General features: G+C 42.6%; 1 protein-coding gene across 2 annotated transcripts; it reads left to right on the top strand.

Annotated features, from left to right (window-relative positions):
• The first annotated feature begins 11,661 nt into the window (after positions 1-11,661).
• tle3a (TLE family member 3, transcriptional corepressor a) lies at positions 11,662-33,891 on the top strand. 2 transcript variants are annotated; one of them, XM_050073012.1, is made up of 21 exons: positions 11,687-12,127; positions 12,727-12,881; positions 13,419-13,519; positions 13,735-13,798; positions 15,408-15,452; positions 19,645-19,707; positions 19,972-20,076; positions 23,572-23,776; positions 24,197-24,204; positions 25,712-25,834; positions 27,484-27,534; positions 27,631-27,783; positions 28,251-28,383; positions 28,493-28,668; positions 29,763-29,836; positions 29,920-30,169; positions 30,683-30,930; positions 31,054-31,201; positions 31,314-31,464; positions 32,991-33,067; positions 33,354-33,891. In XM_050073012.1, the coding sequence occupies exons 2-21, from the start codon at positions 12,858-12,860 to the stop codon at positions 33,459-33,461; spliced, it is 2,307 nt and encodes a 768-aa protein (XP_049928969.1). In that variant the 5' UTR covers positions 11,687-12,127; positions 12,727-12,857; the 3' UTR covers positions 33,462-33,891. The 2 variants fall into 2 exon arrangements, with proteins under 2 accessions (XP_049928968.1, XP_049928969.1); XM_050073011.1 differs by lacking the exons at positions 24,197-24,204; positions 27,484-27,534; positions 27,631-27,783; ... (7 more) ...; positions 32,991-33,067; positions 33,354-33,891 and having other exon boundaries at positions 11,662-12,127; positions 19,972-20,046; positions 23,575-23,776; positions 25,712-25,835.
• Positions 33,892-72,089: the final 38,198 nt, after the last annotated feature.

Genomic DNA, 72,089 nt, shown 5'->3' on the forward strand with positions numbered 1-72,089 from the left:
TAACGAGGACATAATGAGGGAAATGATGTGCACATTTATGAAGGATCTTTGGCTTCTTTGCCTGAGGAGCCATTATAATGATGTGTAGGCTGCCTCGGTTACACAGCCATAGTCACTGCACGCAACCACAGTACCTCTGCCGGAGGCACCCACTACGCCACCACATTCAAAAATACTGTGTTTGGCCCAGCCAATCGGCTGGCTCCACAGCCCAGGGTTAAGCGGCTTCCCGACCTCAAAGCAAGGGGTCAGTGTGGAGGAAAAACATCACACAAGAGCCACAATTGCAGCCCTCAAACATGAAAAGTCTCTTTTTATTTTTGACAGGCTTCCCACTTTTAATAGCCGGGTCTACGTGCTGCATAAACAAACAGTGAGGCTTGGTCTGCACAGGCAGCCAACAGCGGTGGCTTTGGTGGTGAGCTGGATTACAGGCTACGATGGAGCTGTGGTTAAGATGGCACACACTGAGCTCCACTCAGACTCTGTGACAGTCAATCGAGCTCTCTCCCACTTTCTAACAGCTCAGTGGTGACTGCAACATTTCCAGATGTCAGAGCTGTGGCTTCTACAGGAGCCAGTCCACACTGCAGGCTCAGTTAGGTGTAAAATATTTCCTGCATCTGCTGTTTAATATAAACTCAGTCGACTTTATTTCTTTAGGCACTTGATAGACCGTGTATACTGTATATGTTTAAATCCTGCAACTCATATCACAGCTTTTTCCTGTAGGAGTAGATATATTGTTAATCTTAAAAGAAAGCAGCCTCTGTTTTTGAGTAAGTCAGCTTTTAAGAGGATTTGTATCACAGTATAAACTTTAAATGCAAAGTCAGGAGTTCCCTGTATACAATAAAGTTATATCTAATCTCCCTCGTCACATATAGCTGCTGTGTGTGTTTATGTTTGTGTGCTGCTGCTGCTGCTGCTGCTGCTGCTGCTCTGATGGATCTGCCTGTGTCTCTCCTCCCATTCCTGCTGCAGCGCCTCCTCTTTCCAACACTGCTAATGACAGTAAGTTTAATTAGTGCCAGCAGATCCCCCCACTAACTGTAACTTCATTAACCGCTGTCAACAGGCCAAGCAACGTTACACATAAACACAGCTCATTATGACTCTGCCCTATCTTTTGTCTCCTCCCTGCTCCAGAATCCCACACTATTTATCTCTATCTCTCTCCCTCTGCATATACATATATAAATCTCACACCATAATGAGGGTCCTCCAGTTGGGATGGATGGGAAGCTGTAAGGCCATTTTTCACTCCCTGCACTGTGGAGCAGCAGAAGCACACAGGCTTTTGTTTTAGTTTCCCATTAAAAGGTGGAAAAAGCTGTGGTGTTTCATGGGAAAATCCAGCGTTTGGCACTTATTATCCAAACAGCAAATGTGATGGTTCATATCAAATGAATCTTAATCACGAGACCGTAAATTGGAATCAATCAGGCTATTGATTACATGGTGAAACCCATGTGAAATCTATCTCATATTGATTTATTCTCTGACCCATAAATCTAAAGCATATTAACTTTACATCAAAATGGATTGATTGACCCCTTCTCAATCTTTAGCAGCGAGATCAATCCTCCCTTATAAGGATCTGTGATGTTCAGCGCAGGTCCTTAACAGTGATTCTGGCAATGTGCTAGTAACACTGTGCCAGTAAATCCAATCCCAGCCCACAGATCAGTGATTTATAGACTGCAGAGGGTAAACTTTCATGACTTCATTTCTTTTTTCAGGAGAGCTGTGTATATGACATGTAAATGTGTTCATCTGTCTGGTCAATTATCCTCCATCCTTACTCTATTTGGCTGGCATTGTGCAGTGTTTCAGCACTGTTTGGCTGCTGATAAAGAGATAACCCCAAGCCTTGTTAGATTCCTGACAGGCGCGGCTTGTCAGTCTGTGGTTCTGAAACCTCCCTAATCAAAAAATCTCTTGGAGCGAGCCAGTGGATTCTGCAGGGGTGAGCGTCATCAAAGCCTTTCATGTTCCCTGGCTGAAGGGAGAGAGAGGGAAAGGGGAGAAAGCTTTAGCAGGTACACTGTGCTCTTTGTTTACCCTTTCTCTTACCAATCTGGTGCACAGATGGCCAACAATTATTTCTCTGTGTGCGCATTGCCGCTGGCGAGCCACCAGCTTTTCAGAGATTGGTGTAATCCTTTATTATTTATGATTGTCTGGGATTTTTGGATCAAGATTGAACACAATCTGTTGAATAACTGAGAGGAGCGGGAGGCAGCAGAGTGGAATGAAATGCAAACAAAGAGAGTGGAAATGGAGAAGTCAGGGCATCCATAATGAAGATGTGATGCTCACTGTTAGTAGAACTGCTCCTGAATCCAGCACACTTTAATCCCATTAACACTGACTAAATATACCATTTGTTTTAAGCTTGCCAGTGGTGGTGTTTATGCTAATAGCGTGGTCGCTCCAGGCGATTTCAGAAGACTTTTGGAGGGCACTGGCTAATAATTAGATTTAATAAGGAAGTCAATTTCTATCCTCATTTGAAATAAAAATAAGAGGCTTAGCCTCTCATAGGACAGGCATTAATTTGTTGATTTGCTCTCGCTTTCTCTCTCAGGGCTTCTCTCTCCATAATTCTTTAACCCGTTTGTGTCCTTGTTTAGGGAACAAAAAAACAGTAATAGCAATATTCTGGGGACCATACAGGATCAATCACACTGATCATATGTGAATAATCTACTGATCACAAAGTACTTAATAATGTGACGGCTGACGAATCGTGAACAGTTGTGGAACAGAGCCAAGTACATTTACTCATGGGCAATACTTTGTACTCCACTATCTTTGTGTGTCAACTGTAGATATTGCCAGTTAAGATATTACATGCAAACTAAATGATTTGTTTATAAGATATGATGTATTGCTATAGATTAAACTACCAAAACAGTATTTAAAATAGACCAGCTGCAACAGTTAAGTGCTTTACATCAGTAAAGTACATTTTGCTGAATAGTTTTATTTGAGTATTATTTCAATGCAGGACTTTAACGCATAGTGTAGTATTGATACTTTTACTTCAGTGCAGTGGTCGAGGGAGTTTTAGGATTCTTTTCTTGAGTAAAGGACCAACACAAAAATGTAAAAATACAGTACAAGTAAATGTCCCGTATTCAAAATCCTCCTTAAGTATTATAAAGAGTCAAAGTCCCTCCCCTTTGAGTGGTCCACCATGGAGATTATTTTTGAAAACGATATGTTGGCTACAGTAGTTAATAGTAACAGACAAATAATTTGCAATTTGCAAGTCACGAAAGTCACAGTTTGTCCCAAAACTGTTGAAGTACAAGACTCTGAAAAGATGTAAGTAGAAAAACTACACACCAAAAAGTCACGTAAGTGTCATAAGACATATTTACCGAGCAACATGCCTTGCTTGTTCTTTCACTTCCTGGCTGATAAAAACCAGTTGCTGGTTAAAATACATCAGATGAGATAATGTTACGTTTGTGCATGGAACATACATAGTTAGCTAGGTAGCAAGTGATGAACGTTAGCTAACACTACCCATGTTGGTGATGTACATTGTGCAAGACGAGAGATGTGGTTCGCTGAGCAGTTTTATACAAAATTAAATGGCACTATGAAATACCCACAACAAAGTGCGGCTTTTCTTGATTTGTAATATTATCTTTTAGATAAAAAACAAACTTGTAATATATGGCACGGTTCAAACAGGACCAAAATTTGTCTCTTGCTGTTGATGGATGGCGAAGATTTGATCAGCCCCACTCTCCCTGAGATTGGCTAGTACTTGTTCCCTTTGTTGGTTGGATTGGTTGGGTTTAGGCAAGAGGAATGAGATTGGTAAAGGTTAGTGAAAGTCGATGAGTACAGTACAGTAGGGTGGTTCATGCTTATGCCCACCTAGGAAAAGAAACCCTTGTCTACTGCCTACTGCAAGGAGCTCCCAGACTTCATTGTCTCCCCAGTTCGCTGACATTTCGGCTGTTCTTCTTCTTCTTTGAGTTACCTGCTAACTGCTGTTAGCTGCTTTTAAAATCTCCCAGAGGTGGGTCGTACACATAACACATTGTCAAAAATCCACATTTGTCCTGTCCATGATCCCGTCCTGCCCTCTTACACAGGGGTCGAAGAACAGCGAGGCAGAATAATGGCGTGACATTCCCACCTTGAACAGTCAGCATAAAGGGTGCTACTGGCTTGCTATTCGTCACTGCTCTGCACTGCACTTAGATGGCAGTTACCGCCCCATGGTCACAAAAATGCATTGTAGCAGAAGCGTAGCACCCACCCTCCAGTTCCCTCCCACCCCCTCGTCAACCATTAGATCTGTCAACACTGTTGCCATTGTTAAACTGTTTGCGCTGTTAGCACCCTTAGCTGCTAGCCGCTGGTTCAGGCACCTCCATGTTGAGAACTGTGTGCAGACAATCCCGGCCCAGACTCTCAGTCTTGATAGGCTACGCTGTGAATGTCACATGTAGCTCCTTTAGCTTTAACAATGCATTTTATAGTCAACAAATGTAATGTAAGTTGTAACTAGATTAATTAAAAAGTATAATATTTCCCACTAAAATGTGGTAAAGTGGAAGGATAAAGTAGCATAACATGTTTATACTCAGGTAAGGTACTCAAAATTGTATTGCAGATGTAGAGATTTGAGTATTTCCTCCACTGCTGATCTGAAGTGCTGTGGTGTAGACGTGGAGTTTATACACTTCAGTATATAGGTGCTACCGCTCTGACCTGTCCCATACGGCAGAGCTCATCATCCTGGCCGACTGCTTTGGGCTCTGCTCTGCCGGGTTCATGAGCAGGGGTTCCAGCTGGAGGAGCTCTCTGATCTGCTGTCAGACGGCAGGCTCACTCTCCGCTGCCCTGATAACTTCCTCAGCTCTCTATTATTCTTCTCTACCCAGTCAAGCTTCTTTTTTTCTTCTCCCCATCCCCATCCCCTCGCTCTGTCTCTCTTTTTCAACTTAATAATGGAATCAAGTACCCCTCCAGAGCAAGCAGCAATGTTGGCTGCTGGTGAAGGAATCATTTTCGGCGAGCATGTGTCAGTCAGCAGGTATAGGAGCACTTGTGGAGTCAATTTGGCATGGAGGAGTGGAGGAGTATATTACTGTGTGCCAGGGAATATGAAATGCTCCTCAGTGAGGCAGAAGTGGTGAAATGCAGTATACGAGGAGAGAAGCTTGCGGTCTCCTGAGGAGATTTCTGAGATACTACAGAGCTCACATTGTCATTATGAAGGTTGTTAAAGAGCTCTGCTTACCATTCATTACACTCTGTGATAAATACCTCTCAGCGTTGACCTCCACAAGGTTGCTTCATCATATTTCTCACCGATGAGGGTTTTTTTTCTCCCTGCCGCACACAGTTACATCTCTGTTTGATGTAAGTGAATATAATGTTCGCCCTCGTGAGACACTTAGCCAAACAATTCACAGACTCTGACCTCAGTAGCAGTTGCACTTTTCTTGCACGGGCTGTTACCTTGACAACATATTTTCTTTCGAGACAGTCATGTGAAGTCATTCCCATGCCATGTGAATGTAATCATGGACCATAACTGAATTTAGGCCTAAAGAATCCTTTTTAATCACATTAGCCATTTAGCAAACTGGATTAGAGTAACACAATCTTAGTTGAGCAGCTCAAGGTCTTCTCAATCAACTGGTACCGCTTGTTCCTCTGATCACTTTAATGCTGAATCTTTTTATAGTGTTTGTGTCCAGAAGGAGACTGCCAGTGGGGAATATTTCAGCGCACGTAGCTACTAGCTGTGAGCCCGTAACGAGCTGTAATCCGTAGTTTGTTGTCAAAATAGGAATGATGCGGCTATGCATTTCCTGAGCTGAGGGTCTGTTGAACAAGCTCTCTCACCGCGGCAATTCTGATTCTTGATTATGCAGTGTGAAGTGTGTGAGTGAAACATGAAGTTTAGAAGGACTACTATGAGCCACTGTCACCTCTCTGGAAGTATGCTGCTGAATTTAAGTGGATAAGAATATAACTGGCAGCCCTCCAGCTCTGCTGCGTGTGGTGGACACAGAACAATAACAACATAGGAAGACAACAACTCTGTGTACAAAGATGATGGTATGAGGAGGAGGAGATGTTCATCTATCAGCTGTGTGAGTCCTGCTGGTTCAGAACTGAGGGTTTCTGAGGCTTTCCATGTTTTAGTTTCCCTGCGTATCAGCATGTTGTTGTTTTTTTTACCTGTATGTACTCAGTGTGCTGAATGAACTCACTGTGATTTATATGTCTAAACTGTAATTGAAAGATGAGGACGTCATGGTTGTTAGATTAACAAACACAGCCAATAAATGTTCCTGACAGTTTTATTGTTACCCTGAGCCTTTTTTTAAATTGGCATGTCAACTTTCTGGATATTAACAATGCACTTCAGGTTTCATTATCACTTGAGTATGTATGATAGTATGTTGAAGAACCGACTGAGGTGTTTGTTTTCTTTGAGTAAATCTGAAGGTGACATAATTTTCTCCAAAACTTGTTTCACATCGAGCCAGAAAAGAGACGAGACGTGGGAAATATTAACACATAATAATTTTGGCAGATGCACTTCGAGTACATACAGTTTTTGTTAGTGATGATTTTCAAGACTCTATACAATCTGTCTAATTGTAGTGTGTCATAATGTAACTGCAGAATGTAATTAACTTGTGAATTGTGACTTTGGCTTGGCTTTAGGAACATGAAATAGGTTGTGGAAAGTAAAACTCTTCCAACTATAGAATATTATTGGCGCATTTTTGAGACTGTTTTTTTCTGCTATGGCAAGAAACTGGGGTGAAGCTAATCCTCCAGGAAAGAGTTACATGAAATACTACTGAAAGACATTGGGAAAATTTGATTATTTACATGAAACATGATGCCAGACACGTCATATAACTATTTTTGTTTCCAGAAATGAAAACTAAAGAAAAAACTTAAAGTTCTCAAATGTTTTAAGTTAAAAAATTAACCAATGTTCACCTGAGTTTTACCTCTATTTGATCTGAAGGCCAAGACAAACCAAACCGACATCAAAGAACTAGTGGCGACGAAAGCCGACTGTTGCCTCACCTGATGTTGCCTGTGTCTCTGCCAAAAGCACACCGCAAAGACTACAGCTAGCGGCCAACTATCACCTACGTTCTGTGCCTGCGTGAGAGGAAATAACTCCGTGCCAGCAGGTGACAGTAGTCTGTATTTGTCATTCAAAACGGGAAATGGGAAGACCACCAGGACGGATTCAAGATGCTAGTTAGCCAGTTAGCACATTAACACAACCCAGTGATGAGCGAACAAAGCATTTTTACCGTGAGCTAGCGAACAATAATACAAATAACTGCAAAAGTTTCTGCTAAAGAGCTCAATGGCTTAAAACCATTTAATCCATTTGCTTTCCTTACTTCCGTTCTCGTTTTCTGCACTGAGTTGAACTGCCAATCAAAGTGGTTTCTCTTACCAAGGGGACCTGCCGGCTCTGATGCTAATTCAACATGCTAAATTAGCCAAAAAACAGGTGACAAGGGCCAACTAGTACCAACAGTATGAGACACATCACAAAAACTAGGGTGACAGATGCTCACCGCAGACCCAAAATTGACGAACTGCCGACTGTCAGCTTGGTGTATCAGGACCTTTAGGGAAATCACACACGTAAAGCAAAACTTCATATACATTGTTATTAATGTCTGTCCTTATGTTTATCAGTGAGGGCTAGTCGATAGCAGAGAATATTCATTTCAGAGCAGAGACCAGCTCCATGTCCTCCTCAGCCGAGGGCTAAATACAGCTCCGGATTCATGCCAAAGACCTCATCTTTTTGTTTTGAGACGCTCTTCATGTCTGCATTTTTCTCCTTTGATAAGACTTTCATCCTGTTTTCATTGATTACTCCCTGATGAGTCATCCTGATAATACAGTACAGGCAATTCATCTCTCCACCCTGCACTGTAGGGCCTTTGTTGCATGGAATGTGTGTGTGTGTTTGTGAATTTCTGCCTCCTGCCTGTGAATGACGTGGCCACGATACACAGCATGCGTGTGTTTGTTTGTCAATGTGCAGTATGTCTGCATGCATCTCCATGTAAACAGCATGCTGGTGCCCCAAAGTGGAAGTCACTGCAGTACAGACCCAGCCTTTGCAGTAACAGAGCCCTCATTTTCTGCTTCATGAACAGGAAAGTGAGCCTGCATGAGAGAGAAAAATGGCCACGCGGTTTATTAACTGCGAGTCAAATTAATGAGCCAACACTGTGTAATCTCCAAATACATCCAATATAGGTTGATGATATATAGTTCCATCGTATCGTTGATCTTTGCCTCGTTCTGCGGCTGCAAAACCACGATTTCAAGTAGTACCAATTTCTCCACAGACAGAGTGTGACAGTTATAGCTACTGTTGGACAATAAGCCCCGCAATAATTATGTGGAAAAAGCTGAATATTTGCTCACTTATATCCGAGCTATGTGAAAAATGAGTTGCTCCTCAGTTCAAAGTGTAGGCAGGGAGGACAATCCCTGCTCTGTCAAGAATTAGAGCCACCTCTGCAAATAGGCCAGTGTGTAATGCCTGAGGGTGGGAGTTTCACTGAGGCTGGGGTTTCCGTGTAAATAAACAGTGTGGGGGTCTCAGTGGGCGGAGGGCCCCCTCTCCCTGGGGTTTTGGCCCGGCCTTTTGTTGCCTTTAATCCAAGCACTCTCTATTGAAAAGCATGAGGGGGTGCCTGGCTGAGATTAGCCCGCCAGCCCTTGTGTGTGCTTGAGTTTCTCACAGACTGCCTCCATACTTTTGGAAATAACACAGTTATCCCACATCCTCAAGGTGGCTGACAAGAATGACAAGTAAGACCACTGCTGGGCAGTCTCAGACCTTAACATGACAGAATGACCTTCGCGTTCCCAAAAAGATACTGCTGCACTCGGTGTGAAACATGGCTGGTTGTTTTCAGATTTAGTCACTTACACGGGCCTCATGCACACCACACATATCGTTAATTTAAATTTGCTTTATTGACACAACCATAATTAAGTTCAATTTTGTATAAGATTACATGTTTTAAATATGTAAACACTCCACATGTCTTGTCTTTTGCTAATTTAACCGCTTTAATGTGTGTTATACATTAAAAGACTGGAGATAATGTAATTAGGCTGCTATTTTATGCATCTGGCATTGTTTTTCCTCATTTCACAGGCTTGTTATCGCAGCTGAGAAATAACATACAAGCAGACAAGTAAGACCCCTGCTGGGCAAACTCAGACCTGAAAGGCACAGACTCACTGAACCGACATCAGAGAGCTAGTGGCGACGACAGCCGACTGTTTCGCCAAAGCTGCATTGAACACACGGCAAAAACTGCAGGCGGGGGCCAGCTAGGACGTACTTTTTGCGTCTTCGCCATACCAGCAGGCAGCAGTAGTATTTGTCATTCAAAAAGGGAAACCCAAAGACCACCAGGACGGATTCAAGATGCTAGTTAGCCAGTTAGCACATTAGCAACACACTGGCCTTTGGATTATTGAAACAAATAAACTCTGTGGTAAACGTGATACTTATACGTTTTGTATAGCAGGATAATCTTAACACATTGATACCACTTTTTTTTTAAATGCATTTTTTTTTTAACTACACCGCAGTCGAACGACTAATGCTGCCACCATAGCAAGGCTGTAAAGCCATGTTCAGTGTGATGACTCTCTGCAGCCTCCTTTGGCAACTTGTTAGCAACCAAAGCACCTGAGCATAAGTGTGGTATTTACTGACGTACTTTATGTCACAGAACAAAACGTGAAAGTCTCTTAAGCTTGTGTGTTATATAGATAAGACCTTATTTCAAGCATCGAACCAAAAAAAAACGTTGAAAGAAACCCATTGACTTTGAGACGGGGGAATCAGGAGTGCTAACATGCTAACTCATTACCGGTTCTTAGGACTCATTCCTGCACCACTCTATTCACTTATGGGTTCACCATGTCTGATGTGGATTCAGTGTGCTAAATCAGCCAAGAAACAGCCAACAAGGGCCAACTAGTGCCAAGAGTGTGGAATACATCACAAAGACTGGGGTGACAGACGCTCGCCAATGGCCCGACATGGACCAACGGACGATGGTCATCTTGGTGTGAAGGCACTAACATAACAAAATGAGCATTACCAATTTAGTCACTTTATACAAACATTTTGCAGACCATACTTATATAATTAATTTACATTTTATTTATTTAAAACCATTATTCAGTTCTGTTTTGTGTAAGATTACATGGTATAAACATGCAAACACTTCACATGACTTGTCTCTTGTTAATGCATGTGGTTTGAATGTGTATTTTACATTAAAAGACTGAGGATGATACAATTAGGGAGCTATTTTTTATGCATCTGTCATTATTTTCCTCTCATCACAGCCGAGAAATAACATACAACTGATTAAAGTAGTTTTACAAAAGAAGAAGATGAGTGTCTTATTTTTGGATGTGTGATTGTGAGCAGCACTATACAGCACAACACTGATATCACACTCAGTTTTAATGTTAAAATAGGTTCGATTGGCCTTTGTGATAAAAGGTAAACAAGAGCCTTTTGTGTGCTGGTTACATAGGCCCATATGTAAAGGAAAACTACAGGTTGTAATGTTACAACTGTTTGCATGCTTCCTTTCTTCCTTTGTTTAATGTAGGCTCTCATTACCACGTGGTGGTAACAGATTGTTTGAACTGGAGAGAAAAGCCATTCGAAGCTAATTAAGCAGCCATTCCAGGCTCTATTCACAGGCAGAGGACCGAGGAGCACAGGCATTTGTCAGCGCTTGACCCCGCGTGGTATTGATTGACAACGCTGCTCCGTGAATGACAGGCTCGACGCTGCCGGGCCAATGGGAAGCCGGCGAGTAAGTGCAGCGCGCCGCCATTGGACGAGAGGCCTTAAAGCCGCAGAGGAGTCCCACGTGGGGCCGGAGTTGAAGCTTCAAAACAAGGCGTAGAGGCTGCGCTCAGACATGGCTGATGTTCATATCAGACAAAGGCAATCATCTCTCCTCTCCCCGCAGTGCAACTATTACACAAATGCTGATAGGCTGGCGCGCGGGTGTGTTGTGCAAGAATCACGAGATATTACAAAAAAATATGTCCGGTCGACTTTAATTTGCAGGATCTCGTCGATCGATTGGTCATTATTGTGTCCTTCACTGTGTGTGTGTGTGTTAGGGGGAGTTTAACCCGCACACTGTCTGATTTTTGGCTCTCACTTTGGATGTTTCACGGCAAATGCTTCACATTTTATAACCGTGTATTACAAACAAGCTCCCATCTCCCCTCTGTTCCCATGTATGGGGATAACAATTGGAGAATGCTTGTTGCACCGCACACCTCCCTCCCTCCTCTCCCCGCTGGTGGTGGTCTCACCCAAAAAAAATCATCAACTTTATTTGGACGGTTTATAAAAAAAAAATAATAATGAAGCGCGGATGTGGAATTTGTGCCGTCGCTGTCAAATTTGGATATCATCGTCGGCACATCAATGCCTGCTGTTGTTGTTGTACATGGTGGGACGGACGGATGATGCCTTGTGGTTCCGCGGGATGATGTCATGTATCGTTGCACCCCACGTGGGGGCCGTCGCTCTCCGATAGGCAGATGTGGCCGTATTCCTTCCGCGTAATCCGATTGGACAGATAGGCGCTTTCACGGCAGTTCAGCCCTGCTGCCTGTGTGTGGCAACCGGGGTAAGCTGGACAACTGGGGGAAATGCGAGATTGTGGAGAGTACCATGTTACGCTTTTAAAGAATCTCCAGCCTCTTCGAGTCGGAAGACAGATTTTGTTTGGGAGCATATATTTTTTTTCTCTTTTTGGGATTAACCAGCCACAAAAGGCGCACATTCCTCGGAGGTTCGTGGCTGAGAATAAAGTAGTTTAATCGAGCCCGACCGCACCAAATTTTCTCCCAACTGCTCCCCCAGTCTGGCTGGGTGCGCTCCGAAGAGAGAGAGGATGCTTGTCGAGAGCTGCGTCCACCACGCTTACATTAGGAGGGATTAAGCGCATGAATTATAGCCCTACTCTTGTTTTTTTCTTCAGGAACAAAAGTCGGACGGACGGTCAGGACGCACGCACGGGTATGTATTTACCAGAGCTGTTGATTTCTTTCAGTTTTTTGGGGCGTACGCTCAACAGCGCACCGTTTCCATCGCTTTCCACGGAGTCAAGCAGTAGGTGGAAGCCAGCTGCTGTCGGTCGTGGCCTGCCTGGAGACGTCCAGAGCGGGGTTTTGGTCATTTGATGAACATCAGTCAAGATTAAAGTCACAAATTAGACGCAAACATTAAAAAATGACTGCGTAAAAGTAGCGTCTTTATTCGATCTACATCATGTTTGCATCAGTTTAAAATGTAAATTGAGATTTTCTTTTCGGGTCCATGACTGACCACTGACCGAATAAGGTCATCAAGAAGATAGAAGCGCAGGACTAGTGCTGCTTTTTGACGCGGCTCTCCAATAACTGGAACTAGTTTGCAGTTTTGACTACTTATTACCAAACAACGTGCACTGTATTGTGTTTTTCTCGCGTCCAAAGATTAAACCGCGTCATTTTTTTCAACACAGGATTTTCACGACCTCCCCTGCCCCCCCCCCCCCCCCCCCCCCNAAACAACGTGCACTGTATTGTGTTTTTCTCGCGTCCAAAGATTAAACCGCGTCATTTTTTTCAACACAGGATTTTCACGACCTCCCCTGCCCCCCCCTCCACCCCCCTGCCTGCTGAGACCGGTGTGACTGTGAGCACATTTCAACCATTTTGCCAAAGGACCTGCACACTGGAGAGATAAACAAAGGATACATTTCAAGATGTATCCACAAGGCCGACATCCGGTAAGACGCGCTTCCTCTTATACACTTACTACAGCTTACATATTTATGTGACAACACTGATGTTGACATGGTGCCTGACTGTGCTGATTCCCTCTGAAATCTGCCCTGCAAAGCGTTTTCCACCCCCTTTAATGCAGCTCATCAAATCTATATGGTTATATCACAATGCATTTATGCTACACCAGAATGTGCACTAAGTGGTAAATGGATGCAGATGGTTTGCATGCCTGGAGATATTTACTCAGCCCTACACTAACATATGACTCTGCTGAATATGGAGACAGGTGGTGGTTTTAATTCATTTTTGAGGTTAGGTTTCATTTTTCAGTGTGAGAGTGTATTCTTGTTGTGTTATTAGCTTCTGGAGGTGTGAAGTAGACCCACCTCTCTGGGGTGGGAATGTCTTACTCACTGCAGAGGAGATATTATCTGGGAAGTCTAATGTGAGAACTGTTCTTTTTCCCCCTCAGCAGCAGAAAATGAGGAATAAAACTTTCTGGACTGTACTGATGTGATGTTTTTTAACATTTCTTTCAGGCTCCACATCAGCCCGGTCAGCCTGGCTTCAAATTCACTGTAGCAGAGTCTTGTGACAGAATTAAAGATGAATTTCAGTTCCTCCAAGCCCAGTATCACAGGTAATGATTACAGTGCATATCACCTAAGTATTACAGTGTTAACATTTACTCTGGATTGAATAATACAGATTACAGCTAATGTTTGGTTGTTGAATGAAATTTGCATGAATGACAAAAGACATTTTTTTTAATCCTCTGCTGTCAAGTGCTTAAGTGCGAGTGAGTTATTGAAGAGATAGAGATGCCTGAAATTGACACCTTGTCTTCTATTTTAGTCTTAAGGTGGAGTATGACAAACTGGCCAATGAGAAGACGGAGATGCAACGCCACTATGTCATGGTGAGATTATGTTACAATAGGGAGCAATTATGGTTCCAAATTGCAAGGCTTGTTGGAGATCTAGTTGGGGTGGAGCGAGACAGGCTATTGTGATCACCTGTGCGGTGGTTAGGGCGGGTTGAGTGTCAGGCACAGGCCTGTGAAAGGCCCCAGGGGGGTTTGATGTAGCTGGTTGTTACGGAGGGAGCTCTTCCTGACAGGCAGGCGGCAGCGGGCTGAGGCTCCATTATAGCGCGCCCCTGATCTCCAAGGGTCGACTGCAGCATTGCCCTCTGTGTGTGCTGATCTGATTATTCTCCTAGGAGACTCCACGCTCAGACATATGCATGGCCATAAATTAGGTGTGAGCTGATGGTGGAGGGCCAGAGCAGTGTGTGGGAAAATGCACCGTGGCAAACAAAATGGAGGACGTGGAACCTGCAGTGGTTTATTTTGCACAACCTTAGTTTCTGTGTAAAAATGTTGTTTCTGTATTTAGCAGGCTTTTAGAAAAACACTGGCGTGCTTACGATGCTGGAATGTATCTCAGACATGATGCAATCAGGAGGTTCTTCTGTGGCAGTGTGCTCTGTTGTCCCAGGTAAACACGCCAGGGATGACTTAAACCAATACGTGCAGGCTTAAGTTAAACATTCTTTTCACAGGAAAACAACATGTCAGCCTGACAGGGAGGAGGTTAGGTAAACATGTAGGGAAGTATCCCACAGCCAGCACTGGGTGTCAGGTTACGCTACGGCTGTGGGGCTCTGATCTCAGACAGAATGGCTCTCTTGTTTGAGAGTAATTTTCGAAGAAGCTAATGGACTGAATAATGCATTGGCCTCATCAAATAGACGCTGACTGGAAAGCCATTTCTGCCCTGGCTGCCACTTGTGGGCTCCACGGATTACATTTCAGCCAGACAGACTGACCTGGCTCGAAATATCAAGAGTGTTGAGCAATCGCGTTACGCTAAGTAAATAGACATCCTGGAGATCTGAGGGCTTAAGATGGTGATCAATAAATCTAACCCTTTCTTCCCTGTGCCCACACTATAAACAAAAAAATATTGATTTATTGGCTATCCGCTGTTAGCTGCTCAAAGAACTCCTTTTCTGTCTGATCTGAGTTTATCATGTTTGTCAGCAGAAGCTGGACTGTGTTTAGGTTTTAATCATAATGTTCAAAACCATTTGATAATGTAATTAGTGCTGTGATCAATGAAAATATTGATTTTTGGCTATATGCAGAATATTAAGAGTGTAGGTTTCATTTCAATGTGGAGAGGGGGACACACACATGCATATGCAACGTGTTTTGGGGGTCGTCAACCAGAAATTTTGTGTATTTAACACTTAATGTTTGTACATTTTCTGCATCAATTAATGGTGTAAATGTTTTTAATTTTGTCAAACCGTATGCTTTTATTGGAGGGGGACAAATGCACATGTAAATATTGAGGGGGGCGTGTCCCCTGCTTCCCCCTGAAAACTACACCTATGTCAGTCACATTGAAATGATGATTACAAGCATAATATATAATATATATATAAATGCTGGCACATCTTGATTGTAAATGTGACTTTTTCTGACTTCATTCATCACCATGAAATCTTTGCTTTCGTTTCAGTATTACGAGATGTCCTACGGGCTGAACATAGAGATGCACAAACAGGTAGGCACCATCATGTTCTTCATATTTTTCAGCTCAGTGGTTTTCCACAGCATCAGGGGATGTCAGACCCAGGAGGAGCCACTCGTAGGCTGTGAGCTGAACTGAGCATCGGTAATAGGCTGTAAACAGACGGATTTACTGCACACAAACAAGGCAACGCGATTGTAAACTTGTACCATGACTTGTATAATTGCTGTGGCTATTTTTTTTTTTAAAATTTGCTGGTGATGTAAAGCCTGGATTTGTCTCAGCCTTTTGATAAGATTAAAGGTAGACTTTGGCAGGCTCGGCCTTTGACTTAATGATTTAAGACAGAGGACTGCTGATGGGTCAGTATTTCTTTGTAAGATATACAGTAATTAAACGAGAGGGGCAAAAGTCCTTCAGTCGCTTATTGTGCCCTTATCTCTATCCAAAGATCCTATCTGGTATTGCTCCACAGATCAGTCACACTGATGTTTTAAGAGATAAAGATTGCAAAAATGAGTAATCTGGAGATTCCCATGCATGCTGCTGCTCTTAAACCAGTGAGGCTGTCCCCTCTCCCGCCACGGCCCAGCCTGGTTAATGACAGTGTTGGAGGCATGGCGGATTGGTGTGGTAGGGTGATCCATCAGTGTCTGGGCCGTGTGTCACACTGCCACATGTCTGTCAGGGCTCGGGCCGCTCTGATAGCTTCTGTCAGACACTTATCGCCAACCAGAGGAAAGAGGAGGGGGATGGGAGCCGGAGAGGAGTTGGAGAATAGAGCTGGGGGAGGGGCAACAGCCCAGCTCTGTGTAAACAGGTTAATCGACTGATCCATTTTAGCGCCTGACTTTTATCAGGAACCTCAACAGAGCTGATGGAAGCGCTTGAATAATTCATCAGTGGGGCCCTAACCTGCTGAACGGCGTGTTTGTGAGCAAACAGTGTGGGCCCCGTCCATGCAGCTCCCCCAGCTTACAGCTCAGGCAGGGGAGGAGGAGAAGACGGGGAGTGGTTAACAGGCAGGGTTGGGATGGATTATTGGATGCACATAGGCATATTATTTTCCTGCCAGGAGATTTATTCCATAGTGAGGAAATCCATTCCTCTAACTGTGCCTTTTTCATTACCGTGCAGGGACATAATTCAGATTTCAGAACGCACACACACCGGCGCAGCTCAGATGGACTGATGTGGCAGTGTTATCTGATCCCTCTTTATCAGCCGTGACAGTATGTAGATGCAAACGGCTAATTTCTGCTGCGTGATGTCAGCCAGTAATTACCATCATCTGGTGCTTGTTTCCCAAGTGCTGTGCTGGGTTTTGGGTGGTGGTGGTGGTGAGGCTCGTGCAGATTTGGCTGTTACCTGTAGTCCTTACACAGACACAAGACACATGGCTGCGGGAATCATTTGCTAAGTAGCAAACTATCTGCCATACCCGAGGCCAAAACAAACTTGGTCAGCCAGCAGACTGTCTGCAGTGTTCATACAAAAGAGGCGTGCAGTGAAAAGTGGTGGGAGAAGCTGTGGCTCTCCAGTGCTCCCATATCCCCGCTCTGTCATTTGGGAATGGACAGGAGTGTAATAATTACAGGGTGTGAACAGTTGGATGTCAGATCCATTTATATAAACAGAAAGTTATTGTATTTTAAGACATGGCATGATTAAGGAGGTTATGGTATTATGGTGTTTTTGTTAGAATAAGTTTATTGTTTTACCATCACAGCCGTCCTTTACCAAGAAAATCACCTGACTGACTGCTGCGGCTGACAAGGTTAATCGTATTAATGACTCAAGCATCCATTTAGGCAGGCTTTGGCCTTTCCCAGATCAATACAGATAACTTCAAATGCCAATTAGAAATTTACTCCGGACCTCACATTAACAAAGGCTCTGAGGCTTTTTGTAACATCTCAGTTCAGTGGAAACGTGTGTCATTTTCTGCCTTGGACGAGCCGCTGGTGAAGTGCGAGTCTAATTTTCTTCCTACTCGAAAAATCAGGAAACGGGCGATGCTGTCATCTTGGACAAATTGGAAGCCCTCTAAATCTGACTAGTCAAGTATTGTTTATAGATGGATCATGTGACCAGAGCCACCAGTAGTTTTCCCTCTGTATTTAATACTCATCAGTGTCTCGACTCCATTTTCCCACTGCTGATAGCAACAGGCGAATGCCTTTCTGCACACCATTGACAAGCCAGCCTGAGAGTGCTCTTAAAGTGGTGCTACACAGGTCCGAGTACCTGTAATTGTGTAGCAGCAGCGCAAAGCTGGCCTCTCAAGGGCCAAGCTGTCATCTACTTAAAGTGACAACAGCCCCATTTTTATCTGCTAGCAGAACCGGGGGAAAAAAATCCAGCACTGCACTGTATCTTTTCTGACAGCAGTTGTGAGCTGAGTTGATGCCTTTTCCATGTATTTGCATGTTGTGTTGTGAGAGTGTAGAGGCTGCCAGTTGTTTAGGGCGCAGTGGATCAGCCACCTCCTGACCTCTCCCAGCCAGCTGTCACCATGACACTAAGCTACAGAGGAATGGACTGTGCGCTCAAGGCCTTTTCACAAATCCTGTCAAATGTTCGACTGCTATTGACATGGCTTATCTCAACAAACATGGATTATACAGGCTCTGTAGCTTTTCAACCATTTCTGAGGGCGTTCTTGAGCTCTTGCTCGAGCACTTACGACATTGCATTAATACTAATGCAGATAAAACCTTTATCTAACCCTCCTCGTTGCGTTATTGGTTGTAGGTCACATTTATTGTGTGTCAGAGGAGGCAGAGTCTTTCTTGTCTGCAATCAAGTTATAATCAGTGTTGTTTTATGGACTCTTGTACTTTCTGTAACACATGCTACCATATATTTGTTTCACATTATTGCCTCTGATCCCGGGCTTTACTCTGTCTCATCTGATATTTCATCTTCAGCTTGTTGTTTGTCCTGCTGGCTTGCCCTGCTAAGTGGCTATCCATGTTGCAGCTTGGGTCAGCAGGTCTCGTTCTGTTGGACATTACTCTCCAATCTCTCTGGCTCTGCTCAGAGGTAATATGTCTGGCTGCCAAAACTGCCTGGCATTTCTGCCATGTGTAATAAATAAGCTGGCGGTCTGCAAAGTACATTGTGTGTGCTGCTCCAAATGAAAAATCGGAGAAAATCCCTGTGATGTGTTTGTGTTCCGCAGTGGCCTTGGGTTGAACTGTAGCTCATAAATTCCATAGATGATGTAGCTTTGGCACTGTTATTTTTCTGCTCCCAGTGCAGAGCTTGAACCTGAGAGTCTCATCTCCCATCCCTGGAAGAAGAAGGAGGCAGAACGAGCCGGCTGTGCAGTGTTTTTACAGGGGACGGGGGGGTTGTATCACACCCATTGCTCCTTTTATCCACCATTCATTTGCTACGTTCATGTGATCGACAGGCTGAAAATTCAATTTAATGACCTGCCTCCAAGCACGTAATATGATTTTAAAGCCTGTTACGGTCAAGCAGAGGTGCCATTTGCATAATGATCCCAGCAAGATAGGGCTGCAGCCGTTGCCATGGCAGTTGGTAGACAAGCAGAAGAATGGAGGCAGGGCTCCGTGGATGGATGAGAGGTTGGGAGGGTGGTGGGCTGGGCAGCTGATTGCAGTGAGAAATGGCCCAGGCTTCAGTCTTGGAGAGGCAGAGCTCGAGCACACTGCGCTCTTAAGGTTTACAAGCTGGTAGTTGTCTTCTAATGGTATTGATCACAGATTTGAGGCGCGTTACCCTCGAGGTCATTATGGTTTGTAATCTTTGCTCAAACTGCAGTTATAACCTTTAATGTAAATTGCCTACACTGTCACATGTAAGTAAACAGTGCAGTCTGGTTCGTGGGCCTCACTTCCTGGGGTGTGGTTGTGTGGTTTAACTCTGGGGTTAACTGCAGGACAGCGCCGTTGCAGATGAGGGGAAGGAGGGCAGAGTGAGAGAGGATCCTCTCAACACAGCAGCACTCTGCCTGCTCATATCCGTTTAGCATGGAGTGCACTCTCAGCACAGCTGTGCTCCATCCCCCTGGGCTCTCCTAATGTTTTAAATATTTCAAATGTCAATATCACGCTGTTTAGAGGATGTTGAGTCAAGCAGTTCTGATTGCCGCAGTAATTGACTTAATCGGTGTAAACATTAAAGGCGGGGTTATATGAAGTCACTGTCTGTTCCATACTTTACCGTCTCATTTTGCTCCTCTTTTGTTTTCCAGACGGAGATTGCCAAACGGCTCAACGCAATTTTAGCTCAAATTATGCCTTTCCTGTCACAAGAGGTGAGTTTTGAATGCTGCTCTCAAATAATATCACAGTTTAAAATAAAGTCACTTATTGTTGCCTGCATTCTTAAGATACTACTTCCAAAAAAAAAAAAAAAAACAGGCTCGGCAATTTTGAGTAATTGTGTGTGGCGTTTGCCCTCACTTTTAAAATTGCAGCAGCACTATGAAAATCAAGTGTGAAATTCTCTGATAAGTGAGTGTGGGTGCATGATAGATGTTGGCATGCCCCAATCATCTTTTGTAAATGTCTTCCCACAGCACCAACAGCAGGTTGCTCAGGCAGTGGAGCGGGCTAAGCAGGTGACTATGACTGAGCTGAATGCTATCATCGGGGTACGTGGACTTCCCAATCTGCCTCTCACCGTGTGTATACCCCCTTTTATTCCTTTATTTGACCTGCACATAAGATGATTACTAGCTATACATAGTGTCTGAATTGTACAGTGAATAGAGTGTGATATACCACCCGCTAAAGTTGTAGTGCATATTTGCCTTTTCTTGAATCAAATATGTTCGTATATTTTGTCCTATTTATTACTATATTCCTCACCAATATATTCAAACTATATACAACAAGTGTTGCTCTCAGGAGCTGGTCTGTTGCTCCAGCTTTGGTCTCAGCGGTATCTTCACTGCCTTGTTGTGTGTTTATAAATGCGAGGCTGAGAGCTCTTGAGATCCCCTTCGCAGCCTGTATTGCTTTAATTGGCTAAGGTTTTAACGAGGAGCCTCATCCCTCACTGCTGACCTGGATAGCTGTGGGAATTAAAAGGCTGAGGGTGAGCAGAACACAGCCAGCGCTGCAAGCTAGCTGAGACAGTGCAGACAGCAGTCAGCCATCACAGCTCTGCTGCGCAGTTCTGTTTGCACACCGCAGCACTGAGCTGTAATGTGTGGTGTTCATCACCGCTTCAAACGCCATCTGCTCCTCATTGATCAGCTGCACTCACCCTGCCCTCCTGAAACTCAAGTGATTGGTGTCACCCTCGATGAAAAGCCCAGGCTATCGGTGGTCTTATTACTACAGTTGAATCTTGCGGAGTCTTTAGCATGCACAAGAGGCTGGCCCAAAAGGCTGACTTGATGACTGGAGGCACATATTGGAATTCAATTAATGCCCCCTTGGTGACCTTTTGTTTGAGGATAATTGCTCCCTAGAATATGTCTGACTAGGTGTCTTGAGTTGATGGAGAACTGCTTGTTTTTTAATATGTTTATTAGACTTTAACTTAAACAGAGCATCTGCAAGCTGCAGTTCCTGTGTCTGTGATATCACATTTGGAACAATATAAAGCTGGAATATGTTTGTACTTTTAAATTTGTACCTGTGATCTGATCACCTTCCACTGTGGCTCTCTGTTGGCCTTTGGCTATAATTTAAAAATTAATATCATTAAAAATCTACATTTTATAAAGTACTGGACAAGTCCAGTCGTGATTTTATTATATGGTCCTATTTGGCAGCCGGCCTGTTTTATGAAACACTCAGGCCTCCACCCAAGTCACGCCGGTTGCTCATGTCAGAGGAGGTGGAAATGTAGCTACTGTATGTTTTACGAATACCTTTCCATTAGTTATTCATTGAGGAGAAGCTCTGTAGGCATGCCAAAATCCTCATGCATATTGTAGAGCAAGGTGGGGTGAAAGAGCGTGCCAGGCAGACAGGCAGCAGCCAGGAGCCAGCTGCATGCCTTATTGATGGGGCTGAGGGCCATTAATAGGATGCAACTAGGGCAGCTGCTTGCGTCGAGATGAACCTGACTGGTGGCGGCTCCTGTTTGATTAGAAAACACACAAAATATTGAAGTCAGCCAAGAAGTAGTTCAGATGAGCCCACCTGTCTCTCAGCGAGTGGCCACCTGGATAAACCCACACAATGGCTTTGATTTAACAGGATGTTAACGTTAAAGAGATTTATTTTGTGTGTGACATCATTGATTGCAGTATATAATGATAAAGAGAGAGGGAGAGCGTCTAGAGCAGCTGTTGCCCTGACTGTTTTCTGTCCTCCTTTTCAGCAGCAGCAAGCTGCCTACCCTGCTCTCATGGTCAGTGGCATCCACGAATATCTGTATGTGCCATGCTGTTGTTAATTGACTTGGTGTGTGCACACATCTGGGCTTAAAGAGCTTGTGCATGTTGCAAGTGCTATGCATTAGTTAGTGTAGTTAGTACACTAGAGACTACTAGAATACATTTGCTCAATTTTGCCCGTGTGTGTGTGTTTTTTTTTTTCTCTAGCTCCACACAGTCTGAGAAAAAAAGGGGCAAAGAGTAGGTCTTTATCTTGGAATATTAAATTAGAGGAAATAGGCCAGACTCCTTTCTTTATTTATTATTGTCTTCATTTATGGCCCTCTAATGAGGGCTCTTGCTGATCAACCATGCATATTACCCATCAGTGCCTCATTAAACACAATGAGCAAGGATGGCTCTCCCCTGCCAATGAACTGGCTCCTTAATTTCCCTCATGGACACAATATTATAACACACTCGCTCTCTTGCTCTCCTTCTCTCCCTCTCTTTCTCTCCCTCTCTCTTTGTGTCCTGGGTACATTTTGTAATTGGATTGACATCTGCCCTATGGAGCAAAGGACAAGGTTGCAAGTTAAAAACCTCCCTATTTTCCAATCTAGTGTACTCTAGCTCCAGGGCAGATAATGTAGAAGCAATTAAAAAGACCCTCTGGATATGATTTTAAGGACGTGTTTTAGAAGTAGGTGCCCTTTGTAAGACCTACGACTGAATATCTCCAAAGTAAATTTGAAAGCAAGTTCCTTCGGCGTTAATGTATTTTTAACTGTGTGTTAGGCGGGTCCACCACATTGTGCTGCGTGTTGTACCAACTCCCCAGTCATTATGAAGTGCCTAATATTCCTGAAATGGCCATAAATGGTCACTGATTGAAGTCCGTCTTGTAAAAGAGAGGAGGCGCACGCTGTTACAGCAGCTGAATTATTCAGCTGGCTCGTAGACGGGTAATAAATTGCTGATGTTTTTATTGGTGTCTCAGCTAAGTATTATTTAACCTTGCTTTAAACTGCTTACTTCCATGCTGAGTGCCTTTTAACTCCCATCCATTTCCCCGTGCCTTTCAAATATTGATGGTGAATATTGGAGGGTTGACTGAGTGCCAGCATGGGACCCCTGGTCCTGGCTCCCACAGCAGCCTTCCAGACGCACACACAAACACACACTCAAATACTTAGACTGAGAGGGAAGGAGTGCCAGCTTCTGGCACTTAGTGTTCCCACAGTGTCTTAAAGTATGGGTGTGCAAATGATTCATGTTCTGTTAATCCAGGAACATGAATATGTGAGGAGTAAATAGACGCTGGTTGTGTTTTTGAAGTGTTTAAAAAGCAGGTGGTTGTTTAGCCCACAGGCTGACAGATTCCTACACAGATTCATGTTCCTCAAGAGGATTGCTCAACTCACTGATGGCATAGGAGTGCTGCGGCGCTGCAGTGTGAAATGCACTAGTTTACCTGATGTGAAATGATTGCTCTGCGTTAAGCAGTTTGTCATTGATGTGGAATTAATTTTTTGTTCAACTCATCATGCACTGTTAACGCTATCAAGCGCTCCATCTGATGCGTTAGACGTGTTGAGCAGTTGATCGTTAGTCATAACTTCTACTCTCCTCAGCACAGATCTAGGGCTTATGCCACCCTGGCCTGGTATGGAAATAGCACTGAGGGGGATTGCTGTTGGATTCTGACAGTAATAGATGTGTGAATGTGCTAATATCATCCGGGGTTTAACTGATCAGCCTCATGTTTAGTGTGTGGTTTCTCCTTGCCTTTTCCCTCCGACCCACTCGGTGTCTGTCTGTCTATCTCCCCCTTTCTGGTTGCAGCAGCAGCAGCTCCAGGCACAGCATCTCTCCCATGCTGCTCACGGGCCTCCGGTCCAGCTGCCACCTCACCCCTCAGGCCTGCCGCCGCCTGGCATCCCTCCTGTGACAGGCTCCGGATCAGGCCTGCTGGCACTCGGTGCCCTGGGAAGCCAAGCCCACCTCCCAGTGAAGGATGAGAAGAACCACCATGATCTGGAGCACAGAGGTGAGGAGTTCAAGCATACTGCTGTCCAATTAGGCATTGGCTGCTTAACCAGTTTATTTAGAGGAATTGAAATGCATATTATTTTTAACATTATTGCATTGATGTTAAACAGGGAAAAACCAATTTAGTGCAGAGTGCTTCTCACTCTCTAGGGCAGAATCGTAGGGCCCTTAGGTGAGGAGCACATCCTGTCTGTTCACATTCTGTCTGGGTAATGAGCTGGTACATTCCCAGCCCATGACTGCATAAGCTATTCAGCAGCTCTAACACACGTTGATAAGAGGGGCCTTATGCCCTGCAGCTGATTCTCACACGTTCAGCCAGAAGCATCTGTTATGATATGCTAACTGACGTGTTTTTCTCTTTGCTCCACTTGCTTTCCTCATAACCTCGGCTGCCATTGTGATGTCTGCGACACAGAGAACACGGTGAGTGTCCAAACCCGCAACTATTTTTGTTGCAGGGCTTGTTGGTTTCATAATTCATCAAACTTCCCCGCCGCGAATGTCAAGTAAAAAATTCCTGCCAACAGCACGCTGCAGCTGATTTCATGCACTGTTGTAATCTGCTTTCAATAAAATGATTAATTGGAAATGAGGCTTGGAATATAAGTCCTGTGTGTTTAATCCAGAAGGGAAATGACTGGTATCATGCTGGAGAGATTAGAAGCCTTGTAATTTCATCACAATTAAAGAAAGACTTTGACTTCCCCTTCTTAAAGGATTTATTTGATCCCTTCTACTGTCTCCCTTGTTTACCAGCTCACTCTCCTCCTTGGCATGTGATGAATATTTATGAACACAAATGGAGAATTGTTTTGTTTTCTTTTTTCTCCACCCCGTCTGGCTGGACCTGCTAAAGCGTTTTATTTGAATGGCTGCGATCTCTGATGGCTTGTGATGTGCCTGTGAGATTGTGTTTCTGTAGGCTGGGCCAGTTGAATGGGTGCAGTCATGTCTGAAGAAATGGAACTCCTGGGGCGATTAGCAGGCCTGTTTTGTTTCTGTGCTCTTGTCCCAGGTCATCTGATAGCAGAGTGGTGACTTTGGTTAATGAGTCACGCTAAGCATCTCTTTAAAGGTCAGCCATTATGCAGACAGTGGCCCTTTGCCCAGACTGCTAGTCCATCGGCCATTGTTCACTTCTCTGGGCTGCCACTGACTTAGTCCATGTTGTTGCTTTGGTCTTCAGAAGAAGGGACAGAGGGAATCAGGAGAACTTGGCAGTTTACAGGCAAATGGCAAACTCCTGTGAAAGCCGCTGGACACCTGCCTAGTTCCTCCCATTCTGTTGGCGTTTGGAGTGAGCTGTCCCAGCTTGTGTGGGCAGGCAGGCTCCATGAAGAAGCACCAGTCAGTCCCACGCTGCCGTGCCCACTGGCAGGATATAGATTCTCTTTCTTTATCAGAGCTCAAAGCCTGAGCTGACATGGTGCCCAAGCGCGCTGCGGCAATCAATGCCCACAACATACAGTTTCCCCCTCTCTCTCTCTTTCTCTCTGCGTCTCTCCACCCCTCTCTCTCTCTCTCACGCTTAGCCTGACTGACTCCGGAGAAAAGGCCCTCTGTTCAGCCACAACACACTGCTCATGTCCCTGTGAGGCTGTTTGTTGTCCAGCTATGAGGAGGAGGGAGCCCAGCTCAGAAAACAAGCCCTCCTCCTTTCAGTTCAGATAACGGCCCATTCTGTTGTTTGGCCAGGGACAGGCTTGTGTGTGAGATTGGGCTTGGCTGGTGTCAGGGTACTGCTTGGAGCTGGCCTACAGCTGCATTTTAAGAGTCCGCAGCATCCACAGTTGCGTGAATGAGGCATTTTTAGTGTTTGGATTGGCACAGTGTGTTCTCTGTGAATTTGTAACGGATGAATGACTCACTGCTCTCTTTTACAATGAGAGACGAAATGGTAATAAAGTATGTTTGGTTTTTCTCCTGGCAGAATAACTCCGTATCCCCCTCCGAAAGTTTACGCACAGCCAGTGAGAAGCACCGCAGCTCCTCTGACTACAGTTTGGACTCTAAGAAACGCAAAGTGGATGAGAAGGACAGCATGAGCAGATATGTAAGTTATTAAAGGAACTGTGCAACATTTTGGGGAATCCACTCATTCACTTTCTTGCCAGAATCAAAATAAGAAGGTCAATACCACTCTCGTGTCTGTCTGTTAATCATGAAGCTACAACCAAGTGTTGGTTAGCTTAGTTAGTGTACAGACTGGAGACTGGGGGCAGCTAGCCTGACTCTAGCCTGACTCTGTCTGAAGGTAAAAAACAACACCTGTCAGCTAATTATTTAAAGGAGCAGTGTGTAGGACTTTGTGGCATCTAGCGGTGAGGAATGCAGATTGCAACCAGCTGAAACTTATGCCATGTGCCAAGCATGAACTCCTGGTTAGTTTTACAGGAAGCTAAATTATCCACAGAGGTCTCTTCCTCTCCAAAACAAACCAACTAGGTGATTAAAACCAGTAAAAATATTGAATGAAGCAGTTTCACATAACAAATCATCTGCAGCTGTTCACAAGTCAGAGACAGGCTGCTTGCCCAGCCCCTGCTGATATGTGCTCACCTCTTTTCTCTAATGACTTAAGATCCAGACGTTCCGAAGTTTATTACTGGGAGCCGAATTTTCCACAGAGGTCTCTACCTTCCCAAAACAAACCAACCAGATGATTAAAACCGGTAAAAACAATGGATAAAGCAGTTTCAGGTTCATATCAGTGTTTCTCCAATGCTCTTTGGTAAGTCGGAGATGGGCCACTAGCCCAGCACCTGCTAATATTTGCTCACCTCTTTTCTCTGATAATTTAAGATCCAGACATTGAGAAGTTTTTTACCGGCAGCCAAATTATCTGGAGAGGTCTCTTCCTCCCTAAAATAAACAGACCCAGTGATTTAAATCACTAAAAAAACAGAATGAAGCAGTTCATGTACAAATCAGTGTTTCTCCAATGCTGTTTGGCAAGTCAGAGGCTAGCCCAGCGCCTGCTAATATGTGTTCACCTTTCTCTGATAACTTAAGATCCAGAGGTTCAGAAGTTTTTTTTTTTTTTACCAGGAGCAGAATTATCCGCAGAGGTCTCTTACAAAACAAACGGGCCCTGTGATTTAAACTAGTAAAAACACTCTATAAAGCAGTTTCATGTTAAAAATCAGTGTTTTTCTGACTTTGTCTGGCCCTTCATGGAGGGGCTGCTAACTACGGTGATCGACATGAAAATGCAAATGGCCCTATCTAGAGCCAGTGTTTAGATTGTCCATTCTGGGCTACTGTAGAAACATGGTGGTGCATCATGGCAGATTTGGTTTTACACCAAAGAAAACATACTTATTATATTATATTCCTTTTCTGCCAATATATCCCCCTAAATCCTACACACTGGATCTTAAAAAGCTTATATCTTGTTTGTTTAAGCCACACAAAAACCAAAGTGGAAAAAAAGCCAATACATTGTGGTTTTATGGGGGGTTCATTTTTGGCCAGCAACAGACACTTCCTGGAGTATTTGCTGGTTGCCTGGCAACCTCACCGTGACTCCAGGAAGTCACTGCTCCTGGCTCCAGGCTCATCCAGCTCTCTGGCAAGAAGGCAAATAAACCTATTTCCCAAAATGTCAAAGTACTCCGTCAACCCTCCTGTGGTCAGAGACATGTTTCAAAGGTTTAAAAAAAGAAATTGTCAAAGTGACTAATTTGCCCATTATCTTTACAGGACAGTGATGGAGAGAAAAGTGATGACCTGGTGGTAGATGTGTCTAATGAGGTGAGCAGAGCAGCACATAACTGTAAATGGCATATTGACACGCACTGAGCTGAAGCTGTTACATTAACGTCAAAATCTATTGCTGTGTTCCTCCAGGACCCTGCCACTCCGCGGGCAAGCCCAGCCCACTCGCCCCCTGAAAATGGCATCGACAAGCCCCGCCCTCCAAAGAAAGACACACCCAACAGCCCTGCGTCAGTGGCATCCTCTGGAAGCACCCCATCATCCAAGGCCAAGGAGCTCAGTCATGTAAGACACCAAGAGTTACGAACAAACTAGGACAGAAAGGGTTTAAATGAGAATTGCAGAGAGAGCAAAGGGATATGTGCAAATAAATCTAGGACGTTTTCTGCAGTGGATTAGGAATGGCTGTCGGTGCTTTAAGTGCATGACTAAACGTCAGGGATAATATTGTCCCGCATCAGGATCAGTCAGGTCTTCTCTGTTAATAGCTCAATGTATTTAACTCCTCCAGGATTTTTTTTCCCTCTGCCTCACTAAAAGATTAAAGCCAAAGCAGTAAGGGGATAAAAACGGCCCCATCTCCATTGTGGCCATAATAGGTTTTAGAATAAATAGCAGTTTATGGCTCTGCAGGACTATGAGGGTTGTCAGAATTAGATTGGATTAAGTTCAGTTTGCTCTCAAATTGTCAGTCTGCACAGTGCCTGGTTTCCGGGATTGTGAATGTGCTTGCTCTCTCGTTCCCTCGACAGAATGACAAATCCTCCACGCCTGGCCTCAAGTCCAACACCCCCACCCCCCGCAACGATGCCCCCACCCCTGGCACCAGCTCCACTCCCGGGCTCAGACCCATCCTGGGCAAACCACCAGGCATGGAGGCTCTTGGTTGGTACCAATCTCTTTCCTCGCTAGCAGCTGAAATAATCTTTTTCCATCCTCTCCCAATGTACTGTTGTATCACATACTAATATCCTCCTCCTGTCTTTGTACGTAGCAGCCCCAGCTTTGCGGACCCCTCTGTCCATCGCAGGCTCCTACCCTACCCCCTTTGCCATGATGGGCCATCATGAAATGAACGGAGGCCTGACGAGTCCTGGTGTGTATGCTGGTCTGCACATCTCCCCTCAGATGAGCGCTGCAGCAGCTGCAGCCTATGGACGCTCCCCCATGGTAACACACTTTCCTGCCCTTTAATGTAGCTGTATCTGGGATCATCTAAAAGCACTGCACATAGTTAAATGAATAGTATGACATTTTGGGAAATATACTCATTTTCTTTTTTGCCCAGAGTTGGATGAAAAGATCAATACCTCTCTGTATCTGTCTGTTAAAGGTTCCTTGTGGAGTTTTATACCTTTAGTAGCACTATAGAGCTGTTTATTGTCAGCCCCTTTTACACAGCCTGTGTAAGGCAGGAATGTTACTCTGTTATTCCGCCTCATCGTTCTGTATAAAAGGTACGAACACAGAACAGGGGGACAGAGTTGTTCAACCTTTAAAGGCAGCAGAGGAGACAGTAACAAAGCCGAACTGATGTCTGTGTAAAAAGCGAGCCGACGGAACAAGTGTGACGTTTTGATGACGTGTTATGTGTGCAGCTTTAAAGAGCAGCTGATAGCAGTTAGCAGCTAACTCAAAGAAGATAAAACAGCAAACGAAAAATGTCTGCAAATTGGCGAGACAGTGAGGTCCAGGAGCTCCTTACGCTCCCAGCAGAGGACGAGATCAACCACCGTATAGCAGCGACTGTAAATAATTGTTGCTGCCAAGTTATGCCATTGTTATTGTTTATAAAGTGCTGCCTGACATGTATATCTCACACTCGACACCAACACTGTTTTGTTGCACATCACGTCTATCAAGCCTCTTTTGCTTTTGAAATTCCTGCATGCTATCTATCTAAAATCAAATGATGAGGTGGCGCTATGCTGGCGTTATTTGATTCTGTGTAAATAAGCAAAGTTGATGTAATGAAGGATTTTCACTGCAGCAGTCTTATGTGTGGGCCCAAAAAAACTTTTGGACAGAGCCAGGCTACATGTTTCTAATCTTTATGCTAAGCTAAGGTAGCTGGCTGTAATTTCATATTCAGAGGAAAGATATGAGAGTGGTACCGATATTCTCATTTAACTCTGAGCAAGAAAGTGAATGAGAACATTTCCCAAAATGTCTATTTCTTTCAGAAAACACCATATGGATTTTACTGTGATAATTGGACAGGAACAAATTTGTTATTCAAATGTTTCCATCTTGTCACTTTTCAGGGGTTTGATCCTCACACCCACATGAGAGCTCCAGGCCTTCCAGCCAGCCTCACATCCATCTCTGGTGGCAAACCGTAAGTGTCTTGCCAAATGTGTTCAAGTCATACATTTTTAAAAACAGCAGTGATATACAAACACGTCTTGTCTTCTCCTTCAGGGCTTACTCCTTCCACGTCAGCGCAGATGGTCAGATGCAGCCCGTGCCCTTCCCACCCGATGCCCTCATCGGCCCCGGTATCCCACGCCACGCCCGACAGATCAACACGCTGAGCCATGGCGAGGTGGTGTGCGCTGTTACCATTAGCAACCCCACACGTCATGTCTACACTGGTGGCAAAGGCTGTGTCAAAATCTGGGACATCAGCCAACCTGGCAGCAAGAGCCCGGTGTCCCAACTGGACTGTCTGGTGAGCACCGCTGCTGATTCACGTTTGACTCATCAACAACTTTTTTTTTTTTTTTTCTTTTTTTTTTTTTACACCTAGTTCTGTTTGTGTGGTTGTTTCGAAAGGTAATGAACTGTATACACAACCTCATTCCATTCACAATGGGATAATCCTTTGTTATACATGAGGACCACAACAGGCACACAGCAAATGTACTGGTACACAAATGCAGCTGATGCTTTCATTCAGTGTTTGTGTAAAATAGAAGAAAGTACTTTTGGCAACAACCAAAGAAGACAATGAAAAACAGCACAGAACATTTTAAACGCTTAAAGTGTGAACATCAACAAATAAATGTGTTAACATAACAAGCTGAAAACTCAAAATATTGCAGTGTAGGTTTGAGAATACCCCGAGGATGGTTTATTATGACAGAAGGATTTTCATCCTCTTTCCCACTGACTTGTTCCTAAATCTCTCTCCAGCTCCACTGACCTGAACATGTATTGATTCGCTTTGTCCTCTGTGCAACAGAACAGGGATAACTACATCCGCTCCTGTAAGCTGCTGCCTGATGGTCGCACATTGATTGTTGGAGGCGAGGCCAGCACATTGACCATCTGGGATCTGGCCTCTCAGACACCCCGCATCAAGGCTGAGCTCACCTCCTCAGCCCCGGCATGCTACGCCTTGGCCATCAGCCCTGATGCCAAAGTCTGCTTCTCCTGCTGCAGTGATGGGAACATTGCCGTTTGGGACCTGCACAACCAGACTCTCGTCAGGTTGGAAGAAAACACTTATTCACTCTGTGTGGGCTCTGGCCCCGCAACAGGATTGCTGTTGTGTTAGTAATTTTAAAAGGGGATGTCAATAAATGTTTGTATGCCTCCTGACTTTGATTGCAGGCAGTTCCAGGGTCACACGGATGGTGCTAGCTGTATCGACATATCCCATGACGGCACTAAGCTGTGGACAGGCGGTCTTGACAACACTGTTCGCTCCTGGGATCTGAGGGAGGGTCGACAGCTGCAGCAGCATGACTTCACTTCACAGGTACAGCCCCATTTAAAAAAAAAACAACACACACATCCGCAGACTCACTGTGGAGGGCAGCTTCCTTTTAGCCCCAGAACTGTCAGTAATTACTGCTCTGTCCCATTTCCAGATCTTCTCCTTGGGCTACTGTCCGACTGGAGAGTGGCTGGCTGTGGGCATGGAGAGCAGCAACGTGGAGGTGCTCCACCACTCAAAGCCTGACAAGTATCAGCTCCACCTGCACGAGAGCTGTGTCCTCTCCCTCAAGTTCGCCTATTGTGGTATGAACACACACACTAAAATGAGGGAGAGATAATGCTGACTGTACTTAACCGCAGAGGGGCCTCAGCCTGTCCTATTTTATTCAGTGCTAAAACTACAGTACTCTTTTTACAGTCTGAATGCCTATTGTGTTTTGAAGGTTACCTGATAACTCTTCATTTGCAGGTATTTTTAGTCAGACAGGGACGATATGCCTGTCATCTGATTTAGAGCTATTATAATACTTGGGTGCAAATTCAATATGTATTGCGATTTTCAAGTATTGTGATTTGATATTACAATTTATTGCAATTTTTGTTCACTTTTTTGACACTAGACAAGAAAAAGTTAAATGATACACTTCTAAAGACTATGTATCATGAGACATATTTCTAAAAATCATGCAAATCCCATGTCGGTCAGTCTGACATTTATTTCAGCAGCATCATACACTACATAGAAGAGTGGTAAACAAAGAAGCAACTGTTTACATTGTTATTTATTCATTTATTATTTAACAATTCTATTTATTTCATGCTTTGTGAAGAGTTCTATATTAAATAAAGTTTACTGACTTACTTACGTCAATGTACAATAGAATTAATAGAAAATCTATACTTTTAACGTTAACTTGATCTGCATAACTTTCTCCCAGACATTGATTTATTTGTGGTGATGACCTCAATATTAACACTGACCGCCACTTATTGATTTTTTTCTGGTTTTTAGTATTTAAATTTGCCCTGCTCTTGCTGTCTCACTCTGTGTTAATTAGACCACAAATGAGACAAGACCAAGCTAGCAAGTGCACCCACAGTCCCTCTGCTTCAGACAGCTGCTGACAGTGTAAAATCCAGTGCCAATATTCACAATAGGCTGGATCTAATTTGTGTAACAGCAGCAACAGAAAGTTTTTACTGTTCAAGTGGGAGTTAACACTGGACTGGCTGAATTCGAGCTGCTATTTTAACAGCTGAAGGTCCGTGTCTTGACCGTCGGTCATTTTCTGCTTTCTCGTTTCGGCTTTGTTTTTCTTTAACTGGATATGACATCACGTTACTCATAGATTACCACAATAAAAGCAGAAACTTCTTTCCACATCTGCATTTGAATGATATGATTAAGGCATTTAAATAAACATTAAAAAAAAAGTTGCAGCACTGTGGTGCAGTGGTTAGCATTGTCACCTCACAGCAAGAGGGTTCCCAGTTCGAATCCAGGGTGGGGGTGCCCTTCTGTGCAGTTTGTATGTCCTACCCATGTCAGCGTGGGTTATCTCCGGGTACTCCGGCTTCCTCCCACAGTCCAAAGACATGCAGGTTAGGTTAATTTACCCTGCAGTAGTCTGGCGACCTGTTCAGTGTGTACCCAACCAATGTCATGGCTCCAGTCCCCTTAGGACCCCTTACAGGATAAGCGGTTACAGAAAATGAATGAATGAAAAAATGTTGCAATACTGACGTGAATCAGGTGTGTTTTTTCCACCTTATTTTTATACCATTTCTTAGTCCAAAGAGGCCTGATTGCACTGCTGTTTTCTCTGCAGGTAAATGGTTCGTAAGCACTGGGAAGGACAATCTGTTGAATGCTTGGAGGACTCCGTATGGCGCCAGCATATTCCAGGTATGCAGATCAATACACTCTGTCTGCAGCCAGTCCAAAAGTATGCACAGTTGTCTCTGAGAGGAAGGGCACAGCGACCGCTGTCTGACAGGACTCTCCTATCAGTGAAAACTGAACCTGAATTATTGACCTGACAAAGAAGTCTTTTTGAGGGGCATCAGGCCAGAACTTGATGTCATTGCAATCTCATCTTGCCCTGTAGTCAGCTAATCTTCTCCACTTAACTTCAAATGTCGTTCAGAATGTTAACTGCCTCCGAGACTAACATGTTTTTTATCTCCTGCAGTCCAAGGAATCCTCATCTGTCCTCAGCTGTGACATCTCGACAGATGACAAGTATATTGTGACAGGCTCTGGTGACAAGAAGGCCACTGTATATGAAGTGATCTACTAGAACAGACTGCTTTGGATGGGAGCATGCTCGTGCTCAGGAACAGTAGACTCTTCTCCATCTACCTTCCCTCACACAGACAGCATGGATGTTGCCTGCAGCCCCGGGGTGGATGGGCAGGAAGTTTGGCAGTGCCAGACTGAAGTGGACGTTGGTGCTGTTGTGGCCGTGGATGCTGTGACCTTCGGCTCTGCCCTTCCTCACTCATACAACTAACACTTGTACAGCAAGTGCAGTTCCCCAAGGCACTAAGAAGAAAATAATGTCTTGCTGTTTTTCTGTTTGTTGGATATTTCTTTTTTTATTCGTCCTTTTTAATGTGGAGATAAAGTTCCATGACACAACTAGAAGCGGCGCTTCGCTCTGGAGCTTCTCCCTTGGAGGTCCTGTGAAAAGTGTACATAATGGAGTAATAAAAGGCCTTTTATAGATTTATATTTTGGTGTCCAGTTACGCTTGTGATGGTTCTTTCTTGTTCTCTCCGTGATTTTCTGTCCCCTCTGGGGATGGAAATTAGATTAGGACTTTGTAAGAGGATATTCTATTTCAGTTTTTTTCCCTCCTCTGCTTTTTTTTTCATGTTCGTTGTCCAGAATGACCTTTTCGGAAATCTAATTTGGATTTTTTTTTTCTCCCTGACAACGGCATTTTTTTTTCTTCGCTATTTGCTGTAACACAGACGTTTGTCCCATGGATTTTAGCAGTGGAGATTCTGGAAAGGTCCCTTTTTTCAGACTGGAAGAAGGAGAAAATCATGGTTTCCAGTTACGTCTACCCTCTGGCCCTGGTCAGCAGAAATTCAACTTTATAATGAAGACCTATCACTGAACACTGGCTGCTTTCAATGACATTTAAATGGATAACTATTAACTGGAGGACTCATGGATTTGTTTTACGGAGAAGCAGCTGTGATTTGAGTTCAGTCTGTTGACTCGACTATTGTATGAATCTTCATTTCTCCATTCAGCAAAGTTTAGTCATCAGTCTAAGAGTTAATTATTGCCTCTCTCGTTTGACTCTCCGTGACTGATGTGCAAGACTTACATGGTTACTCATAAAGGTGGCAGGTGAAGCCATTACCACATTTGACGTTTTGGGTATGCTCTGTTTGCTTTCTTCAGTATTTCATAATATTCGACTACAATCTTCTCATAGACAGGAATGGTCTCTCATAAACACACATTAGACTGTGTAGCATACACGTGTCATCATCCCTAAGGATTGTACAGTTGACAGTTGTTGATAAATCAATAAACTGTTTTTATATAAAAGAAATAATCTTGGCTGAATTTCTACAGTGCTGGTGCCTTGCTACTGTTGAACATTTTAAGGAATAATTTAAATTTCTGGGAAACAAGCTTATTCGCCTTCTTGCCAAGAGTTAGATTTCACAAGACTCAAGGAAGCTCTTGGCCAAGAAGTAGTCAAGCCTCAACATGTAGTTTTTACACTTCAACCCTAGGATTTAAATAACAGGATATGATGTGTTAATTAGTGAGCTTTATAGGTGCTGGTAGGCAGACTTCAGGCTCTTGTACCAAACACTTCTTGGGACTCCGTAAGAGGAACTGCCCACATGGGGGGCTAGCCCGAGAACTTAATAGCATCAAGGGCTTTTTTCCTGGTTGCGCTCGCACCGCCAATAGGAACGCTAAAGTGAAGGCCAGTGATTAGTAATAGCAACATCACTTTTGCTGTTAAGAGTCAAAATAGCATTGTATTTCCACCATTGCATATATACTCAGTAGAGCCTGGACTTCACTGTCAGTCCATATGTCTGTTTTCGTCCATTTTTTTGTCAGGAGCTGTTGTTTGTGTTTTGTGTTGTCTGTTGTTTACACGGCTGACAGGTTTTTTTTTTTTTAAAAAGGCGGTTGCCAGTGCTGCATTGGCTGTGTTTGACCAGCATACACTTGTGTAACTCATGGTTCCTCTTGTGCTGGGTGAGCACCTACTCTGAGGTAGAAGTTGAAGATGTTGCCCAAAACGGTGTTCTGAGAACTATGATTGTTCCTTGTTCTGGCTGTGATGAACCCACAAAAATGGGGATTCTCAGAACTAAGTTCTTAGCCAAGCTAGCTGTTTCCCCATTTTTACTCTTTATGCTATGGCATGCCTGTGGATATTCTCATTTATCCAGGTCATAGTTATCTCAAGGCAATTGAATCGAACGCAATTGGACTTAGTTTTGTCTTAGAAGACGTTTCACCTCTTATCCAAGAGGCTTCATCAGTTCATGTTTGTCTGACTAGGCTGGAACTAGTCTGACAAACTGGTGTGGAAAAAACCCCAGGTATTTAACCTCTGAGGAGGTCTTCACAAGGCCAATGATGTCATTGGTTTGTTAGTGCTCCAATGGTGTGTCAACGACGGTTGTTGAAACTCCTGCTGCACCGGTGGTCGTTGGAGTCATTAGAGTCACATGAGGCCATTTGTGAATGACCATTGTTTTTAGAGGTTAAGCTGTTAAATCTCCTGGGCAAGGATGAAAGGACAGCTATGCTATGCTAAGGTAACTAGCTGCTGACTCATATTTACCATTCATGAGCTCTGAAAGTAGCATCTAACTCTCAGAATGAAAACAACAAAGTTTATTTCACAAAACGTCAGACTATTTCTTCAAGTAAAGCAGTTTTAGACTTATAGATTGGTGTTGATATCTGTTGCAGTGGCACAAGGAGTGTAAACCAGCTAAAGCAGCAGCTGACTGCACCAACTGAGAGAAATATACTGCTTGTATTGACATGCTGAGTGTCTCCTAGCTTGACTGTTAAACCAGAAATGTGCCCTCAAAGTGTACATTGCCCTGTGCGCTCGCTGCTAGTGAGGGCTCTGCCTTGCTCTAGTCTGCATCTAAAGTAGAGACAGACTTACTTACAGGCTCTCCTTGACAGTAAATGGAAGTACATCACTAAATGGCTGTAAATGCATCCAGATAGGACTTGACAACCATCTCAGGAGAACCGCAGACATGAGAGGAAGACAGCCTGGGTGCTGTTAGAGAGGTTGCTAGGGATGTCTGGCAATGGCTTTAACTAAGGAAAGTACTGACTTGTTGCAGCTTTCAAAGTCAGAGTGTACTGTAACAAGCTGTGGTCACTGTCTGCCACCGTCTTTTTTTAGGAATGTATCCATGTATAGTGACAGCTAAAACTGCACAGCCGTCTCAAAGTGATACAATAAGGCAGAGTTTTTTATGCAGTGCCACTTCAGAAATATGACGCAAACACTGCTCTTGAGTTCTCTTGAGTGGTCTTTTGGTAGTTGAGTACTTTTGGGCAGGATGAGGTGAATGGCCCAGTCCTTCCACTCCAGAGAAAGGCTCTTAGGACTCTGTGCGTGAAGCTGTGAGCCCTTCATATGGCTGCCACTTCAGAGATGTTGTTGTTAGATTATAAAAGCGAGGCCGGATGCTTTCAGCATGGAGCCAGCCGCCATGCTCGGCTCTCACGGGCTCATTTGTTAAAAGCTATAGTCTTTCTTTTCCCACATTGCTGAAGTGTGTACTTCCTGTGTGCATTTGTAGCTTAAGCTCCTTGCTCAAGTAGAATTTTCTTCCTCACTTAATCAAACAGCGGAATATCTGCAGATGAAAGGTTGTACCTCTGAGTGGCTATTGCTGGACACTGAGGGGGTCATTGTCTCGCCTTCCGCTGATCTACCTCTCAATGGAGGGCTTTCAGCAGGTTCTCATGCAAAAGCCCATGCTGCCTTGTTCTATTTAGAGGAGGGCTACAGTGCAGACTAAGAAACTAGAGTGGCCTAAGTATTTTACAGCAGCTCTAAACATAAAAACGTAGTCAAATTCTCTACTTCTGCTCGGATTGTTAGAGCCAAGACCCTACAGAATATCAAGGGGGGTCTGTATATGTGGGCTTGCACATGCAAACCACTGTGTGAATGCTTTTTTTTAGTTGCCAGGCATTGATCACAGTCCACCAGAATTCTGGCTGGTTCTTTTGGCTGGCTTTCTGTTTTCCGCCCTCCCCCATCCATCACACAGAGAATCAGGTTTTTTCTTTTCTTTTTTTTCAACAGCGAGGGACTGGCACCGTGCTGAAATGCAGAATAATAATCCCCTAATCACCTGAGTATTGCCAGTCCTAGGTTTTATCTGCAATGGATGTGAAAGCCCCCAGTGCCTAGTGATTACAGCATTTGATCTGGGTAATAATGTCTTCACTGTTGCCCTGCCTAGGGCCCGAAGGCAGTGCAGCTCTAATCCACAGTGCATTCTAGTGGAATCGCATTACACAAAGACCACCAGGGTTCTCCTCTAGAGGGGAGGGGTGGGGGGGTTAAAGGAGGAGGTTGCCATGGAAACAAGCTTCTCTCTCTCTCTCCGTGCATCTCTCTCTCCCTCACACAGACACACATACATAATACACACTCACTCTCTCCTGGGATAGATAAGCAAAGGACAGGTTCTATGTTTACTTTCCATGGGCCCTCCAATCCCTGAGCAGGCTGAGCCCTGATAACACGAGGCCTGTACAGCCACCGACCACTGACAGCAGATAAGCACCCCAGCAGAGCAGAGCAGTCATCACCCTCCAACCAGGATGAACAAACCTGGGAGACCCGGATTCATTTGGATTAGGCCGGATTGCTGCTGCTCTTGCCGCCGCTGCTGTGTTCAGACTACTGATGTTCACAGGACTTTCTACATGAGAACTTGGTGTTGCACTTCACCCCGTGGAGTCTCAGAGCTTAGTCAGAGGACACGGGCACAGTAATGGACTGGATGCTATTTTAGATATTGAGGTCAAGGGACTGTCTGCACTGGGCAGGTTTGTGTCAGCGCAGCTGGAGGGCCGTGAAGATAGAAAAGCTAAATTCCTCCTGATGTGTCCTGAGGAGCAGATGACCACACATTATCAGTGTATTATTTCACCATCTTCTCATTCCTGCCCTTTTTGTAATGGCCGTTTTCCACTGGAAGGGCAGTCGAGACATTCCTTTGTATTTGTTCCAAGTATCCACTAAAACCCAGTAATTCAATACCCAGAGTAATTAGATTTGTATGATACTAATGCCCTGAGAAGGAACCAGCATGCTCTTTGATGTTGAGATCAAGACAACTACAAGTACTTCTTTATTATGAGCATTATGCTAACATGGTAATTATATTTCCACACACATTCTTTGATTAAGGCACAGCTGGAGGTGTATAAGCAACATGACTAATTACAGAGGAAATTGTGGTATTGAGCTAAAGTGGTGGGAGTTGGATTTCCCTTTGGCCCCTTCTTCTGCCTGTGTTTACTTGTAAGATTTTTTTTATTTTTTATAAATGTGATTAACAGCTTGAGCACATACTCTGAATTAAAAAAAGGGGGACTGTCCACTCAATATTAAAGGTATATAGGCCTATATTTCATAAGTAGTTAATATGGATTTATCTCAGTTTGTGTCAATAATTATTGTTTGAGTTGATTCAACGCCATAGTAAAAACAGTCTAGGACCCAAATATTTCTTGCAGCACATTTCCTAAACTGCATGAGGCCTTCTGTCTGAGATTGTTGTATCAGATGGGATGTTTCATCTGTGCCTTCAGTGAATTTAAAGTAGGGCTAATACAGAAGTATTTCACAACACTATAGGCTACTTTTGTTCAAGTGATGCAGGACATACTTACATACAAATATTAATGGTGGTTCCTCTAACTTTAGGGATTAAGGAATGGAGAATATGCAACCATTAGTGTTTTCTACTTAAACTACATATTGGCACACTTTAGTTGATATGCCACTTGTAATCAAACTTTTTACAACTTAACATTTTGCAGTGTGGCCTGTATAAAGTAGGAGTACTGGAAAATATTTGCAGATCTTTATTTAGTTTTACAATTACATAGGCTATTAGGGCAAATAAAGTGCAACCAGTGCCAAAGTGCAAACATCCATAAAGGGCATTGAGTCAATGATATGTATTATGTACTGACAGTTCATAAGTCCAATATGTACCATTGAAGGAGCTGAGATTTTTCCATTCCTCTCCAGAGGTCAGTCAGCACTGTGTCACTGTCAATTACAGTCCATGTATAACCATATTACATAGTTATCTATAGCTTTAAAGACGCAACACAGACCAATTATTTGTAATAGATCTGTATGTTTACATGGCAATTTATCTCCCATAATATCCATATATCAGTAACTGCCACTTATACACTTACCAAATATTTGGAGAGGAAAATACCTTTTTATACCATTTAGATTAATTCAGTTTTATAATATAGACCTTTAGTTTAAATCAAATTTTATACAAAGGCCTAATGTTTTATACATAATTAATACTGTAAATGCATCTACACCACTCATCATAAATATAAATATTGTTTAATTGACAAGGCCCTTTTTCTATTTTTTTGTTTTGTTTCTTATTTATCTATTTGGTTGCTTATTTTTCCAATTAATTTCATTTAATTTTTTTATTTTAATTTTTTTGTTTTGTTTCGTTTTCAAAATACAGGTGTACGTCAAAATGGTGCAGCTCCTCCCATCCAGTTACCTGTTAGCCAGTGCACCTGCTAACTGTCTCTGCTGGTTTACTCCAAACAGCGACATTATTTTCTGTTAACTGAAAACAAACAGCCCAACAATACTTTCCATGAATATTTTGTCCAGTTAGCTATGGCTGGTAGCTGAGATTTAACACAATGTTATGTACCTGACACATTATGAATTGCAAATGTTCCTGCTATGAGTTAGCCGTGTGGCGCTAAGCTAACTATTAGCCATCTCCCTCCTGGAAGTTTTGAATCGAGGCCGGAAGTGGTGAATTTAGTCATATTCTGTCAAAACTACCACTGTTAACAACATACTGATTATACAAATAATCCGCGGGGATGTGGATTCTGCTTAAGTGACCATTTGATACACTTCTGTTTACGTTTTGATACCCTTTTCCGCCGTGAAAAGCTGTCACCAGTTTGTTCCATTACAACCGACATGAGCTCCATCTAACAAGCTAGCAAGCTAACAAGCTAACAACAGGTGCTCCAGAGGAAACAACAGCCACCTTGAAGCCTTCAGCCGGTGAGTGTTTAATAACAGTTGATGTTACAGCTCCACATACTGAAAACAGCCAGACTCACATCAAATCAACAATTAAATCAAGCCAACGTTAATCCAGTTAGCTAGTTAGCTTGATTAGATTGATAAACAAGGCTCTGAACCCTCATGATTAAGTTTAAAATAGATTGTTGAGTGTGTTGTCCAGATACTTAAACCATTAATATCATCACATGGTAAATGTTAAAGCAAATGGCTCACCACATTTAGATTTAAATAGTACTGGTCTTTATTTATCATGCAGTTAGCTATATAAATCAGCTCCTAAGAAAGTTTAGTTTATTAGCTAACACTTCCTTTTTGTGTTGTAAAACAATGTGGTTCAACATTTCTACATTTTAACCTAATAGAGAAAAACACCTAAAATGGTTTAAACTGATTTTACTGTAATTATAATAATCATAATCTCATACATCATAAATGTTTCTCTGCAGCACAAATACACTGTTAACTGCACTTTACTGTAAATGGGTTCCTCTCCTGATGTTTCTGGTAATCTAAACTAAGAGGAGAAAACAAAACTAAAGAGTTATGTATTGTGCTGCAGGAACCAACTGTAAAACATTTTAAAAACATTCAAAACATTGGAAATATTGTTCATTTTTTTTGGTCTTATTTACACCTTTTCTCCCCAAATAAAAAACAGAAATAATGGGTCCTTATTATCAGCCGTTGATAAATGTGACAAAACAGGCCTCACTAAAAGATTGATTGTAAGGTCAAATCCACATCCACACAAGCTACTCTGAATAATTTGAATTAAACAATCACCCCTCAGTATATATCTTCTCCAAGATGCATATCCTAATTATAATTTCACAGGCGTTTCTGAGTTTACATTTCAGCCTTGTCTTGTTCTAAAGGCACAATAGATTGACTAGTGTGAGGGAAAGGTCATGTTTCTACCCATTATCTGAGCAATGTAACTGTCTCATACATTGTATCTCATACTCTGTTTGGAAACGTTGGACCATTTGCTTTCCTCAAAGTAAATGCTCTCATTTCAGTATTGCTATAGTGCACTGTAGTCATCACTGGAGAGGTGCAGAGAGGCAGCCTACACTCTAAAAAGGCGTATACTTTGATCACAAGATTGTCCACCCCTTGTCTCTTGGCTTTTTGGAAAGCTCTTACACATATAAGTAGTGAAGTGGCTGCATGATCTCTGTGCTGGAGAGCTCAGCCCTGTCCAAATACTCATACTTGAAGCTCAAGTGTTATTCTCAGCCGCAAAGTGATACACCTACTGGGCCTCAGGAACAAAACATTTTGTTAGACAAAGTTTCAATCTGGACCATAGAGAATCCATTGCTCAGTGATATTTTTTTAAGGCCGCAACTAACGTTTAGTTTCATTGTCGATTAATTTGCAGATAGTTTTTTGTATTAATGGATAAATTGTTTAAAGATAATCATAAAATAGTGAATAATGCTTGTTATAATTTTCCACAGCACAAGGAGAGCTATTCAAATGTTGCCTGTGGATATTCTCATTTATCCAAGTCATAGTTATCTCAAGGCAATTGAATTGAACGCAGCTGGACTTAGTTTTATTCAAATGTTCATTGAACTAGCAGTACCAAACCCAACGGTATTCAGCTGTTTGTTTGACATTTTTGTTTAAAAGTGACCAAAATGATGAATATATTATCATAAAAGTTGGCAGCTATCTTTCTGTCACTATATTTTTCAATTTATCAACTAATAAACTTGTTGTTTCAGCTGTAATATTTTACTAAATACACCTTTTCCGATCTATGGTGACAGTTTTGAGTTATGAGTAACACCATAGGCATAATTTACGAACGAGACAGCTCCGCAGGGTATTTATTTTAGAAAAAGTAAACCCAGGAAAATGTTGACACCAGACTAATAAGATTCGTTTGATGACATTGTTAGCGAAACTGGATTTCTTGCCCCTGCTTCCGGTCTCTGGTGATTTTTTTCTTTCCTGGTAAACACTTTATTTCTATTCCTGTTTGGTTCATTGAAGCATCTGTCATTCCCAGTGCTCCCACTGCGCCTGACAAAAGCAGAGCCATGTTAGATTGAAAAGACAGAGGGGCAATCTTTCAAATGGATCTCTTTTCGAAAATATATTATGACATAATCATGTTTTCTCCCTAAAAGCCCAGGGGAGGCCTGTCTGTCAGATTGCAGTCCTCTCTTGGCTGCCTGGCCTGAACAGAAACAGCAGTTGTGTGTTAATAGAACCCAGAGGCACTCTGAAACCTTACCCATTCTGCTTTACGCTCTCAGCCAGGAGATTAAAGTCAGGGAAACATTACAGGAGGCTGGATAATTGCCCCTGTGTCTCCAGCAGACAAAAGGCAACGCTCCGGCAATTCCCTCGGTAAATTGTCAAGAGAGGCTCAAGGATCCTTCAAGGCTGCAGCAAATTGTACAGTGCTGTCTAACAAACTACCAATCTCTGGATATTATGAGGCTTCCATATATCCTTGGCCATAATGACAGCTTGCACCGCTATAATGGAGTGCAGGCACAAGATAGCTTTTGTGAACACACTTCCAATAGAAAAATTACTACCTTAGTTCCCAGTCTGCGCTTTTCATTTTTTCTTTTGTTCCCATTTGTATTTTGATTTATTCTGCTATCATTTTTATTTTCGTTTTTCTTCAGAGCTGAGTGTTGGCTGCTGCCACCAACAGATGATTGCAACCTTTACTCCTGAGGGCCACTTGATCCTCCGACAGGAAAAAAAAAAAAATCTGCAAGCAGTTAATGAGTTGCCATCCATGCCTAGTGTTAAGGGCGTCTACAAATTAACAGAGGCTTTTGTCAGGGCTCTCTCGCTCTTTCCTGCTCTTGCCACCACTTTCTCTCTCATTCGACTGCCCCCCCCCCCCCCCCCCCCCCCCCCCCCCCCATTGCGCTCCCTCCTGCTCTTCAATTTTCTCCCTCTACCTGCCTGCTTCACGCCCCAGTAGCTCCGTGGCGGGAGCAGCGCTGTCTGGCTTTGGCTCTGAGCGGCACTCATTGTCAGTGCGGTTCATGTTTAGAATTAGCCATTTAATGAGAACAAAAGAAATTAATTGGTGGTTTAAGCCTAATGAGACGTCTGTGAAATTAACGGGCCTCATCAATAGAAACAAATAAAATCCTTCAGCTTGTTGTTGTGGAGCATTATTCTGACAAAGCTTTTGACACAATGATGAATAGCAGGTCAGGAGAGACCATCTGTGCTTTTTTAAACCCCTGCAGGAGGGGGATGGAATGTGGGCTGGCTCGAAGAGATGGTGATAAAAGAGGGAGAGAGGGGAAATGGGGGGAGGGATGGGAGAAAAGAGGAGAGAGGGAGAGAGAGAGGGAGAGGAGGAAAAAAAAGCTGAGAAAAAAACAAATTCACCGGCTTTATTCATCGCCCTTTAGCATGATACCGCTGTCTAACCATGGTTACAAAGGAAATAAAAAACACCGGCATTAGCATGTGAAAGGCACTGGGTCTCTGACTATGCGTCCAGAAAGCCAAAGAGCTCTGATTTCGAGGGATATTTAACCTCCATTCAGACAGCAACAAAGGCCTGGCTGTCGCGCTGAGAGCAGTGGTTCAGCCTGATTGGGGCTCAGGAGGGAGGGAGTGGGGAGAGGAGGGGACAGGCAGGATCACAGACCTCATTTGTTCCCCCTCTTTACTTTAGCCTGTCTCTATTCCCACTGAAGAGCAGCATTTCCTCTCTATAACCCCCCCTCCTCCTCCTCCCCCCTCCTCTCAAAGTTGTAAATGTATGACCTGAGGAATAAATTGGATGGGAAGGAGCCGAGGAGGCAGCACAGAGAGGAGTAATACATCTCTATCATGTTCGGTGACCTTTATTTACCGCGCGTTGAGCAACATCGTTGTCCATGTTATGTGTCTGCCTCGCTTCCTTTGCTTTTAATGCCCCTGTATGGAAGTTGAAGACGTGATGGAGGCGGTTATCTGCCTGTCTTCAGCAACTCAGCCCTGCCCTTGCTCTGTGGCCACCCAGCAGGGCCGGCCCAGCCCAGCCTGTTTGTGTATCATGGAGAAACTGTTTGCTTTCCTGCGCTGATCAAATAAACAGGCCATGTCTTTGGGGGCGGGAGGTTGGAGGAGTGGTGTCTGTGTGTTGTTTAGCTCTCTGGGTGTAGATAAGGAATTGTTTGATGGGGTAGAGAGAAACGAGAGCGATTTAGGTCAGCTAATCTGATTTACACAGAGATGGTCTGGCCATTGCAGGGAGCAGTAATTACATAGAGGGATTAGAAGCCCCCCAAAGCTCCCAACCTACAGAGAGGAGAGAGGGGTGGAGGCTTTAAAGGCCGGAGAACTGCTCGAGTATGTTGCTGCAACAACAACAGCTTGAGCAGTTCTTGGTGCAGATTAAAAATGGCTGAGATTGCGCTCAAACAAAAGGGGGCATTTGGCTAAAGTAGTATTACTTAGCTTGTTTACACGCATTTACATCTGCTGCTTTGATCCCGTAATTATTAGAATTTGTTTTCTGTAGCCAAATATCACAGTCGTGTTTGCCAGGGAATCCGGCAGTACCAGCTGATGTCATCAGTTTAGTCGTTCATCACGTTTTTTTTTTTTCTCCAGGAACTTGTTTACAAAGTACACGGCATAAAATCACATGTTACATCCTCCTTTCTCTGGATCGCCCTCTGTCACTGCTGCAGCTGCTCAGTATCTGAGTGTGTGAGACATCATTTGCAGATTGATCACTTTCAGCCTTGGCATTCTGTTCACGATTAGCTATTTTTTTCATGTTTCTGCTAGGTACACTGAGCAAATATTCAACGCTTCTCTCGCTGCCATTTGTCTGTGTATTTAAAATGCACAGCTGAATAATTGCACTGCCAGAGCCATTACTTCATCCACAGGAATGACTTGCACGCTTGGCTGCTGTTTCTAGAGTGTGCTTGGCTAATCCACTCATTGCTTTGTGCATTCAGTGCTGTGAACCATAGGGCACCCGCTTGGATGCCCGTGCATAAATTACTGCCATGGAACATAAAGTGCTGGGAGGATTTTCCTTAACGATCGCCAACGCTTTAAACGCTTCTGCTTCAACAGTCGATACTGCTCAGCCCATTCAATTATTCAGCGGCCCGTCCCTCATTAACAAAATCCTGACCTTGACATGTCTGCCCTATTTCTCTCCCCTGACAGACTCAGCTCTCCAAACGACTCTGTTTGCTCTGATATTGGCTTGGAAATCCATGCATATTGATAAGTTGTTTGCAGTGTAATTGAAAATGTCAGTTATGAGGCCCGTACAGACAAAGGTCGGCCCCAAGAACAAAAGCTGACAGGCTGCTATGTATGGAGCATATATAGTGTAGGGATGAAGTAGAGGAGGAGCACAGTAAATTAAATTCTGATTTACACTCTTGTCTACCTTTATGTCTTACTACTTGTGTGTTCAGTATGTGCTGAAAGGACTAGTAAAAACAGAGAGAACATTTTAAGCCGGAGGTAATTACATGACTTCACGCTCCATTTTCATAAAGTTTTATGGATTGGGTTGTGGTCACTTGATTGAAATTCTAATCTGTCTCAAAAGGTCAAATTGTTCATCATTCATATCTCATGGTCTCGGTAAACATCCACGGCTCAGGCACTCGATAGGACTTATGAATATGCTCATCAAATTTGGTACCCTGCCTTCTCTTGAGGAGTCACAGGTGTCCTGTGGGTGCTGTCTTATCTCACTGAGGTGTTGTACCTTGTGCATCTGTGATGCGATGTGTCAATCAAAAGCCGCAGCGCTCTGCATCTCAGAGCACTATCCGCTTGCAATCTGACCGTCATAATCTGCTCCGCAGGGGTAGGATCCGAGGTTAAAGTGCTTGCCACTATTTCTACATAAACAAAGATTTGAACCTCAATCCCCAGGAGCCTCAGCTGGCCGACAGGCCCCCACCCCCGCCATGCCCCGACCTGCCTGCAGGCAGAGTGGTGACTGCCTGCTGGTTCTTTAATCGATTGCTAATGGGTTCAATTCCATCGTTGAGGAGCTGCTTGGAACCTGGCCCTGAGACTGAATGAAGTGGAAATACCATTTGCGGCTTTATGAGCCGTTATACTGCAGCGAGAGACCTCTATTCGGCATGCTTCATAGCGCTGCCGAGAGTTTTGCACCACCGCTTGATGGTTTTTCTTATGCCGGCTCCTACTGCTTTCGTCTCAGTGCTCTCCATTTACACTGTGCCCTAAAGCATTTACATCCATTCAATCTACAACAAAATTGCTTTGCTTTGCTGCATTTTTCACAAGGCTTGATGTGTAGGGTAATTACCATAGTATATCTCCCTTGTACACATGAGGGCCCAACAGATTCATTCTGTCTTTAAGCTGTGATATTATTCATCAGTTTTTATCAGTAGCGTGTACCTATGGCCTGGTGTAACGCTGAGGCTTCTGGGATCACTGTGTCTTATTACCCACAGCAATGAGCGTGTGGTTCAGACAGTATGAAATATGTGAGCAGTGGATAAGTTATGAAACTGCAGTTGTTGTTGTTTTTTTTATTGCAGTAACATGTTTCCACCTTCTGTAGATGTTGCAGTGAGAGAGGTTGTGCCTCGTACTCCACTCTGCCTGGTTTACAGATCTGCCCAGATTTCTGCAGTGCTCTTATGAGCTTGCTCTGGCTGAAATGCAAAGCTAAGCAGCCAACACTGCTCTACATTTCACATCCAGTCCCAGCAGACATGTGCTCTTTGAAGCATTTCTGGGCCAGGGATACAAGTCTTGTTTGTTCAGTACTTCAGGAGGGAAAAAAAGAGAGAAAAATGTAAGCTATTTTTTCTTTCACTATGGCAGAGAGTAACATTCTTTGACGTCTCAACAGAAAGCCTTGTATTACAGCACTTGCTGCCAGATGCCTTGATAGAATCACCCATGTCAAACAGGAAGAGAAATAAATGCTTCATTGAACTAGAGCTTAGCTTAGTGATGGTGGGAGGGAGGGATGGCGAGAAAGAGAAAGGGAGGGGCGAGCAGGCTTCTGTGTGGGTGTCTGTGGGTGTCAGTACACTAGCGGAGGGTTGTTCTCAGCCCTTAGTATAAGCACTTTCTTAGATGTGGTGTGAATAATTAGTGCGCCTGGCCTAGATAGTCTCATCAATGAGCATCTAATCTTCTAAAAAAATAGGAAAGAATAAAGCTGTAATCAAGGAAACCGACGATTTTGGTAGCCGACCTGGTGCCAGCAGTTGCAGCAGGGTACAAAGCGCATGTTTGTGTTTGTTCTTTCAGGCTCATCTTCCAGCGCCAAGTAGAGTATGACAGGATTTACATGCAGGTTTCTAATCTCTGTAAGCGAACCTGTTTCGGGATGTAATTCACATGGTATGTCTTTTGATTCGGATTAGTCTGGGCAATCCTCTTACCCGTGGCTCAGTATAACTTATCACTGACAAGGCCGTCTCGTGGAGCAGTGCAAATCCTCATATCCACCCCTCCCAGACTTCCAACTCTTAATTCTAATCTGTCCAAATCTGATCTGAGACTTTAACTTCCAAATACCTCTTGAAAGCCAGAGCTCAAGCTGAAGTTCATGCAAGGGCTTTGGATTACATAAATTGAGGTTAGGGATTTCCAATATGGCCTTATGTTTGAGAATAGAGCAGGATTTGGATGTAGGTTGTCGTGGCAAATCTCCTGCATTTTATCACTTTTTCTCTTTAATGTTGAATCTTTAATAAAGGGATCATTACTCATGTTGTACCCAATATCCTTTGGTAATTGATATTGTACCTTTAGTATGAATTTACATACAATAAATCATTTTATACCCCAAAATATTCCACATACAGTCCTGCTTTTGTAAATGCACTTCATTTATATTTTGAAAAATAAATTGTGGGATACAAAAAGTTTTCTAAACACAGCATACTTTACTTGCTGATGTGCTTTGACGTGGAAATACTGTAAAACATTTAAATGTATGAGTCACATTCCTGATCCTTTAAGGTTCTTTATAATTCAATAAACAGGATTTAAAGTAGAGCAAGCATGCTCCACTTTTCTGCCTCAGCCGGAAGGCCACAAACGGGCTCTTATTAAACGTTGTAAGATTATGCCTTAATCTCACTGAACACATGTTGGGTGGAATAAAAGCAATTTTATTTCTGAAACAGTGCTCCACACAGCACTCCCTCTCTATAATCTTATCCCTGCTTCTGCTACAGAATGAAAAGTCCTGTTGGCGTGCCAAAGCTGCTGTGTGTTTTGAGGAGGCCAAGAGATCAAGGTCCTAATTGAGAGTTAGAACCCATTAATGTACCTGTGTCCGACTTTGACTGCACCTATAGACAAAGACAAACTCGGTTCCCAGTCGGAGAGGATTTGGGTGCCATGTTCTCTGCTCTTGGTGAGACAGTGGTGTGAAGATGACGATAAGCCAAAGCTCTAAATCCCAGACTCAGCTGTCTTATCTGGAGCTGCTGGGCCGTGTGGCATGCTTTAATGGAGGCGGCTCACTGTCTGAGCTTTAGCTACAATCGCATTAAGATTCCCCTTCACCTCAACTAGGCTTGTTTGTTGTCAGTTTTTTGATTGAATCTTGTGAATTAAGGTTTCATCTCAGTTAAAGTCGCCCCACGGTTTAATTCTTCTGTGTTCCCAGGAAGGAACAGTCTAATTTAATCTCTTATCATGTGAGAGAATGACAATAATTCTACAACTAATAACACACTAATACCCAGAAAAATAATCAAACTTTGAATGCGATGTAAAACAGATTTGCCTTTTTGGCCTCTTTGTTAGCAGAAGAGAAGAAAACCTTTAGTACAAAAAAAAATATCACTTTTTTTTATGCACATGAAATGAATTCAAGTTTTACTTCAAACAAAACACATCTTTTAGCATCTAATGACAGAAAAATGGCTCGTTAACAAAGCTCCTTGAAAACAATACTGTGCGGTTGTTTGAGTGGTACAAAAAAAAGCATTTGCTTCTTTGCTCACATTTTTTTTCCTGTCACCTGCAAGCGAGACATTTTATTCTGAAGAAAAACTAAGCCTCACACAAGTTAAACAAAATGTTTATAAAGCCAGAACTGAATTAACTCGTGTCACACATACGCCTGATTTAGACTATTTGAGAAGTCGGGGAGAGTGTGATATGGATGAAAACTGAAAGGTTAAGATATGGGAAACTGTATGAGAAAATGTACACAGTAAAGATTGTTTTTAATTAGAAGCATCATTTGATGTCAGATGTTGTCCTGACAGAGCAGGAAACATTAAACAGATATTCCACAAGTGTCTAATGAGTTCATCCACTGCCTGTCTTACTCTGGGAAGTCTATAAGTCTGTATTTATTCATCAGCTTTCATGATCACCATTCCTTATGTAGAGGAAAAGGTTGTATGTGAACAGTCACTGTAAAGCCATCTTTATATACACATGCTAACGTCACATGACACACATGATGATCTGGTGAAACACAAACCCCCCACAGATAAGTTATGTTATATACAGATGCATACCTTCTTTATGGCTAGATCTAAATAGAGGCACCTGTATATTAAAATAGGATATCCCTTAGGATTATATGCAAGACAGGAATTTGCAATATCCAGACCACAAATATTCACAAAGGGGGGCACAACATATAAAATGGAAGTCAACCAAGTACACAGCTACTAGCCTGATGTTTTTATGGGGGGCATGGGGAGATGGGTTCACCAAGATCATCATGTGTCTGTCCTGTGACCAGAGCATGTGTATTTTAAGGTGGCGTCTTTATATATACGATTAAGTCTGAAGAAGAGCTCCAAACGTCATTTGTGGAAGTGCTAATAAACAGCACTTAAGGGAGCTACAGTGTGCAGACCTTTCTTTGTGTTTATATTGGTGTCTTTTATTGGTCCAGCACCTGCCACTAACGATTTTTGGATGTGTGCAACTACTATGCTGTCTGTGTCAGACAAAACAAGACATCTGAAGACATCGTGTCAGTGTGGGAAATTGTGATGGACGTTTCTAACTAGCTCCAGGATACGGATACTGTGTGCAGGGTCAGCTGGCTGCCCCTCACAGCCACAGGGTCATGTAGAGGCAGGTTGGATTGACCTTGTTTTAAAGAGAGATCCTGGACTAGCAGTACCTCTGGCATTGTTGTGCTTTTGCTATTATCTTCCCTCTGTTTATCTCGCCCCCCTCCCCTCCCCTCACCACCACCCCTACCCATCCACCCACAAACACACACATGCACATGTGCACGCAGCACACCCATACCCCCAGTGAGTCCCAGTCTGTTTACTCAGGTGCCTGCTCGCTCGGTGCAGTGATGAACTCCTGTGCAGACTTTAACACTCCGCTGCCTCTCAGGCAAATGCCAAAACAAATCTTGTCATAATTAGCAGTAATCCTGCTCATTACCGTCTGCTTAATTATCCTATTAATAGCACTTCCTGGGAGAGCTTGTTTGCTACGCAGGCAAATGTTTGTTCCTAAATTAGCAGACAAGAAGACAGCTCCATTGTTCAAACAGCAGCTTTGACAAAGCAGAACAGGCAGGATTAACAGCAGACAGAACGGGCCACAAGCTCATCTCCGCTTGGCGCTGACAGGCAGGGAGGAGGCAGCCTGGGCCAACAACAGCACTCTTATCCTGCAAGCTGCTGTATAATCTACATAGTCAAGTACACACAATCAGCACAAGCAACTTGTCATATCAGAGCTGCAGTGTACTATGAAATAAGCATGAGTGACAAGAATAGAACAAGCTACAGGTGCACTAGGATTAATAGGATGGTACAGTTAGTGTTTTAAATGTGTCTGATGTGGGTTTTTTATTGCTGTGAATGGAGATAAAGCCACCGTGTTGTTCTTAATAGGATCCAGTCAGATTCCTCCGACCTGGGAGCCGAGAGCATTACTGGAGCACCCTGCAGACAACCGCCCGACTAACCTCATTACATTGCAGGTAACAAGACACTAATGTGGACTTACAAGGCTGTGTGACTTTCAAAGGGAGAGTTGTGCCTACTCCCAATCTTGTAAGGCGATAGGCTCATCATTGTAAAAATGGAGGTATTAGTGAATTGGATCTGTCTTATCCATCCAGCTTCCCCAAGTTCCCAAACAAGGCTCCAGAGGAAAGCTTTTAAAGTAAATAAGGCAAGTGCTCAGAGGGAGGTGAAGACCAGCCGCACAGAGCTATGCACACTAACCTAAGCAGACCCAACACCTCACGCTCCAGCAGGCCTATACATTATAAATGACCCTCTCTCTTTCCCCCATGCACCAACCCCCTATACATACACAGCGTGCCATAGCTGGAATAAGCTGAGCCCGGTCTGTGGAGCCTGCAGCACTGTCAGCCCATTGATGTACAACACTCTGCCCTTTGTTCCTTGTACACAAACACACTTTCCACATTAATATTTCACAGGAAATGTACTCCGTGCTTGTGATTTAAAGCCTTTTCTTGTTAACAATGCTGTTTTCTCTATTCTGTTGCACTGAATTATGAAGGCAACTTGTCAGAAAGAAGACATGCCCATTAGATTATAATACTACTGGAGATAAATGATTACTGGCAAGGCACATGTGACTTAATCCACTGTGCCTCGCTGTGTTCTAGTTCAAACATGTTCCCCGAGGTTGCACTTGCAGCTATTAGTTAAGAGCACAGAGATGTGTTTAATGTGGTGCGCGTACAGTACGTGTGAGTGAGCAGTTGTAATGTGTGTACACTTTATGCACATATGCATATCATACATTGCTTTATTGCCCATGCGTTTCTCTCAGATCTGTTTGTCGGAGTGTGAGAAAATGTACAGCCATGTGATGTCGCTTGTTTGTTCTTGTTGTCAGAGAAAAGGCAAGGATCAATGGATTTTCCTTGCAAGAGTGAAACATGACAGACATAACGAAAGCCTTTCATGAGAAATGAATGAATAATTCATGGGCGCTCTCTCGCTGTGCTTTGTTGTGTCTCATACAGATGGGATTACAGAAGGCTAGATCTTGGAAACATATGAAAGATTAATTTGTGATCTGGGACACTGCTTGCTTACAAAAGGACTAAATAATGATTTTACTGAGAGTGGCAGGGATCTGGGGATGGGTGTGATGTGCACAGGGGGCTGGACACAAAGAGCCTGCAGAGAACGCGGCACACGGTGCTCAGAATAATGTGACCTGACAGATATTCAAAAACTTTGTGTGAAAAGTGAACTTCAGCTTTCAAATGTTTCTCTCATTACTTTGATTGATTTGTGTTGTGATGCAGTTCAATACAAACTGAAAGACAAGTTAGTGTTGGAACAGCATTGTTAATCATTTTCTGTATTGATCCCTTAAGAGCAAAGTCAGTTTGCTTTACCCTATTTTACACAGGCAGGTCAGACTCATAGCAGCTACAAAACATCTTTACGAGCTGCAGGGATTTGCTGTCTTGCTCAAGGACACTTCAGCTGGCCGGATGCTTTTTGAATCCAAGCCCTCCAGCTGAAGAACTGACTACAAATTAGCAGCCTGCTGCACAAGATTTAACAACAGTAGACCCGGTGCTTGAGTGCTCAGAGTTGCTGAATGTATAGCATTAAGGGGTTGCCTGAAAATAACTCATATCTTTTCAAAAGAGCCCTCCAATAATTCACCAGGGAGCACGAGAAGCTGTTGTCTGGTGTCTCCCAGATGGCAGAGACTCTAGGGTGGCACTGCTTGTTGTTTTTGATGAGCTGTGCATATACAAAAGCAAAACATCTGGAGCCGCCATGTGGCCTCTCCATTTGGCCAACCCCATACCTCCCCGAGCCAGATGCACCCAAACAACTGTGAGCTAAACAGCATGAATGATTCATAGAGGAGTGAGAGGCACAGCTCACACCAGAGACCTGCCAGCCACTTTGATTGGAAATCTGAAAAAGCTATGAATATGCACGAGACATTAAGCCTGCTAGGGGGGATGATTTGTCAAATGATCTGTATTTGACCAATATGGAGAAAGCTCCTGTGGTTTTTTTCTGATTAGAAAATAAGAATTTTAATGTTCAAATGCCAGAATCATTAAATTATTAAGACATGTAAATGGTTAGCGAGGTGCTATGGAAATGTGACTGTGGCGTGGTGCTGGATTGCTTCCCGTGTCAGAGATAAGCAGACAGTGTGGCAGGAGAGGGATTCACACCTGCTCCATGACTCAGATCAAACTTAATTAGATTCTAAATTGGAGACACTTTGCATCTGATATCAGACCATTTATGCAAGAATCTATCTGTGGAAATAAGATCAGTCAGAATGAACAGACGGTTTGGGTGAAAATACATGCGGTCATTAGATTAGTAAATGAAACATTAATCTTGGCAATTTTATTTGTTATATCCTCTGAAAAACACAATTTTTGTAATCATATCTAATGAAAAGAGACAATTTTTTAGTAAAATAACAAGAATCAACACACCTGTTTGATTCAATTTCCTTGTCGTTTTTTTAAAGATTAAACTTACAATATTTTAGTTGTTGTCAGGTCCCAGCACAAATAAGTGCAATACGGTACGGCACAGTTCATTTCAGTACGCTTTTTTTTCCATTTCCACTATGAAAAGTTGTGGATGGTACCAATGGAACCGTTCCGTACTGTCCCCCGTTTTGTTCACCCCTCTGTTGGGGTACCTAGCACACAGATCTGGTGCTAAAAGGAGCTGTGAACACTGCAGTCTGTTGATACAGGACGGTCACTCTGCTCAAGGCTGAGCTGTGGCTGGTTTTGAGGCTCATGTAACCACTGTTCATACCTTGGAGAGTTTTATTAGTAAACTGTAACTGTAAAATGAAAGGATGATTTGCTGCGTCTCGCAGCAGCTGGAGTCGGAGTAAAAAGTAACTTAATTCACCAGGCCGACTGCCGGCGACTTTTAAGGTGGAGCGTTAACTTGTAACAAAGTGAATTAATCAACACACCTTAAATTTCACTGTGACAACTTTGACCATTGCTTCAGTTTTTATGTGACATACACTTTTAGTAATGAGTGGACCTTCAAGCGTTTATATATATAAATTAAGTTTGACCTGGTTATGTGAACGGCATATATCCCAATCCTCACTCAGAGAAAAAAAAAAAGTGTTGTGGAGCGTCGTTCCTGTGGGCTACGGCAACACTAAACCCCTGAGCTTGCCTTAGAAGGATTAAATTCACAAACCTGCTATTTTAAAATATCCCATGGAGGGAGACTCTCACTGCAGGCTGTTATACTTTGTTCTGAAAATGTCGGCGTGTAACCTCATTCTTTGGACAATAAACGAGGTGCAGACTTCCCCGTGTCACCGGTAATGAGGAAATACAGTGAGTGCTGGACGGAGCAGTGGGTGAACAACAACCCCGCCCACATTTAAGAATACTGTTTGCGGTGGAAACGCTAGGGTCTGGGTACCATGTCTGAAGGGTTACTTTTGGTTCCAAAGGTACCATACCGAAAGTGTTGGGTGGAAACGGGGCTAAAGTCACTCTAAGTGTGTAATATAACAAACATGAAGAGTGACAAAGAAATCTTCATATTTCCTTTAGAATGTTACTGGAGTCAGCAGTGAACAAAAAAAACACATGTTGTTATATGGGCATATATTAGGCAATGCGCCATTATCAAACAAAGGTGCATCATTTTATACATTTATTTAAAGCCACTACATTTCATCCTGTTGATTCTCCTTGTCTAACTAAAAGAACATGGAGTGGAGATCCACACATTCATACTCAGATTTGAGCTATTCACTGTGTACCAAAAATTTCAGGCATGCCTTCTCTTGAGGAACAAAAATATTCAAAGCTTTGACTATTTTGTTCTTGCATAGGTATGATGATGTGGCTTGGATGTCTTTTCATGTCTTGCTACTGAGTCATTACTTGTACATCTTGTGCACTTCTAATTCAGTTTTGCTTTTCTGGAAACATTCTCTCTGGTGATTTATCTGTTATCAACAGAGGGTATGATTTACATAATCTGAAAGGATTTAAGGATACTCCATAATTTGCCTCTAACACTCATTTTGTGAAATGATTTTTCAATATATAGGGCGACTTGCCCACTTATTTGCTTTATGTTTTAACGAGTTTGATTTGATTTTAATGGGTACTTTATGACAAAAAGTATGACTTTGTCGGGTATATTTAATAATATAGTTTTACTTTGAGTTACTGATGAACCAAACCACATTTCCAGATACTTTTTATTCACCCAATTGGGCTTTAAAACCATATGCCCGTCTGCATCTTTTTTCTTCTCTCACTTCAGTGCTTTTGGGATATTTTCTGATCCTGTTCTATACATGTTATTAATGTATTATGATTTTTTTCCAGGAAGTCTTTGAGAGCCATTAACTAGAATCCTGCTGACTCAGCATAATCACTGTTGAAGTAAGCTGATAAAACGTTCAGGAATATATGAATATTAATTGTCGCAAATCACACATCAAGTCATTTTGTGAGTTTAGATTTGGAATAGTGTTTTGTGATGTAGAGACAGAGATGTATTGGTGATGGTCACCGTCTATAAACAGACTGATAAACATGGAGAGCCGCTGCTGCAGGTCTGTGGAGGAATGTGTCATCAGAGCTCTGACAGCATGTTCGACTCAGCACTGATGCCATTCACTGTCTAATGAGATGAGCTCTCACTGCTAATTAACCCATCCATAACTCCCAGTGCTCCATTCATCATCGCACAAAGCTAAGTGAAAACAGAGACAGATAAGGACAACAAAATGTTCAGACCTACTTAATGTCTCGGCAGAGATTCGGAGCACATTTGAAATTAGTTACATTGAGATTGTTTTTAAAAAGATGAGTCATTTGTTAAAGTCAGTTCCTACTTGGCACAAAAACTAGTTTAGGATTTTCTGATCACATACATGAGCAATTGATTCCAAAACAAAGGTTCGATTTGCTTAAATCACATCTGGAAGTTGTTACAAGTCACAGATCCACTAACAGGTACAATATCACCTACATACAGTGTATGTACATAATGTATATACCTGTAATGCGATCCAGTACAGCAGCCCTGCAGTGATGATGTTAAGTGTTGGTTCCGGTCCCTGGAAAAGAAATTGCGTAACTCTATTTGCATGTTTAGAAGAGAAGTTGTCTTTTAACTGGCTAATCGAGACACATTCTTGATGCGTTGTGTAAACTGCAGTCTGCTTAGTGATATCTGGACACAAGACACTGTGTCTGCAGAGGGCCAAGGTTTGAATACCATCACAGCTTTGCATTTATGTGGACACTAAATCACTTTGTCTTACTGTATATGAGAAGAAGTGACTGGTCAGACCTTGTGTTGACTTACACTAATCTGTTTGATCGCTTTAACTTTCACTCAATAATCCAGTTAGTAAAACCTGACACCTGAGTTTTATGTGTCCTCACCTGTGAACTCTCTGTGTTTTGTCTCTCTGGGACTTTCTCAGGTTTACTGAGCCTACTCGCAGTCCTCATATTGCCACAAAAGAAAAACCTCTGCATGTTGCTCGATCCTGAGCGACTGATATTCTGTTGTCTGTGGGTTAGCAACAATAATAATATGTATGACTGTTGTTAACACCAGCTTTAGCATGGCCAGTGCATTGAACACTCATGTTGATTAGTACATTTACATACACACAAACGACTCATTTAAGATTTAAGATTAAAGTGGTCGTGGCATTAAATCATTTATAGAAACCAGACTTCCCTGACAGTGTGAGATCATAAACATTATTTAATAAGATCAGTGACAGGGAGGTTATGTGTTAGTAGTTAACATACATTGTCAACATTGCTAAAAAATAAAAAATCTAACTTGGCACAATATCTGCACCTGGCAACTACACTGTGGTTACGCTTAGCAAAGGATTATGGTTATGGCAAATAAAGTATGGTTATGGTTGCTGCAAAAACACTTGGCTATGGGAAGGGAAAGATTGTGGTTACAGTAACTGCGACAGGAGGCAAACTGCGGTACACATAGAGCACACTACTTCCTGCATTAGCAGTAAAAGTAAATTGTGAGGTGCAGAATCGTCCAGTATAAATGTGATTCCAAGAAACGCTGATGTTCATTATTTTTCACTTTTTCAATTATATTAAAAAACTTCTTTAAGCCCCCCTCCAGTGTATTTTGGCATTTTTGTGTCATTTCCTGACAATGTTGCTTCGCCACACTGTTCGTCAGATATTTTTTGACAAATAATTTTGTTCTTAAGGTAAAAAAAAACCCCCAAACAATTAAAGAACACTGGTGCCAAAACGGATAGAAGAGGTATGACTATAGTAGGGGCTGCAGGCTATCGTCTGTTATAAACGTCATAAACATCATCGTGAGCCAGATAGTGAGCTTATCTTATTATTTCAACTGACTAATGCTAACTCTCACCCCCACATGCCGATGCCGGTTCCACTTAGCACACATTTATTTATTTTTTTAAAGATATTTTTTGGGGCAATCTTAGCCTCTACTTGATAGGACAGACGAGTGTGAAAGGGGGAGAGAGAGAGGGAGTGACACGCCGCAAAGGGCCACAGGCCGGAGCCGAACCTGGGCCGCCGCGGCAACAGCCCTGCACATGGGGCGCCCGCTCCACCACCAAGCCACCGACGCCCCAGAGGAGACACTATTTAATAAAATGAGATCTACGTATATAGCTTCAAGAAGCCAAAAGCAAGGACTACAGAATGAGATGAAAGGATGTACTTATGATGTTAACAAATCTAAACGACACAAATTGAGGCTTTCTGTCCTAATAAAAAGGGCAGAAGTAGAGACAGAGGACTATCAGTCATAATGACTGTTAACTCAACTTTTGGACCATATACATAGTAATGACATTACTATGTATGTGGTCCAAAAGTTGAGTGTGGAATGATGGACATTTCTCGCAAACATCTCAACTTTTGACATGGCGGCTGGGGACAACAAGGCGCCTGTTAGTTATACATGTGTTTTGCACTAACAAAAAACTGTTGTCGATGAGAAGTCGTCAGAAATGTTTGTAGAGTCTGTAATGATTTGGTACCACGAACAATAATTCGAGTGCTAATGTTAGCTTGCTAACTAATTAGCTAGCAAGCTAACATTAGCTAGTAAGGGGATGTTTGCTAGCTAGCTAACTTGCTCCTAGCTACGGCAGGACATTTCAATCAGGGTACGTTGTGACATAAGTTTGGTTTACGTGTGGTGTGGGTGGATATAGCGCTCAAATGTTGGTGATATTGTGCCGCAGTCTGTTTGCAATTTGCCGTTTAAAAAGAAGACAAAGAAAAAGGGGCGTTTATTTAAAAAAAGAGGGCAAAACCGCAATGCTTGATTGGTGACAATGCTACCCTGTTGAAATTAGTGTACCACGCAAGAAGTACATAGTTTACATAGTGTATACATTGAAGTGTACTGACAGAGGTATGCGATTTGAGACTCACTCAAAGTTAGAAAACTAACAAGAAAGACTATCTGACAGACGGATAAGAAGACACACCTAGAGGGACATAATGAAGGCTGTACTGTTACGATTATCAAACGCATGACCTGCAGCTTCTATTATAATCATACGTCATTTTCCCCTTTTTAGGAACAACTCGTTCTTTGTTTTTTAAACTTTAAGCACAAAATTAAGTTATTTGTCAAAAGTATTTGGCTAACAGTTTGGCTAATCAACATTGTCAGGAAATGACTCAGAAAATTATGAAATGTCATAAAAATACCAAATTACACTTGAGGGCAGCTTTAACACAGGCCATTTTGCCTCATCACATTAAATTCAGTTAGCCCAGCTATCTTAATCAAATCATGGCTACTCTTACCATCACCTTCCTCTCATGCTAATTGGATTACAGTATTAAAGTGCGTGTTAACTAACTGAATGATGCAATGTCTCCTTTGGGCCAAATTAAACAGCACAGCGGTCTAAATTTAAGACACCACATGGAACAGTGAACTCAATGAAGCAATGTGAGGAAAACCCAAACTAAGGGAAAGTGAAAATGTAATGACCTACTGCTGGAAACTTGTTATGCTTTGTGTCCGTTGGAGTCGTATATTATTCACAACTCTTCTAGTTTTCTAATGTATTTTGGATTTTTTTTCTCTCAGCTTGTGTAACAGTACATTGCTCTGCAGTGAGGGACACAGATGAACAGCATTAGTGCCCTTGTATGAGAATTAGTTTGTGCCCTTCTGCTTGTATTTGATTCTGGTTTATTGCATTGATGGCAGCTTTCAATTTCCCCCAGTTCCCTTTGGTTTCAGAACTAAGCTGCGTAAAAAAGGATTAAGATTATGCTTTGAACGAGTCATCACTTTAAACTACAGATGGAGTTTACAGTTCAAAAGGGATTATAAATATTAAAGAGGGCATTTTTTTTTCTTTTCAAATGATTGGGTTTTGCTCCAGTGCATTGCTGAATCACACAGCATACACAAATTCAAAGGATTAAGCAAACATAAATCTTCAAGGTCTCTCTTATGACTAGGTCTGAATTTGAATTACCTCTGAATAATATCCAATTAAATAATTCATTGTTCCTAAGACAAACAGGCCTGTCACAGAGGCTGAGTGAAAGCACCGGAGGTGAAGTCCACAGATAATCGGTTTGCTTTGATTTGCAGAGGGCTTCATTTGATCAAACAGCTCAGGAGCTTTTTGCTCTTTTCTGAGTTTTGAAAGATGGCACAACTGTTGAACTAAAGCCTCTTTTCATAAAACAGCACACTTTACTTTTCTGATCACGCGTCACTGTGGGAAAAATGTTACTGTTATTTCATTAATTGCTCTAGATAGTAACAAGATATTTCCTTATTGTATCTTCTTAGTATAAAACAAAACAAGAGTAATGTGCACAGTTAAGATATTTTTCTTTCATTAAACATTGTAAATCATTGCACTCTGGTAGAGACTTGGTATGAAAGATTAAGTGGTAACTGAATGAGGGACTTTTAATTTGACAAGGTCTCTTGATTCACATCTTTTCCATGGCAGACATTTTGTAACTGGAGAAGCATTAATGTGTGATTGATAACATTAATCAATAACCACTCACATAACCATTAGCTTCATAGATGGAGTGCATAACTCCATGTAAAATCACAACTAGTCTTTTTTAAATTCCAGTATTTGTATTAATCAAAGAAACAGCATATAAAATTAATTAGTAAATCTATGAGGTGCTGGTAAGCTTTGTTTTTTAGCTTTGCATACAGCCATGCTAGTTGTCTCCCCTTGTTTCCAGTCTTTATGCTAAGCTAAGCTAAGCTAAGCTAATCATCTGCTGGCTTCAGCTTTATATTTAGCATATTTCCCAAAATGCGGATGACCATGGGACCTTATTTCGGAAAAAAATATGAATGGCTGTAAGTCTACTCACACAAGCGTAGCTGTAGCTCTCAACATGGCCAGCCCTGTAGCGAATTTCACCTCCTTAATACTTTTTCCATTGTTCTGGAAAAGGAAGTGAAATATGCCAAAGTCTAAAGTACACCATATTGGTATTGTGATATTGACATTGGTTATGTATACTAGGCAAGACGAGAGATGTAGTTCACTGAGGGGTTTACAACAATGAACTGCTACTTCCTTGACTTGCAAAATGATCTTTTAAAATGACAGACATCAAATGTGTAATTCATGGCACAATTCAAATGGGATCAAAAAAAGGTCTCTCGCCATTAACTACTGTACCTACTTTTCCAAAATTAGGTCCCATAGAGGGACTTTGCCTCTCTATTGAGTGGCTCATTTAAGGTTATTAAAACTAATACTTACATTATTTTGGCTCTTTTTAAAGTGTGGCTACTAAAACAAATTAACATTTTGAAAGGAAGGTTAAATTAAGCAAATGTAAGCTTGAGAAGGTAACAAGTAAATATCTGATCTGAGCTGACTTTGGAAACACCAGTTGAAAAACAGTGTCAGTGGCTGTTCTGGAGCTTTTAATCATAACACATGATCTTCATCAACAGATGGAGTAAAGCGGTTGATGGAACTGTTTATGTGAATTTGCAAATTTAAATGTATATTGTATCCTCTACATTTCTGTGACAACTGTGTAAACTCCATCTGCTAATTAAAATCATGGTATATGATTGAAAGCTCCAGAATGGCTCCAGCTATTAAATTGACCTCACAATGAGATTTTCTCACAGCGACTAGTGAATAATTACATAAAATAAAAATGTGCCCTTACATGCCTGCGTGATTCGATGTGCGATCGTGGCCTCAGACGTATTTAAATCATATTAAATCAGTGAAACTGTTTAAGTGTGAAAGCCTCGGCTCTAGGTGAGTGTAACAGTGATACAGGCCATCACTGGAATGGAAACCTCATATCTCAAATCTGTTTGGGAGCAAATTACTGGCCGGGTCGATGACCAGTAAGCACATGAATGGATCAATATCTTCACTCTGAGGGAACAATCTTCACTTATAATGACAATGTATTGACTTTTTAATAACCGCTCATGTTTCAGCAGTGCTAATCATTTTGCTTCCCCTGAAAATGGATCCTTAACTGTGTGTGTGTGTGTGTGTGTGTGTGTGTGTGTGTGTGTGTGTGTGTGTGCGTGCGTGCGTGCGTGCGTGCGTGCGTGCGTGTGTGTCATGCATGCATTACTTGCTGCATGTAGCATTGTGTGCTGTGTGTGGCATCTGTCTGAGGCTGAATGTTTAAGTACACGTGTGTGTGTCAACATGTGTCTGGGTCCCATTTATGGAATTAAGTCTAACGTAAGACGACCCCAGCCTTGCTGTCGCATATCTCACCAGCTTTTTTTTTTTCCTCTGTAAAACGAGATGCTTCTGGTAATTTAGAGCCACCTGACAGCTCACTTGACTGTCCAGGTATTACGATCCTTGAACCGCCCGCCCGACTGTTTGCTGGTGCTGAGCTGCAGGTTTGGAGGTATAGTGGCCAACATGAACCATCCTGTTCTGACAGACTGCCCCCTATGAATAAATGATGGACTGTGTGTGCAACGGTCAATGACTGAAATAGCAGCACTGCTGACGTGCTGCTGCTTTCATCTCCTTTGTTTCAACAGCTGGGAGGTGCATGCTGCTTACACAATTTCACCTAAACAAGATTTTTTGTTAGAAGTTCACGATCGATACAACAGTGTGTACCTTATTTGAGTAGGGTGATGTATGACGTATGTTATGAAACCTTGTTTTACATGTTAAAAAATGTACATATATTTTTAAAGCATGGCATCTTTTTTGGCTGAAATTCAAGTCATTTTGAGCCCTGCTAGCAGCATCGCTCCAGGGACAAGAATGTCCTGTGAGTCAGCTGGTTGGATGGTGCACCACTTTGGTTCTGACTGAAACAGCTCAACATTAACAAAATGGATTGTCATGACATTTTGAACTTGCGTTTATGGTCCCCAGAGGAGCAATCCCAATGACTTTAGTGATCCCCTGACTTTTCCTCTTGCGCCACCATAAGGTTGAACTTTGTGACTTTGAGTGAAATGTCTTGACAAGTATTTGATGGATTGAGGTGAAATTTGGTCCACACGTTCATGTTCCCCTCATGTTGAATTGTAAAAACTTTGATCATTCCTTCACTTTTTATTAAGTGCGTCATCAGGTCAGGATTTTAATTTGTCCAACACCAAATATCTGCAAAACTAATGACTTTTCTGTCAGCCTCAGCTGTACTTTGTTAGTGTCAGAGTGCTAACATTGTTATTATGAGCATGTTAGCATATTGATGTTAACGTTTACCTCAAAGCACCGGTGTGCTTTCCCAAACAGAAACGCAGTTCAGTTTTTCCCAGTGGCCTCTTGTGGTATTGCAGCAAAAAATATCCCCAACGGCCCAAAAGCATTTTCCCGTTAGACCACCATTGAAGAAGAAGACAACATACATTATTAATCCCCAAGGGGAAATTCACTCTTTTCATTCTGTTGTTATTTACATGTTCCATACACACAGGCCTGAAATACACACACACATGCATTAAATGGAGAGATGTCAGAGCGAAGGGGCTAATGAGGGTATGGTGCTTTGCTCAAGGGCACCTTCCCCCAGGAGGCGAACTGGCACCTCTCCAGCTACCAATCCACACTCCATACTTAGTCCGTATGGGGACTTGAACTGGCGGTTCCCAAGCCAAGTCCCTATGGACTGAGCCACTGTCGCCCTGTAAAAGAGTTGTCTGTAAAACTGTTGACAGGACACCTCAAACTACAACTGTATATCATTATTTTTTTTATCAGTGAAGGTTTTATATTTGTAGAACTGTACTTGAGTTGAGAAAGTCAATTTTAAAACCCATGATGTCATGACAATGTAAAGTCTACGAGCCAAGCGGGAACTTGTGAGCGGGGCCAGCGGAAGATACACTATTGCTCATATTCAGTGGGCCACATACTGTGGAAGTAAATCCAGGAAGCTTGAAAGTTTTTTCAGCATATGCGCCAGGCGAGTAGCACTATTGGACTAAATAGGTGCCATCTTGGTGTCAGGTATTTTGTTATTATTGTACATCTATGCTAAGAACATTCTCATATATCAGCTAGCATATCTGTAGAATCCTGGTTTTGTTGCTCAGTGCATAGCTTTGAATTTGGCCTTAATAAATCTGTAGAGATGTTTTCAGTCTGCACTATATAGATAAACAGAGTTTGCACACAAACTTGATTTGATTTTTATTTATAGGGACACTGCACAAATTGACAGTGGGAATAGTTTTTCTGCAAACAAAAACTTTCAAAGATGCTATAATAACAAAAAAAATCTACACATAGCGGTGTTGGATTTCTTATTTATTGAAAGGTCAGAATCTGCATTTGTTATTTTTGGATCTCTCTGTGGGTTTTTACATTTTATATCCACAATTCATAAACATATAAGTTGTTATTGAAAGCTGTGACTTCATTATGTGGCCATGATTGAAGAGGGAAAGGAAGAGAAATTACTAGATTGCATAAATTCCGAACACTGTGTTCTTCATCATTGTGGGAGGAGAGCTTGTGTCCTGAGGCAGTGCTGCTGGATTTGCATGAAAATCAAATAACTTAATTTTTGAATGAGGTACACTGGTAATGCTGCTCCATTAGCTTTAGAGCTGTCCACCTGTCACTTACACTGTTTGTCTTAGCCTTGAAGGTTGGCACAATGTTAGAGCAGAATTCATATAAGTTTGGGCAGCGATGAGTCCTCAGATTTTAATGGGACAACAACTAAAGCAGGCATTTGGCTGAGAAGCTCTGAAATTTCTCAACATATAAACTAAATGGCATAAATTTCTGCGTAGGATTGAAAATAACTGCCTAATCTCACTTGCAAATTTTGAGAGTGCTCTTTCCTGAACATTTTCCCTCTGAAAAACTAAAATCATTCCCTCCATGTGCGCATGCAGAAAGCATACAACCTTTTGGAATATAGAAAGTGTTATACCACTCTCCATATTATCTTTTAAATGTAACCTGAGTGACAGACGGATTTGTACATATAGGTGAAAAGCAAATATAACCCAGAGTGCAATTTCCCTTCCCCACTTGTGTCTACCTCATTGCAGTATTCAGAGAGAGGAGAGGAGCGAGAGGCCCTGTGTTAAGTGTCTTATTAGTGGGAAATGACTGCAGTGTCAGACGAGCCCAAGCTGTCACAGTGCAGCCATCATTAGAATAAGCATGAGAAGCTCTTGTCGTGGATGGAATCACATTTTAATCCCCACCACATTATTACTGTGGTGAGGAAGGTCAGCACTCAGGCACATTTAAGCAGGAATAAACCCCCTTGAGAGCTTATGATAATGTCTTCCCTCAATGGGAAATATTGGTCATATTTTAGTTTCAAGCTTTTTGTAGAATACGGCACGGCTAATGAAGAGCCTAATGTAATGCAGCTGTGCGGGCCGCCATGGTAACCATGAATAATTCAGCCTACTTGTTCTTTGGTTTCCTGGTCTCAGGAGGGTTCTGCCTATATTGTCCATTATGACAGGCCATTATCCAGCCTTCAGCCTGCTAGCTCTCAGATGGTGCGCAGAGCCCATTTGTTACCCCTCTTGCCCCTGGTAACCTTCAACCAGCTGGAGAGAATGATTGAGACTATACTGTTATATAAACATGAGAGCAAGAGGTGCAAGAGGCAAGAAAACCAAGAGACCCCTCACACCGGGGAATTCAAGGAGGCCCTTCCATTTCATTACAAGTGCATATTACATCTGCCTCCAAAGCCATCAGTTACTCTTTGAATACAAATTGCACCAACAGACCACTGTGATGTATTAATGTGCATTGTGCATGTCCTGTTGTAAGCAGCGGTGGAAGACGTATTCAGATGCTTTACATAAGTAAAAGTAGCAGTACCCCGCTGTGAATATACTCAGTACAAGTGTAGTCCTGTATGTAAAACATGATTTAAATATGCAAGTATTGGCAACAAAATGTACTTAAAATGTCAAACGTTAAAGTGCTCATAATGAAGAATGGTTTCTCTTAGTGATAAAATGATTATGGTATTGATTTGTTAAAAACAGCACTTTAAAGGGGACATGACACTTTAAAAAATGGGGTCAAAACTTACCAGACCTCTGTAGCACGCTACTCATCTCTGCTGGATGCTAGCGACTTGAGGCTACATTATATCGCTTCTACTATAACACACCCAAATTTCTGACCGACATGCGAGTGGTTGCCTTGCATTGTGGGTAATATAGACAGCAGGTTTTGACAAGGAATAGTAACCTTTTACCATACACATGCGCTGGCTTGACTCAGTTTGACTCAACACATCAACCCACCACGGCGGGGAATTGCATCTCTACACAAAAGGGCTACCTGCTGAAAGGTGTCTTTAACAGATAATGAGGCGCTTGTCTTGAGTCCATGACCTTTAAAATCAGTGCCCTCTTCAGCACTGTTGACTATTGTACTGTGCAGCAAGTGTTGGTAGCTACTTTTCATCATTGATTTAGAGGCTGTGTTATGATTTTGCTCAGCAGTTGGAACTGATAAAGTATCTGCTGTGTCTGGCAGTAGCAGCGGAGCCTATTTGATCATGTTGCTGAATTGTAGCCGAATGATGACAAAGCCCGTCTGACGTCACTGCAACCAGGGCTGTGCAGTTATTTGAAATATTATCAAAATTGCAATATGGCCAAGTGCAATATCCAAAACAAAGGAGCTGCAATTTTTTGATAAAGGTAAATTACGTCACATAATACCATGCTACACAGAGGCCCAGGGCTACAAATCATATTCCAGATGCAAGGGAACATGCTTGTTTGGTACAGACCCCAGCAAAAATCACATCATCATTTTCTTATATTTTTTCAGTGAAAAATAAATCTGATAAATTACCATTACCACTGAAATCGCAGCTCATATTACAATAGCAAGATCTGTCAGAATAATCGCAATAGGTGGTCAGGTGGTCTTTGACCCGTCTCCTGGGATGAACCATCTCGCGCTTGACTCGGCACACCTCAGCTTGTTTGCACTGGTAATGGAAATGCAAATTAATGTGGCATGGTTTGACTTGGCAAAACCCTGTAAGAATCCATGGGAAAAAAATAAGATATTTCTGGTTCTGTTGCTCGATCCTGACAATGGAGATCCTCAAGTGTACAAACAAGGTGCAAATACTTAAAATTTCTGCTTAAGTGCAGTACGTAGTTACTGTACTTACACTGCTGGTTTTGAGCTGTTTTCTTGTAGCAGTCTCACTGACATTTAATTCACAGGGAATATCAATGATCGAATCACTTCCTATGGATTGAAGTAAAGAAGGCGCAAAGAATAAATTCAAGAATCTAAAAGGGAATTAGTTGTGTGATTGTATTTGGTCTGGAATGTAGTCAGTATTGGACCGGTCAGTTGAGGAGGTGTGATGCATTTGATCTAGTCATTAAGACGGGCAGGGTGCTCTGCGCCCTGGTACCTCAGCCATTTCGAATCAATGCCTGTGGCGGGTCTTAAATCAATGAGCGTGTTGCATCTCAGAGACTCATCAGTGGGCAGTCCCCAGAGAGCTTGGATAGCAAGGAGGAAGGAGAGGGAGATAGACATAGAGAAAGAGGAGGGAGGGAGGGAGGGAGGCAGGGAGGGTGTACACTCTTAGCTAGTGACCTCCGTAATTACCCTGTGCTACTGCCTGAATCCAAATGTGATCCGATTGAGATAATTGCCTATTGGAAACACCATTGAACCTCACTCCAGTCACAGCTCTCGCTGCTCTCTGCCTGGACAATCCTGAACCTCTGTCATGCTGCGGCTGAGCTGCCGCTGTGCTAAGGCCTGATATTTAGCAGAGGAGTAAATTGAGACTGATGTTTGTGTTCTTGTGATTCCAGCCCAGCCATTGTCCCAAGGGCAGGGCAGTGTAATCAGGGCCGTGATAGCATCTCTTGGGGGGGGAGGAGGAGGAAGCAGGGCCTGTGGGCTGATCCAGAGGGCAGATATATTTATCTAGGTAATGAGAGCCCAAACACTGTGGCTCAGTGGGGAGGGCCGGGGACATGGCCTAGCGCGCTGAGAGTCCCGCCAATGCCATGGCGGCGCGGTCCCCGTGCTGCTCATTAAACTTCCATCAGCGTGTGGTCACCATGTTCCTGCCAGGCCTCCAAAGTGCCCGTTATTAATTCATGAAAGCACACTGCACATGTGATTGAGTCTGGCGAGCAGTGAAGCATTGAGGCACGAGAGATGGGGGAAATATTGTCTGTGTCTGAACACCCAACCCTCCACCAAACCCCTCCCACGCTTTCCCTCTGGCAGTGTGCCCTTGAAAAAAAACCGAGACAGAGACACAGATACACTATGTTGTGAAACATTAATAGCCACTGCTGCAGTTTGCCTACAGCTGGAAAGAGAGCAATGCAGGTCATGTGAGTGTGTGCGTGGGGGTGTGTGAGCGCATTTGTGAATGTATATGCGTCAGGGTGTGCATGCATGTTTGGAGTCCATTTGCTTTAGTGTTTTATAAATGTGGAGGAGGATGGTTGTGTATTGTCGAGACATTCTGTGTGAATATATTACCAACAAACGCGGTGTTGTTTTGGGATGGGATGCTTGTATATATGGCGAGCCAGCCGCTTTTATCTTCGCTCCACAGACGTGCTCTCTAAAGCTTGTGTTGGGAGGGCCGCCTTTAAAAAGGAGACAGTAAATTGGCCTGGATATGGATTGTTGCAATTGAATTTAAAACATTAGCTCCAGGATAATAAGGGTTGCTATAGAGAAAATCTAGGAAATGCATTTGGTCGTTAGAGCATGGAGGGATGGGACTAATGGCGCACGGGGGTGGGCTGGGGGTGGAGGCAAAAAAACGATGAAAACCATTTTTAGGATGAATGGGTTATTTCAGGGAGAGAGCGAGCAAAGAGAGGGAGGGAGAGGAAGTGGAATAGAAAAGGGGAGACGAGGGAGACGGCAAGAGAGAGGGGTGCTACATGATTTCAAATTAACCATTATTGTAGGCTGTGACATGTATTATGTCTCCTGAGGCTCCGAATCTTGAGCTCATTTTCACGGAGAAGAGGGGAATAAGAGTCCACTGTCACAGTTTGAACGTGTACAGCTGGCTTGAGCTCCTCATCTTACGGCCAATTATAACTCCTCTTCTTCCAAATCCTTACCCGAGCTCTCCAAGGCAAATCTCACCATGCATAGCTTATTGTTAGCCTCACTCGATGTCCAATTAACAGAATGTTCCTCTCACTTCCTCCCCTCCCCCCGCAGTCGAAAATAAGACACCGACTACTAAAACTGTGTTAAGCTGCAGCACTCTTTATCGCTGTAATGATAAGATAATAGCAGTGGGAATATTTAGATGTTATTATGTCTAAGCAAGGAAGAGAGCACCAAGATTGTATAATTATTTCTTGATAGAGACATTTTGTTGCTTTCACGAGTGGGAAGTTATTAGCACCATTCTTGTTCTGTTTGCATCATAATTAAAATTACAGATCAGGGACTCCATAATATATATATACCTTGACTTAACAGAGGCGGCATGTGAATGAAAATAGCATCTTAATCACTTCTGTATGACTTCTCATAAATCAACAGTTCATATCTGCTTTTTCTCTGACAGTAATTGAGCTGTTCTCTGCGGTATGAGCCTTAAGTTATGTATCTACTCAAGCTCATCTCATAATTGGCGTTGGGAGAGACCGAAGATTAGACAGAAAATGAAATTGACCTTGTCCTAGCCTGTGAGGAAGACAAAAAGTACCTCTGTGTCAGCCTACCTTACATGGCTAGTCATGTAGAAAAGACAAAATGGCAACTGTCGAGAGAGAGGGAGAAAGTCTCACTACATTATAATAGCTTGTGTTTACTTGTTGAAATGTGAAAGGCAGCAGTAATAATGTGCAGCTGTCCAGCCCAGGAGCCTCTCTGTCAGATTTCATCAGAGCGTAATTAATAAGAGAGGCTGAAAAAGCTCGTCTCGTATTAATAGCCACGTTAAACTGCAGTGTTTATGATATCATTAGGCCAGTATGTGGTGTCATTATCAGATGGGTGGAAAATGTAGCACTACAAAAATACAGAGAGGTTTAAGTCTAGTGTGAAACAAGCTATACTTATTACATGAATTTCATCACAGACCCAATGAGCTATTCTTAGTTGTTTTGTCCATGAAATTAATTAAATTGTTGTTTCCTGGCTTATGCGAGTACATCAGCAACACAGACCTTCACCCCATGTCGTCCACTCTGGTTAGCCAGTTACAGATATAAGAAATGGATCTAACATTGGCACCAAAACAGTGTGAGTCCAGTCCAGTGATTAAACGTCCATATCTCTCGTTTTACTGCTCACATAACCTATGTGGAAAAAAAGTGACAGGGCAGATATTTATAGTAGAACAAGGGTCACGGTCATGTGAATTGATAACTGGGTATCCGATGGTCATCATAAATTTTACAGCGACAGTCACCTCAATATTATGGGTTTACAGTCATAGATCAAAAGTCCCCGTGTCCACACAGAGCCGTGACACCAGCAGGTGCAGAAAGGCTGTCCATTCATATGTGTTTATTATTTTATCTTGCAGTGTAGTTGACAGTCAGGAGAAACAGAAAACATTGACACAGTGCTACAGACTGTTATATTCATTCTGACCTTATATTGGCAAACTGATCTCCTCAACATTTTCCAGAAGTGGTAAATCAATGCGAGAATTTCCCAAGGTAAAATGAATAAATGTTTGATTTCTTGGTTAATGTTGAGTGTAAAATGCTTGTTACAAGATCCTCAAATCTCAAAGTCCTTGACCACATTCAGTACAGACAAAAACTTTATGCTACTGTGTTATGCATTTTTCATTAACTGGGAAGTTTACACATTAACACACTTTGCACAATTGTTGACCGTATTCAGAACTGTTTGGAAACTTGGCCAAATGTGACAAGCATGAGGAGGTTACAGTAATGTTTATGTCGGATCCCAATGATGTGAAGACTAATCATAGCTTTGCACTTCCCCCATGCACTGTTTAGGAGCATCGTAAGAAGATTAAAAGCCTTCTTCATCTTGCCTCATGACTCTCCTTTAACGACAAACAGTATTAGCAGTTCGAGCATCAGGCTCAAGCAAACCAGTCAATGTGTAGTGGTGACAGTGAAGACTATGTATGTTAGTTCAAAAGAGATGCAAGTCAAGGTGCACGTCATCTACAGTAGTGGGTGCCAGCCTCAGGGTTGCAACCTACACAAGTTGTGAGAGGAATCTAAGATGTCACAAGATCATTCCCGCTCTAGAAAATAATAATAAAAAACTTGTCTGTGTTTCTGACCCTTCTCTAAGATCTTTTATTAGCTGTAACCGGCAGCTCTGTAGCTCGCTCTGTCATTTAGTTTGTAGGTCGGTTGGTCGGTCCACAAGTATTTCCCCACCCTTCAGCAATGACAGTTCTTGCCCTAGGAGGCTGAAATTTGGTATGGGAGTCGATTGTGTAGGTGTGAAGGTGTGTGTTTGTGTTCATGCCTGTTGACTAAAAGGGGGCTTGGCAATTAAAGATGCATATCACAAAAAGGCGCATACCTTCCAAACTGACTCGCAGATGCATGCATGTATGTGAGAAAGGACAGTCAGTCTGCAACAAAGTTAGTTTGGGATTTTTCCTGTTTTTTATTTTTATTTTGTTTTTAATTTTTGTTTTCAGTCCAGATAAGTTTTTAGTTAGTTTTCAGAGTGAGTTTGCTAGTTTCAGTTCTTTTTTAATGTTCAAAACTGTTTAGTTTAACTTTAGTTTCTATAAGATTCAGTAATAGTTTTAGGTTGTTTTTAGGGGGCATTGGTCAGGGGCAAGATTTAAGAAGTTTAGAATAGGTACTACTATAAAAACACATCCTCTCTGAAGGCAGTTGACTCACAGTCATGTAGACATCCCAGTCTCAATAAACATCTGGTCTTATCCTTCCTGTGCTTGTGCTGAAAAATCTGACCAAACTAACAAAGACCAAAACATAAGACATTTCCTGTATATTTTATTTCAGCTAGTTGTCTAAATATACTATTGTTGTAATTTGTATTGTAAGTTTTTACTTTAATTTCAGTTAACTAAAACGTTTTCCATACCTAATTTTAATAATTTTTTTGGGCTAGTTTTAGTTCACTATAATAAGC

This window comes from Epinephelus moara, chromosome 20, assembly GCF_006386435.1.
Source record: "Epinephelus moara isolate mb chromosome 20, YSFRI_EMoa_1.0, whole genome shotgun sequence".
In the NCBI taxonomy this organism is placed as follows: Eukaryota; Metazoa; Chordata; class Actinopteri; order Perciformes; family Serranidae; genus Epinephelus; species Epinephelus moara.

Bases quoted from the DNA above. Each gene is read 5' to 3' on its own strand.
- tle3a (XM_050073012.1), top strand. From the start codon at position 12,858: ATGTATCCACAAGGCCGACATCCG. The intron at 19,708-19,971 runs GTGAGTTTTGAA...GTCTTCCCACAG, and splicing joins TGCCTTTCCTGTCACAAGAG to CACCAACAGCAGGTTGCTCA. The intron at 25,835-27,483 runs GTAAGTTATTAA...TTATCTTTACAG, and splicing joins AGGACAGCATGAGCAGATAT to GACAGTGATGGAGAGAAAAG.